Source organism: Canis lupus, chromosome 23 (genome assembly GCF_011100685.1).
Source record: "Canis lupus familiaris isolate Mischka breed German Shepherd chromosome 23, alternate assembly UU_Cfam_GSD_1.0, whole genome shotgun sequence".
Taxonomy (NCBI): Eukaryota; Metazoa; Chordata; class Mammalia; order Carnivora; family Canidae; genus Canis; species Canis lupus.
The window spans coordinates 45828947-45900200 of NC_049244.1; the positions used below are offsets into that span (position 1 = coordinate 45828947).

The 71254-nt window shown below is 44.1% G+C and overlaps 1 protein-coding gene and 2 long non-coding RNA genes across 8 annotated transcripts; 2 read left to right on the plus strand and 1 right to left on the minus strand.

Annotated features, from left to right (window-relative positions):
* The first annotated feature begins 736 nt into the window (after window positions 1–736).
* LOC119877440 lies at window positions 737–28591 on the plus strand. 3 transcript variants are annotated; one of them, XR_005377204.1, is made up of 4 exons: window positions 737–1078; window positions 1240–1371; window positions 8324–8449; window positions 26019–28591. It is a non-coding gene; the product is annotated as an uncharacterized LOC119877440 (long non-coding RNA). The 3 variants fall into 3 exon arrangements; XR_005377203.1 differs by lacking the exons at window positions 8324–8449; window positions 26019–28591 and adding an exon at window positions 3375–4924; XR_005377205.1 differs by lacking the exons at window positions 8324–8449; window positions 26019–28591 and adding an exon at window positions 3417–4924.
* ERICH6 (glutamate rich 6) lies at window positions 7563–39053 on the minus strand. 2 transcript variants are annotated; one of them, XM_038571211.1, is made up of 14 exons: window positions 38973–39053; window positions 38521–38558; window positions 33327–33418; window positions 30309–30371; window positions 29973–30028; window positions 29767–29883; window positions 27034–27144; window positions 26238–26395; window positions 25818–25888; window positions 24466–24611; window positions 17648–17733; window positions 14675–14830; window positions 11723–11951; window positions 7563–7833 (listed from the first exon to the last, which is right to left on the minus strand). In XM_038571211.1, exons 2-14 carry the CDS (start codon window positions 38532–38534, stop codon window positions 7570–7572), a joined length of 1563 nt encoding a protein of 520 aa, XP_038427139.1. In that variant the 5' UTR covers window positions 38535–38558; window positions 38973–39053; the 3' UTR covers window positions 7563–7569. The 2 variants fall into 2 exon arrangements, with proteins under 2 accessions (XP_038427139.1, XP_038427138.1); XM_038571210.1 differs by lacking the exons at window positions 38521–38558; window positions 38973–39053 and adding an exon at window positions 36339–36470.
* Window positions 28652–37365, plus strand: LOC106557651. 3 transcript variants are annotated; one of them, XR_005377200.1, is made up of 4 exons: window positions 28652–29629; window positions 29812–29916; window positions 34692–34833; window positions 35535–37365. It is a non-coding gene; the product is annotated as an uncharacterized LOC106557651 (long non-coding RNA). The 3 variants fall into 3 exon arrangements; XR_005377201.1 differs by having other exon boundaries at window positions 35779–37365; XR_005377202.1 differs by having other exon boundaries at window positions 28652–29538.
* Window positions 39054–71254: the final 32201 nt, after the last annotated feature.

Consider the following 71254-nt stretch of genomic DNA (forward strand, 5'->3'; position numbering starts at 1 on the left):
TATGAGGTGGTTTTTGGTTTTTTTGTTGTTGTTGTTTTTACTTATTATGTGAAACTTTTAAAATATATACCAAAGTGGGAAGAACAATGATCTTCAAACTGGTGGTATGTTAAAGAAGAGCTAGTTCATATATTTTTTTAATGGATAGAGGTGGGTGTCCTATTACATTAAGGTGGGTGGCATTTAGATTCCACTGAATTCATTTTAGAAAGCGATGTTTTATTTCAAAATATCAAGATTCACAGTGCCTTAGAAATAACATTCTTCACAACCACTTAAACTTATTATGAATCCTTATAGATTCAAATGAAAAATATGCAAGAGAGAGCATACATTAAAAACCTTTTTTAAGGGCATGAGAAGGGGAAAGTTTGAACGTTACTGGTCTGGGCCTTGTCTTTGTAGTTCAGTGAAGCAGAAACAGATCCATACTCTACAACTTTATCTGTTTTAGGATTGATAAACAATAAGCAAGGCAGCAACTTAAATGAGCACTTTTACAGAATTGTGGGGTATGTGTGATCTAGCACTTTCTATCTGCGATCTGTGGGTAACAGAGAAGCCAATGTGTTTGTATGGTACAAAGTTACTTTCACTATTGTTAATACTTACTGGTACACGTTTTTTTTTTGTTTGTTTTTTGTTTTTTTTAAAGATTTTATTTATTCATGACAGACAGAGAGAGAAAATGAGAGGCAGAGGCACAGGCAGAGGGAGAAGCAGGCCCCGTGCAGGAAGCCCGATGTGGGACTCGATCCCGGGACTCCAGGATCGGGCCCCGGGCCAAAGACGGCACCAAACCGTTGGGCCACCAGGGCTGCCCTTAATATAACTTTTTAAAATAGTAATAATCATTCTCTTCTGAAATTAGCTTTCATTCCTATTAGTACTTTTAAATTACCTAACCTAAGTCTGTGATCTATTTCTAATTCTTTTGGTCCTCGGGAGAGAGGTGAGGTCATTTCCTGGCATGGGAAGGACTGTGTGAATGGGCTGCTGGGATCCACGCACAGGCTTTGCTGCGTCTCTGTCTCTGCCTTCACTGAGCACAGCTTGCTGCAGGCGGGACACCCTACCTGTAAGTCACTACCTCTGTGTGAAGTCAATTTTATCTTTTTCAGTTTCAGCTGAGAAAACTGAGGCTCTCGGAGGTTAAGTAACTAGACCAACGGCACAGAGCTAGTTGGTGGGGAGGTGGGACTCGCCCCTGGATTGTCTAACTGATGATTTCCACTTTAGCACGTGGTTCTCGGGGCTCTGGCTCTGGGCAAAGAGCTTCCAGGCGAGGAACCAGAAGGAAGAACATTGGATCAGGGCTGAAGACCAGGGCTCACCTTCTATTTCCAGGACCTGGTTAGCTGTGAGACCTAAGTAAGTCACTTAACCATCTTCCAGTCTGTCTGGTTGTTGGGAATTTGCAGGCTTGTGTGAGATTTAAACTGGAATCAATTTATGAGTATGACAGGATTCGTTTATCCGGTTTTCTAGCTCTTATTTTGTAGAATTATTCAAAAACCATCAAATTACCTATTGACCACAGAGGAGTTCATGAAACATCACTTGATTTTATGGAATTAGGAATGAGATTCCCTCTGCCCCATCTCTTTTGAATGCTACGGTGAATAGATTTCAAAGTTTGGAAGTATGGAAGTGTGTAGTATCCCTGCCTATTTTGGCAATGGGGAAAGGAGTCAGTGTGGACACGGGAAAATGTGCACATCTTTTTAGATAGAAAGATATTCCCTGTGTACATTCCAGATAATCGATGAATTGAATGACCCCGAATAGAAAATGTCTAAATTGTTCATGTTAAGCTCTGAATCTGGTCTCTATCTCTGGTGAATTATGTAGAGTTAAAAAACAAGAATATCATTTGTATTAAAGGAATTTCACTTATTCCTTGAATGAGGAGAGAAGAAATTTCTAAGTTCTGGCTTACATGGTCTGATTCCCTGCTCTAATTTCAAGAATCCAGTTAAAACTTTTGCTGATTCAAAGAACTGTTGCTTCTCCTAAAAAATTGCTTCAAATGTCTTCTATGTTTGTTCACTTATTTCTGGCTAGCCTTTTAAAAAAGAAAAAAGACTAATTTTGGATATTAACTATATATAAAGAGTAATTAATGAAAGCCCATGAACTTAACACTTTGCTAGAGAGATAATCAACGGTCCTGCATAGCTCTCCCCATCACATATGCCTCCAGTGGTGAGCACCAGCCTGAAACCTGACATGTATCATTCCTATGCCTGTCTTTCTTTCTTTCTTTCTTTTCTTTCTTTCTTTCTCTCTTTCTTCTTTCTTCTTTTCCTTCCTTTCTTCTTCTTCTTCTTCTTCTTCTTCTTCTTCTTCTTCTTCTTCTTCTTCTTCTTCTTTCTTCTTCTTCCTTCCTTCCTTTCTTTCTTCTTTCTTTTTCTTTCCTCTTTTTTGATTTTATTTATTTATTCATGAGAGACACAGAGGGAGAGGGAGAGACACAGGCAGAGGGAGAAGCAGGCTCCCCGCAGGGAGTCCACTGTGGGACTTGATCCCAGAACCCTGGGACCACGCCCTGACCTGAGCCACCCACACCTTTATTTATGCTTTTTCTACATAGATGTGTCTAGCTAAATAATAGGTGGGATGGTTTTGCATGTTTTAAGACTTCATATAAATAGAATAATATTAAAGGTATTCCTCTTCCCTCTTTTTTTTTTCCTTCAAAGTGAGACTGTTTTGGAGGGTTGTTTATATTGATTCAGATAGTTCTAGTTCATTCATTTTCACTGTTGTATGAAATTCCACTGTGTGGAATTCCACGTCTTAGTTTGGATTGCTGAAACAAAACACCACAGACTTGGGAGCTTATAAACAACATGAATGTATTTCTCAAAGTTCTGGAAGCCCAAAGTCTGTGATCAGGGTGTAGGGTATGTTTGGGTTCTGGTGAAAACCTTCCTCTTGGCTACAGATTGATTTCTCCTTTTATCCTTACATGGAGAAAAGAGCATGAGTTGACTCTGGGTTCTTCTTATCAGGGTACTATTCCCATTCTAAAGGGCTCTGTCTTTATGACCTAATAATCTCCTAAAGACCCCACCTCCAGATACCACCACTTTGGGGATTAGATTTCAACCTGTGCGTTTTGGAGGAACACAAACAGTCCATAATATCCCACGATTTACCTGTTCTTCTGTCGATGGAAAATTTGTTTTGCTATTACAAACAATGCTGCAGTGCCCAAGCTTGTTTTTGTCTCTTTTGTAAATGTGTTTTTCTCTGGGATGTATCTGTGTAGGGTTGAAACTTCCATGTATTGGGTGTACACATCCTCATCTTTCCTAGAGAGTGTAGATCGCTGTCCAAAGTGATGCTGACAATTTACATTTTCTCCAAAGGTATTTGAGCATTCCCATAGCTTTTCATCCTTGCTCTCTCAGCGGTCATTACTGGATGGAACAGAGAAGAAGTGCGCGGTGACTCGCACAGAAGAGGTGCGAGTGGTTGGATCAACTCCGCAGACTGGAAATTGAAGCCCTTTAAGGAAAAGGACAAATGTCTGTGGAATAAAATCCAAATTCCTTACCATGACACACACAGCACTGCCTTACCTGGCTTCCTCTTACCTGGCCAGCTTCTCCAGCCTCACCTCACTTAGGGTGGCCTTCCTTCTATTACTAGAACATGCAAACTCATTCCCACCCCAGAACTGGATGTTGTCTCTGCCTAGAACACTCTCCTCCCAGCTCATTGCATTACTGGTTTCTTCTTGACCATTGTATAGCAGCCCCATTGGAGAGACCTTCTCTGACTACAAAATATCAACTAGTCTTGCTATTTATCTTCCTGCTTACCCCATAGCTCTCATTTACATTACTGGGTGTTTGTTTTTTTTTTTTTTCATTGTGTTAATTGCAATTTGAAATGATTTACTTTGTTTCGCTCACTGGAATGTAAATCCTATGAGGGTCACATACAACGCCTGACATGTGCCAATTTTTTATTGAGTGAGCGAATGTACACCTCGATGCCTTCTCCACTTGGTAACTTGTTACCCCTTCCTATCGCTTCTCCCACATTTACTGTCCCAGCATTCTGCTGACCAGTAATGTAGAGATGAGGATGAATGTAAAAGAGCTTGATAGAATCCTATACAGACACCCTGTCCAGTGCTACCTATTTCCCTCTGAAATGTCCCAAGATCTCACCCATTGACTCTACCCACAGTTGAACCATTCTCTTTGGACTGAAGTCAGGCCATTCCCCTCTACCCACAATGCCCAGAACAGATGACTCCCACTCTTCTCTCTCCATCTTTCTGGAGGTTATTGTGGCTTCCATAAATGTTTGGTAAAGGACGAGGTTTCCCTGACTCATCTCTGCCCCTTTCTTACTAACTGGTGGTGTGGAAGACTCCTCAAGGTGCTGAGTGTATATTCATTTACTCATTGTCTGGGCAGCGGGCAGCGGTGACTTTGTGGGCACCATTGAGTCACCTGTGATTCCTGCATCCAGCTGATTTTACTAAAGGATTACTTGTTGCTTCTGGGAGACAATACCATGATTATTCTGAGATGGATCAGTTGATTTGCTCACCTTTGTGCCCTCCACCCCTCATGACACCTAGCTCCTGGGCTGGGACAGGTGGTCTCTTTTGGGTACTTCCTGTCCTACTTCTAATCACTGCACTCACCTATTGTTTTGTCATGGTCTCTTTCTCCCTGAGGAGAGGGAACTATGATTGTAAGCTTTGTATCACCAGTGCTTGGCACAAAGTAGTCATTTAATAAATGTGTATTAAGCAGATGGGGTGAATTCTAGACCTGGAATAAAAATCTGGCTTATTAATACATTTGATTTATGCAGAGAGTATCAGCTGTGTCTGACAGAAATTTGTAAGCGGTAGCAACTCAGCTCCAGAGAAAACCAGGTTCTCAAAAAAAAAAAAAAAAAAAACAGGTTCTCCACAAACAGTTGAGGTAAGAACTAGACTTTGCATGGGGCACTGTTAATCTGACCTCCAACCACAACATGAAGCATGGCTGGAGGTAACGCACCCGGAATTCCACTTCATGCCCGTGTCTGTCCCTGGTAGAGATTTCAGTTTGTTCATTCATTCAACATATGTCAGGTGTTTATATGTTTTCACATGAACAAGGGAACAAGAGGCTGATTATTGTCCCATTGTGTTGTCACTTTGCTTAATAATTTCACACAGAGGGAGTGTCTGGGATATTCAGAAAATGACTCAATGGAGAGTATCATCTCTGAAAGAATCTGGGTGGATGTTACACTATCATTTTCATTTCCCAGTGCTAGCCCTGTAGAGCAGTAGTAGACAGTGGGTGCGAATAGCAGCGTTGTTTCACACCTGGGCTCCTCGGTGCATTGTCTACCGCTGGGCCACCACGAGGCATAACAGAGAAACTTCAGTGGTTCTCTTGCTGGCTGTGGACACACACATAGTCTTTTTATCACCTGCTTTTGATTCACCAGTTTGGCTCCAATCAGGGTATTCCTAATTCCTGGATCTCACTCTGTGTCGTAGGGGAAAAACTGATAAGACACTCCCCATCGCTTCTCAGCCTTTTAGCTAAGATCAAGTGTAATACCTGAAAGACATTCCCTCCAAGGAAATGTGTAACTTGAGGAGAGTTATCTTTTCATTATAGATGTTCTTGTTCCAAGTTTAGCAAGAAAGCGGGGGGGGGGGGGGTGTTTTTGAAACAATATAACTCATTTCATATTGCCTCAATCATATTTACATGCTTTAAAATTATTTTATTCTTCTCTATTGAGTATATTCCTAAAAGATTCCTTGCATTGTTTCTGGAATAAGGTAGAGCCCAAAATATATACATATGTAATATTTGTTGTCTCATAGGAAAATGAAACAATAGAATGATCATAATAAATTACTTAGTTTGAAGTAAAAAAAATGTTTTTTTCCTTAAGATTTTATTATTTGAGAGAGAGAGAGAGAAAGAGAGAGAGAGCTTGAGCAGCAGAGGGAGAGGGAGAAGCAAACTCCCCACTGAGCAGGGAGCTTGATGTGGGGTTCCATCCCAGGACCCAGAGATCATGACCTGAGCTGAAGGCAGACCCTTAACCAACTGAGCCACCCAGGCACCCCTGAGGTAAAAAACATTTTTAAGTCATCCTTTGTGTATTATCTAACATAGCTGGGGAAAAGCACAGTGCATTTCTGTGTTTTTAAAAAAATTATTATTAAAGTATAGCATTTGCCTCCGAATATGTGATTGGCATCCCAAATGTTATCAATTTTATTTAGTACCTCCGTTAAACCTTAGACTCTAAACGATTTTGCTTTACTTATTCATTCTTTTTTTATAAACTGGTAGTAAATTTACCAGCAAAAATGGAACACTAACAGTTCCAGAAGGTATTTATTTCTTTACTGAGAAATAATGGGCATTTATTTGGCTTATTTGGTAACTTTCTACTTAATAGAGCTTAATTTTCTATGAGTCTCTTTAGGAAGTAGAAATTTAGTTTTCTTCCTAGTTTTCAAAATTCGTGTTGGCAATGACTTATTTCCCTGCTTGGAAAAAAATTCTTTTTCAAAAACATATCCATACACAAATACAGATAAGAGACTAGAAAGAAACAGAGCACAATTAAAGATGGCTAGCTCCCTGGTGGTGGGGGTTATGAGTACTTTTAAAATCTTTATATTTTATACTTTTCTGTAATCTCCTACATTTTCCGCAATGAGTTAGTATTACTTTTGTTAGCAGCAAAGGCCACCAATGAAATGTAGTTTAAAATATTTGGCTCATACACCTTAAAATGTTTGCATAGGCTAATACACTGGATGTGTTTTTGACATCTTGATACCAGCAGGGCTTTGCTGCCAACACTATCTAGAGCAAAGAGTTATACTCTCTTTACTTACCAGTTATATTAAAGTGCATATATGTATGCACTTAATTTTTTTTTGAAGAACTTGTTATTGTGGGGGGAAAAAACAACAATGCATGAATTAACAGAGTGGATTATTCAGAACTGAGATTACCTAAAACAGACATATGGAAAAGCAGACATTAATATATAAAATCTATGGCACACCCGAATCCGCTTTTCATCTATATAGATTTTCAAAATAATAAGACATACCCTTATTGTCACTTTTAACAAGCCAAACTGTTAAGTAAATAAAACTGCCTTGAAATATGACCCTAATAGATTAATAGATATAGATATATTTTTTCACTTGGAAACATTTTTACTTTTAATACATTTTTAAAGAGGCAACATCAATTTCTATATTACATGTAATCATAATTTTTAAAGTAAAGATGGTTTTAAAAGGTGAAAGATTTATCTGATTATCTAATCCCCTCTGCTGTTTTCCTGCTAGAACTCTGATAATGGACACTTGTGCTGACTTGCTCATTGGCCTCAGTGGGGTGAGCTAAATGCAAAGAGTCCCAGAAGTGAGTTGTTTAGTTTTCTGACTGCGAGTGTATTAAGAAAGCATATTTCTTGGTATTTCCTTGGTCATTACACTTTTCTCTAAATCCCTCACACCCCCTCCCAAAATAACAAAACACATGAAGGCCCCATCGTTTGTTAAGCGTTTTCATTTATTATAGCTGATATTGTTTTCATGGTGTCTTTCCTTACACCAGAATTGTGACAAAGGGCAATTAGTTTTAGAGAAAGTGAGGAAAGGTAGGAAGGTTGCTTTAATTTTTCCCAAACCTGGCTGGAGGGGAAACTTGCACATCCTTCAAGTTTATGAAACAGGCGTCGAATCTTGATTAAATTGGCCAGTAGCAGCAGGTCATCCTCATTCAGGTATCGGAGAACTGGAATCTCCTCAGGGTTAGGTAGCTTTTCAGCAAAGAGAAAGAGAAGGGAAGCTCAGAGACCACCTGTGGAAGGTGGGAGGTGGGAGCAGGCCGGTCACATAGAATTTGGATACTTTCAAATGCTTACAATATATTCAAGTCATTTACCAGCATATACTAGGGGGCACCAAGATGCAGCAAACACAGTCCCTCCCCTGGGAGCTGCCCAGTGGGGAGAGCTTGGTCAGGGCTGGCCTAGAGGCTATGAAGGCACCGAGTGGACAGCCTTCCTCACAGAAGGTAGCACCAGAGTTGAGTGTTCAGGAGAGACCGGGATGGCTAAAACTCCTTCCCTTCTAAAATGTGCCCCTACCTCCAGGACGCCTTCCGCACTGACCTCTCCATGACCCTCCCTCGGCCTCTGCTCTTCCCCTTCCTCACAGCCTTTGGTGATTTAGGCTGATGTTTCCTTGCAACTGCAAGAAGGGGAATGGATCTCTCAGGACACTCTTGCCTGTGTTTCCCATATGCAGATGAAGGACCAGCCTAGGAGGGGTGTGTTTGGCCTCAGTGGGCTGAGCTAAATGCAAAGAGAGTAACCACTTACCTGCAAGAGACATAAGAACACACAGCAGTTTCAACTCTCCCTGCATCAGAAGGTAGGTGTGTGTGTAGCAGAGCGGGCATGGGGGGGGGGGGGGGCGGGTATCAGATGGATGAATCACAAAGAATGGACTGGCATTTTTACCTTCCCTTCAATCCCAAATTCCATAAAATGACAGAAAATATTTTAAGGGAATGAATCAATAATGGTTCTAGGAAATAGGAAAGATTTTGATCAGCAGGCTCAAAAGACCAGAAGCAGGGAGTCTCATTAGAAGCAACTGTAATGATATAAACAAGAGATGGGCCAGGCCCAAAAGGCAGACAGGAGGGGTGGTATCAGAGGATGTGAGAAGGGTTGAGATCAGGCATATATGAGGTGAGGCTTGGAGGACTGGCAGGGAATAGATGTGAGGCTGTGACACCGAGAGGGGGAGGACTGCTCCAAAGTGGCCCGAGCTACTGAAAGAATGCAGTTGTCTTTGTCTGAAGTGAAGACTGAGGGTGGAGCAGGCTCTCAGAGGTAATTTTGCTAAACTTTTATCTCCCAAACGGATGTGCAGGATTGGAATCTGAGATGTACAGGTGAAAATTCATGGGAGATAAAATGAAAGGGTTATCAACATTGTAGGAGGTATTTAAAGACAGGAGACTCCATGAGACCCCCCTAGGGAGTGATTCACCGAGGGAGATGAGTATGAGCCCCCGCAGGAGGCCTGGAGCCCCTCAATATTTAGAAAATGGGGAGGTGGGATCCCTGAGTGGCGCAGTGGTTTGGCGCCTGCCTTTGGCCCAGGGCGCGATCCTGGAGACCCGGGATCAAATCCCACGTCGGGCTCCCGGTGCATGGAGCCTGCTTCTCCCTCTGCCTGTGTCTCTGCCTCTCTCTCTCTCTCTCTCTCTGTGACTATCATAAATAAATAAAAATTAAAAAATAAAAAGAAAATGGGGAGGTAGAAAGAGTCAGCAAAGAAAAATGAGAAGAAACAGTCGCTGAGGTGGAAGGAAAATCAAGGGAGAACAGTGTCCTGGAAGCAAGGCAAGAAATGCTTCCAGGAGGGGGAAGTGGATAACTGGCCAGTGCCACTCGGAGGCCACTCTGTGTAGCATAAATTAACTATAGTGCATATGAAATGTTATGGAGCAATTAAAAATCTAATAGGCGAATATTCTTGGAAATGTGGATGAGGAAAAACCTTTAATAATCCTTAAGTGGAAAACAAAAACAAATAGAATCCTCCCAACAATACAAGCAATACCATCCAATGCTTATTTTAAAAAAGATGTGTGTCAATAATTTATAAATACACTGAAAAGAGAAATACACACCAAATTTTGGGTTGTGATTGCCTTTGAGAAAGAGGTTAGAATAGATGAAAGGATGAAAGAGGAATCTCTATTTTTTACTCTCTCTATTATTTGAATCTTCAAATATGAGAAGGTATTGAACATGTATGTCACTTTTGTAATTTTTTAAAAACCTAAAGAAAGGGTGATCATGAGGACAGTGAGAAATAAAAAAAACTTTTTTTTAAAGATTTTATTTATTTATTCATGAAAGACATAGAGAGAGAGGCAGAGACACAGGCAGAGGGAGAAGTAGGGTCCGTGCAGGGAGCCTGACGTGGAACTCGATCCCGGGACTCTAGGATCACACCCTGGACTGAAGGTGCTGCTAAACTGCTGAGCCAAGCAGGCTGCCCTAGAAAAACTTTTAACATCAAATTCCTTTTTTTTTTTTTTTTTTTGCATCAAAATGGCTCTCTTTCTGATTAAAATTTGTTTCTAAGGAGGGAGATGGGGAGAGGGAGAACATTTTTTACATTTTTGCTAAGAATGTATTTACCATGAATGTAATGTACCAAAAGAAGCCTAGCTTATAAATTTCTAACAAATAAAGAAGCTTGTCTAGAGCCTGAGCAGCTGACTACAGTAGCCAGGCTGACCGAGAATGAGATTGGCTGGAATAGCACTGAGCACATTGCAGACCCTCACTCTCTGTTGGCTGACTCTGAAGTGTCCCTTTTATTTACTTATTTATTTTAAGATTTTATTTATTTATTCATGAGAGACACACAGAGAGAGAGAGAGAGGCAGAGACACAGGCAGAGAGAGAAGCAGGCTCCCTGCAGGGAGCCTGATGCAGGACTCGATCCTGGGACTCCAGGACCATGCCCTGGGCCCAAGGCAGGCGCCAAATCACTGAGCCACCCAGGTGTCCCTTATTTGGTCTTTATGAGATATTATTCCTGCTTGTGCTAAATATTGAGGTCATATTTCCAATTACCTTAAAAGTGTAGAGTTTTTTGAGATGGACAACACCTTTGAAATCTGGAGCAATCTCTTCCTTCAATGATTGATGAAAACAATTGGCCTCAGTGTTTAAGGGACTTGTTTGGAGCCACACACTAGATATGCTACATGGGCCTTTATTTATATCTATTTCTATATCAATATATATGTTTCAACATTGTTGAGATGTAACTGGCAAACTATATGTGGAGCTATCATTTACTGAGTACTTAGTAGCAAGCACCATGCTAAGCACTTTGCATTCTCAGTGAATCTTCACAACAACCTGTTTGCTAGGAATCATTATCCCCATCTTATAGATGAGGGAACTGAAGTTCAAGTTCACCCACTTAGCTAAGTGGCAAAGAAACTACGTCCCTGTAACCTGAAGGCCATGTTCTTAACCATTGCCAGTCACTGAGAGTGTACTCTAGGACATACCCTGGGTGGGCCAGAGGAATCAGAAAGGCAGAGATTTTGTCCTTCTGGAGCTCACTGTCCAGGAGGAAAGGCAGGCATAAAGGCAAGTAGGGCAGCATGGTCCAGCAGCAGGCGTGGGGACAGAGGTGAGTTCATGGACACCCCAGGGAAGACCATGATGGACCCTGATTGGGCAAAGGGCTAGGAGGTTTGGGAAGCATCTGTGAGGAGGTGGGACTTATGCTTGGTCTTGAACATAGTTAGAACCCAGGTCTCCTGACTCAGTCCAGGCCTTTCTGCTATAGGGCAGAGGAAAAACACAATACAAAATCCTAAAATCAAACCCCCAAAGTAGCCTACTTGGTCACCAAGTAAATAGTAAATTTTAGTTAGATCCAAATCTGAACTAAAAGGAATTTCTGAAGAATAAACAACGACAGTTTGCCTCAATTCCACATGACATCTTCACTGTGTGTGTTTTTTTGTTTGTTTGAATTCTGAAACTTTTCGTGGATGGTACATTACACACAAGGCTAATCTGTCAGTAACAACACTGACCAGAGTCATTTACTCTTATTATTCCAAATGACTTTAACTATTTTCAAAAATGCACCTACCTTCACTTTGGTCCCAACACTGATTCTTGCCTGTTGGCCCATTGCTAGAAAAGTGACTGAAATCTTGTCTTGTTCTAAGATGCGAACTCCAATGTAATGGTTCAAGGCCAGAAAGACAGGTTTAAATGAAACAAAGGGTGAGGAAGCAACAGAACTGGACCAATTCCAAGCCCTTAATCTGTTGCCAGCTTGATCTGAATACTGACCTCCCAAGATATTGATGTATACCCTGGGCAGAAAGGAAATTAAAAATTACCATCATAAAAGTAACATTATAATTCAACCTTGAAATTAGCCCTGTCACTTGCTAGCCAAGGGAAGCAACGGTTCATGCTAGCCAGTTGCGTGTGAATAGCGCAAACTATTTCACAGGTGACCTTGGGAGTGGCAATACTGTGAATTTTATACTAGTTTAACATAGTGGATCCAATTCAAGAACCCACCGCTGAACCAAACTGGGTCCAAAAGATGGAACCCAGGATGGTAAAGGAGCCTGGAAAACTGTGTGCTGGGAAGAATGAAGGGGGAGCAGGGAAGTTTTTGGAGAGCAGGAGAGGAGAGCAGACTGTGCCCGAAGAGGGGGGACCAGTGCTTAGATTTTTCCCCAGGAGGAAATGAAGACCAGTGGGTGTAAGTCCTGGAGAAGCTCTAATCAGCCTCAGTACAGAACAACCATGTTCCAACAGCACCCAGCACAACTGGGAGCCAGGAGTCCTAGAAGGGCTCTAGTCAGGGTGGGGTATGGGCAAGAGAGGCTCAGGGAACATCTCTGAAATGGCTCAGTGCCTTGTGATGGAGGGCAAGGTGGAGCTTAGACAAATTGAGCCTTCCCTGTCTCTTCGCTTAGGTGATGCCACATTTTACTATATCACATACATACGAAGCCCAGCACAATCTGAGCTTCAGTGACACAAGTGATGACCATTCTAGTTATCTCCTCCTTGTGCTCTCTCACCTTCTTCCAACTTGGATTGCCCTCCCTTTCTTGAGGAGTGGGAAGAGGTGCAAATGTGGGTATTTAGAAAGTTGACTGCATTTGATAACAAATTATTTTTTTTAAAACTAGACAAATTGGCCACGAGGTGCCCCAGAGGGAGAGAACTAATATCTTATTTCCCCACCGTTGATTACTGGCAGTGATCTAATAACAAAAGTACACATGGGAAATTTAGGTGATTATTTTGTCATACGTGAGAGGAGGAGGGTTTCTTTCATCTTGAAATGTGGATGAAAATAATATCTGGCTAAAATGATCTAGGTCACTCCTTATTTAATAAGCATAATCTTTGAGTCTATACCATGCACAGATACATGCTTGTAGTGGCAAAGATTCGGAGAGTGCCTGCAAAGAACGTTGGTCCAGCAGGGGAGATGGGCTTGCTACCCAAGAGGCAGCTAGAAAGGGCAATAAGAGTATGCAGAAGTCACATCAGAGGGCCAGGAATTCAGCTAGTGGGACAAAGGACTTCCCAGACAAGGGTGAAGTCCTAGAAACCAATGAATATCTGGGGACAATTAATACACTGCTCCAACGAATGTGATACAGAACTGCTATTGAATTCTGGAGGATAAGTTGAAATTCTCTGGTTCACATGGGGGTAACGGACTGACTACTACTGCTTTAGACCAAAAAAACACAAACGTCCTAACTCTCTCAAGTATGGGCAGAATGTCCAGACTTTGTCAATCATGGACAGAGTTTCTCAAGATGAGATTGTTATTCCTGTAGAGAATTTAAAGGGAGAGTATCTCTTTCTGAAGAGCTTGAGAAGTTGGAACTGCATTTGAAGTTAGAGCCCAAATTTCACTTTCTCGGGTTAAATCAAATAATATGAAGTCAGAGTAGATAAGCTCACAGATCAAAATGAGATCAGGATCTCTAGAGATTCTGTTTGTATGTTATTGTTGGTTATGGCTATAGGAATAGAGGAATAGTTACGGATATAGCTCAAATGATAATAACACACACACAACTATAACAACACGGTGTAGCAGCTATCCATTATAGATTATTTCCATAGCTGAGGCAGTATAACATTATCAGGCAGGCTCTAGAGAGACCATTTGGGTTTCTATCCCAAAGCCCTGGGGTGACCATGTAATTTATTTAAAGCCTCTTTTTTCTAATATTGAAATTATATGTTCATATTTTCTTATTATTTATGGGAAGAATATGATGAGCTTTGTTTTACATAGTTGCCTGGGATTTTTCCATGGAGAAGGTATGGAGTGACATAAATAAAACTTTCACTGAGTTGAATATTACTATCTAAAGAGCACTAACTTCAATAATTCTTTTTTTTTTAAAAGATTTTGTTTATTTATTCATGAGAGACAGAGAGAGAGAGAGAGAGAGAGAGAGAAGCAGGTTCCATGCAGGGAGCCTGACGTGGGACTAGAGAGAGAGAGAGAGAGAGAGAGAGAGAAGCAGGTTCCATGCAGGGAGCCTGACGTGGGACTAGATCCCGGGTCTCCAGGATCAGGCCCTGGGCTGAAGGCGGTGCTAAACTGCTGAGGCACCCGGGCTGCCCAACTTAAATAATTCTTAAAGCCATTTGATCATTTGAAAGGAAGAAGAACACTTGCAGTTATAAGATGAATAAATTCTAGGGATTTAATGTGATGCATAAAGATTCTTGCTAATACTATATATATATATTTGAAAGTTGCTGAGAGTATATCTTAATGTTCTCAACACAAAAAGGAAGTGGTAATTATGTGACATGGTGGGGAGGTGTTAGCTAATGCAATGTGATAATCATTTTACAATATGCAAGTGTATCAAATCAACACATTTTATGCCTTTAACTTGCACAATGATATATGTCAATTATATCTCAATAAAGTTGGAAAAAACAAAAGAAAAATAAAATTTCACACACACACACCACCACCACCACCACCACCACCACCCCCGTCCCAAATGGCAGTAAAAGAAACTTAGAAACCTACCAGACATTTCCATTGGGATGATAGCAGGAACTTCTGCCAGAAGAATCTAGCAATGCCAAGATTGCAGGGTCAGTGGGCATGTCTTCTTGGACTATACAAGTGAAACCACTGATTTTGTTGGGCACTCGGATGATGGCTAGGTTTCCAGATGGGTAGCTGAGATCAGATAAGGTCATTTGAGCTGTTCTAATGGTCCTTGACTATGCTGGGAATAAATTCAGTTTATGAGAGAGCCTTTGAAACCATTCAGGTATGGGAGCTACTATTACTACAAAAAGGATTTCATGCTTTTCATGAGATCAAAATATGTTTATAAGACACAAAAATCCTCAACAAAATACTAGCAAATGGAATCTAGCAACATTTAAAAGGATTATATACTATGACCCAAAGTGGAGTTTACCCAGGAATGCAGGGTTGGCTTAACACCTAAAAATCAATCAGTGAAGCATATTACACTGATAGAATAAAGAGAGAAAAAAAAAAGATCATCTCAATATACACAGAAAAAGCATTTGGCAAAATCCAGTACCTTTTCATGATAACTCAATGAACTAGGAATAAAAGGGAAACTCTTCAACCTGATAGTGTCTAACAAAAACCCACAGCTGACATCATATTTATTGATGAAAGACTGAGTGATTTCCCTCTAAGATCAGGAACCAAACAAAAATGTCCACTTTCCCCGCTTCTATTCATTGCATTTAAAGATCTAACCAGGGAAATTTTCTGAAAGAAAAGGAAATGAAAAGCATTCAGATTGGAAAGGAAAGATGTGAAACTATCTCTATTTGCAGGTGACATGCTCTTATATAAAGAAAATCCTAAGGAATCCACAAAACAACATATTAGAACTAACAAGTTCAGGAGGGATGTAGGCTACCAATATATAAAAATGTTTAAAAATATATAAGAAATATAGAAACTATATATAAACATATATGTAAATATATTTAAAAAGACCAATATATAAAAATAAATTATATTTCTGTATACTGGCAGTGAACATTCTGAAAATGTAGTTAAGAAAATAATTCCATGGGATCCCTGGGTGGCGCAGCGGTTTAGCGCCTGCCTTTGGCCCAGGGCGCGATCCTGGAGACCCTGGATAAAATCCCACGTCGGGCTCCCGGTGCATGGAGCCTGCTTCTCCCTCTGCCTGTGTTGTGTCTCTGCCTCTCTCTCTCTCTCTCTCTCTCTCTCTGTGACTATCATAAATAAATAAAAATTTAAAAAAATATATTAAAAAAATAATTCCATTTACAATAGCATCAAAAAGAATAAAGTCTACTGAGGATAATTTACTGCAGTCTTGTCTAAGCTGATTGGAAGCCTAGAGGTGAAGTAAACACAAGACTGACTGAATCATTTTGAAAAGCAGCCATGGCCTTCAAGAGAATTAAGAATTAAAGCCAGGGCATAAATGATAACTAGTAATAAAAAATGGGAGGAGTTATATAAAATTTATTGATATAATTAAAACAAAACCTACATTTTTTCTCACAGGGCCTAGGGAATGAAATCTTCATTATACTTCCTAGGCCATGAAAGTCATTTTCCTGGCTGATTATTGGTTTGACTAAACTTTTAGGAAACTGTAACTAAACATGACTTTCTCCTATAAACGTGGGGCCTTCATTCACCAAAAAGCTCTCCTCATTTCATAGTTCTGTTTGTTTTTTACTTTCCTTGAGGTAGTAAATGTCCTTTATGTCAAAATAGCAAATGGCCTGGCCATCAGGCGGAAGTTCAAGTGATAAATAACTTAGTGCTCCATAAAGTGGGTATCGGATTTTTGTATTAAAAAATAATGTGCTGCTCGTGGATGTGTAAATTGGTACACATTTTCAGGGGGATAAAATTTATCAAAAGTTTAAAATGTCTGTAATTTCTTACCCACAGTTTCTACCCTGTGACATGCATGTTCCATGGATTCAAGGAACTAAGTATGCAATGAAATCTGCACAAAGCTGTTCATTTAGCTGTGCTACATAATAGCAAAACGTTGTGAAACCACCTTTGTGGATAGGTCAAATGAATTATATAGTATGTAAATTATATAGTACATATGGTTATAAAAATGGTTTTCTTTCTTTCTTCCTTCTTTTTCCTTTCCTTTCCTTTCCTTTCCTTTCCTTTCCTTTCCTTTCCTTTCCTTTCCTTTCCTTTCCTTTCCTTTCCTATCCTATCCTATCCTATCCTATCCTATCCTATCCTTCTTTTAAAGATTTTATTTATTTATTTGACAGAGAGAGAGAGAAAGAGAGAGCTAGTACCACAAGCAGAGGAAGCAGCAGAAGAAGAGGGAGAAGCAGACTCCCTGCTGAGCAGGGAGCCAGATGCTGGGGCTTGATTACAGGACCCTGAGATCATGACCTGAGCTGAATGCAGAGGCTTAACCAACTGAGCCACCCAGATGCTCCAATGTTGGTGTATTTCTTTGTTGCATATATAATATGCATATATTATTACATATACATCATAACATTATTATATAGTATTATACAAAAAGGGCAATAACGAGTTGAAAAATTGATTTTTAAAGAATCATATATATGGGCAGCCGGGGTGGCTCAGCGGTTTAACGCCGCCTTCAGCCCAGGGTGTGATCCTGGAGACCCAGGATCGAGTCCCACGTCAGGCTCCCTGCATGGAGCTTGCCTCTCCCTCTGCCTGTGTCTGTGCCCCCCACCCCTTCTCTCTGTGTCTCTCATGAGTAAATAAATAAAATCTTTAAAAATAAAAAATTATTAAAAAAGAATGTTTATTAAAAAAATAATGAAAAAATAAAGAATCATATATATATGCTTATAGAAAAAAGTAAGAAAAGATCTATAAAAAAGATGTTAACAGCTTTTCTCTGGGTGGTAGGATTTGGGGTAATATCTATTTTTTCTTTTATAGTTTTCCATATATTTTTTTCTTCATCTGTTCTGAAGAAATAAAGCTAATGAAAACTTGTTGAAAGGATACAATATTTGCGTTGTTCCATCCGGAAATGAAGTCAGAAACTTGCTCCCATGTTTGTAGTGCTTCTCTAAGAGCTCATTCTTCATCATCTATATAGACACCAGAGAAAATGAAAGGACACTTAACCATTAATTGTTCCAGATACAACGCATTATGATAATAACAGTAAATCTTTGCTTGCTAACAGTGATATAAACCATTTATTAATTTAAATTTTTGTCCCTGCAACAGTGACAGGGAACAATTCTTAGGAATCACTAAAGATTGTTCCTAACCCTGCAGATTACTTGATAAAAATTTCAGGCAGGAATCTAACATTACGTTTCTATTTGAAAGGGTTTAAAAAATTTTTTACCTTAGTCACATATTAGTATAGAAACAAAACAGAAGACTAAATACCAGCCCTAGCACAATGGAAATGTTCTATATGCTGATGATAGTAGTGGTTACATAACTGCCGAATTTCATAGAGCTATACATCTAAAAAAGGTGAATTCTACCGTATATAAATTATAGTTCAATAGACTGACTTTAAACTCAAATATAAGTTGTAGCATCTGGGTCTCTTCGAGGTTGTTCTTAAAGTTATTTGAGCAAAACACTACAGGCATATGAGAAGATGAAGAAAGATCTACAGGGAGCTAATCCTTTTTATGTCTCCAAGTTTAACTATTTTATATGTAATACTCAATAAGGAAATAAATTTGTGCCAAATAATATTTTCTAATGAACTAAAGATTCTATATATTCCTAATCTTGAATTATAGTAAGATAGATTCAAGAATTTCTAGGGCAGGGACACCTGAGTAGTTCAGTGGTTGAGTGTCTGCCTTTGACTCAGGGCATGATCCTGGGGTCCTGGGATTGAGTCCCACATCAGGCTCCCTGCAGGCAGCCTGCTTCTCCCCCTGCCTGTGTCTCTGCCTCCCTCTCTGTGTCTCTCATGAACAAATAAATAAAACCTTAAAGAAAAAAAAAAAAGTTTCTAGGGCTAAACCATGAAACCACCTGAATAGTCATGTAAATGTTGCCATTTATTTTGAAGATAACACATTTTTTTTCATTTAAAAAATTGTGAAATATGAAATATATTCAGAAAAGTGCTAAAACATACTATTTTATGTATGTTGGGGGAGTATCCCACTCCCCCAAAAGACTATTTTGTTAATGAGCAATTATAAAGTGAATACTCATTGGTGTAGCCATCCAGGTCAAAAACTAGAACAATGCTGATACTCTAGGAGACCCTCTGTGTGTCTATCTCAAAGTTGATACCTTTCTTTCCTAGACACAGCCACTAGTGTGATTTCATAGTAATTTCTTCGCACTTTTATAATTTCTGAATATACCTTTAATTTTTCTCCTTTTGAATTTTACATAAGTAAACATACATCATATATTTTTAATATTTTGTTTCTTTCTGTCAACTTTATGTTTGTAAGTTTCATGCATGTTCCAGTGTGTAGCTGTGGTCCTCTGACTTTCATTTGTGTATAGTACTTTATGGTATGAATTTATCATTACTTATTTAATGGAGATTTGGGTCATTCCCAGTTTTTGACTATTGTAAATAGTGATATTGTGAACATTCTTATGCATGTATGCTGATACCTAGTTCCTCTTGGATATTATGACCATTTGAGAAAAACGGGCCCAAAAAACCCATGAGCACTTCTCAAAGGAGAAATCTCAAATGGTCAATAAACACGAAAAGGTGCTCAACATCATTAGTAACCTGGGAAAGGAGAATTAAAACCACAACTAGAGAACAGTACACACCTATCATACTGGCAAAGTGATAGTACTGACTATTGGAAAGGATGCAGAACAACAGTCACTATTGTTTGCCTCTAGTGGATCTATGCAATTTGGTCCAACAATTTGGAAATCATTTTGGCTTTGTCTAGTAATGTGAAAGACAAGCATATCTTAGAATTCAGCAATTCCACCTCTGGGTATAATATCTGAGAGAAGGGCAAATATTATAGCTTAACTTCAGACTCGGATAAATTAAGATTACTTGCTGAAATTTCTAGAGTAAGCAGAAAAATAACAGAAGCAGAGAGTATAACTTCCAAACTTGTAGAGGTAGTACAAAAAATAGAATGATATATTTTAAGTATCCCACTCCCCCAAAAGACAAGAAAGGATAAAGGAAAAGAAAAATGCATAACAGAGAACAAATAGAAAATACCAAGGCATGTCAGTAATTATATATAAATAGACTAAGTACTCCAGTTAATAGACAAAGAATGTCAGATTAGCTCTTTTTTTAAAGGAAAAATTCCAATCATATATATATATATGATTCTCTATATATCATATATATATATATGATTTTATTTACTTAGTTGACAGAGCAAGAGTGCACAAGCAGACAAGCAGGAGGAATGGGAGAGGGAGAAGCAGGCTCCCTGCTGAGCAGGGAAACCAATGCGGGGGCTTGATCCCAGGATCCTGGGATCATGACTTGAGCTGAAGACAGATGATTAACCGATTAACCGACTAAGCCACTCAGCTGCTCCCGCCTACCAACCATATATTGTTTACAAGAGACACATCTAAAATATAAAGACACAAAAGGATTATAAATAAAAATGATCTAAGAAAATACCAAAGAGTATTACTAGAGATAAAGATTACTTCATAATGATAAAAGTTTTAATCTCCCAGGAAGATATAACATTATAAAATATTCTTCCCATATTAAGATAGGTTCAATATATATAAAGCAAAATTTCACAAAATGAAAGGGAAAATTTTATTTTATTTATTTGTTTTTAAAAGATTTTATTTATTTATTCATGAGAGACAGAGAGAGAGAGGCAGGGGCATGGACAGAGGGAGAAGCAGACTCCATGCAGGGAGCCCGATGTGGGACTCGATCCAGGACTCCAGGATCACACCCTGAGCCAAAGGCAGATGCTCATCCACTGAGCCACCCAGGCGTCCCTGAAAGGGAAAATTTTAAATTCCATAATCATAATGGGATATTTTAGCCTACCTCTCTCAAAAATTACAAGGATTATTAGGCCAGAAAAAAAGTAATAATAGAATATTTGAACAACCCATTTAATAAATTCAGCCTAATCTTCATGTTTTGGAAGATTAAATATTTTAAAAATGACATTCTTCCCAAATTGATTTGTAGATCCAATGCAACTGCAATTCAAATATTAACAAGATTGTATTATTTATGTGTGTTGAAGTAAGGGAGGTCCCGACAAGTTGACTCTAAAATTTACAGGAAATATCAGGAACTTAGGAAAGGCAAGACATTCTTAAAGAAGCCTGAGAGAGAGGAATATGCTCTACCAGATATTAAGATCTATTACCAAATGTATTATTAAGACAATGTAGTGTTGGGGTAGGATAAAGAATTCCGTGGTACAGAATAAAGAGACCAGAATTAGACTCATGCAGTCATAAACATCTGATGTAGGACAGCAGTGCCATTGCATGGTAATGGAGGAAGGAAAATCTTTTCAATACGTGATGCTGAATACAATCAGGTATATATATATATATATATATATATATATATATATATATATATTGAGATTTTATTTATTTGAGATAGAGCAAGCATGAATGGGGGGGAGGGGGAGAGGGAGAAGAGGCTCCCCACTGAGCAGGGAGCCCAAGGCAGGGCTCAATCCCAGGACCCTGGGATCATGACCTGAGCTGAAGGCAGACATTTAACCACCTGAGCCAGCCAAGTGCCCTCCATATTTTTAAATGAAATTAGAACCACTATCTCACATTAAATGTAAAAATCAATTCCAAGTGGATTAAGGACTCAAATGTGAAATGCAGAACTACAGAGATTTCTTTAACATAGGATAATAGCTTTATTACCTCAGGTCAGGGAAGGATTTCCCAACCAATGAAAAAAAAGCAGTACCCACGAAGGATTTGATAAATCACAATTAAAATTGTGAAAGACAAGCCAAGAAGGGAGAAGCATTTGTGGCAATATGGCATACAAAGGGCTTATATCCTAAATGTTTAAAGAATTTTTCTAAATCAATGTGAAAAAAGAAAGTCTATGTACCACTTTTTCTCTTCATCTTTCTTGAATCTCAGACCATCCAATAACACAAAGTATTCTTTAGAATTTCCTTTAGTGAAGGGCTACTAGTGACAAGTTATCTTTGATACTACTAGACAATGTCCTTTTTGGGCACATTTTCTTGAAAAAAATATTTTAACTGGTTATAGACTTCTTGAGTGACTACTATTTTCTTTAAGCCCACTAAAGACATTCCACTGTCTTCTGGCTTCCATTGTTGCTATTGGGAGGTCATCTGACATAACTCTTCTTTATTTTATTTTTTTAAAAGGTTTTATTTATTTATTCATGAGAGAGAGAGAGAGAGAAAGAGAGAGAGAGGCAGAGACACAGGCAGAGAAGCAGGTTCCATGCAGGGAGACTGATGTGGGACTCGATCCCAGGACTCCATGATCATGCCTTGAGAGGAAGGGAGCTGCTCAACCACTGAGTCACCCGGGTGTCCATGTAACTCTTCTTTAAATACAAACAGAATTTTTGTTCTCTGCTGCTTTTAAGATTTTTGTTTTCCCTTTGTGTCCTAAAGTTTTTTTCTGACAAATCTAAGATTCTTTTTTCTTTATTTCATCTTTTTTTTTTTTTTTTTTTTTTAAATTTTTATTTATTTATGATAGTCACAGACTGAGAGAGAGAGGCAGAGACGCAGGCAGAGGGAGAAGCAGGCTCCATGCACCGGGAGCCCGACGTGGGATTCGATCCTGGGTCTCCAGGATCGCGCCCTGGGCCAAAGGCAGGCGCCAAACCGCTGCGCCACCCAGGGATCCCCTTTATTTCATCTTGATTGGGATTCATTGGGCTTCTTAAATCTGTGGGCTATTGACATTTATCAGTTCTATAAAATTATCCATTACCTCTTCAAATACTGCCTTTGCCTCATTATCTTTCTCCTCTCCTTTTGGTATTTTGAATAAATATGTTTTAAACACATCATTTTCATATCATATTCTATATTTTTATTTTTGTTCCCATGGAGAATTTTATAATTTTTTTTTTTTTACCTTTTTCTTCCATGTCATTAGTTCTCTCTTTAGTTGGGCCTAACCTGTGTCTAACTGTCCTCTTTTAAGTTTTTAACTTCAACTGTTATATTTTTCATTTCTATAAGTTCCATTTTTTCTTTTAAAACGATTATGACGCTATAGTTTTCTGTTCCTTCTATATGTCTTCAGGATGATATTTTATTTTCATAAGCATAGTTTACTTCAATTTCCAAAGTCTTTGCAGGTCTTTTTATTTTATTTTATTTATTTTTTATTTTTTTATTTTTTTAAATTTATTTATGATAGTCACACAGAGAGAGAGAGAGAGGCAGAGACACAGGCAGAGGGAGAAGCAGGCTCCATGCACCGGGAGCCTGATGTGGGATTCGATCCCGGGTCTCCAGGATCGCGCCCTGGGCCAAAGGCAGGCGCCAAACCGCTGCGCCACCCAGGGATCCCTGCAGGTCTTTTTAAAATGAGATATTACTCCTCTGGGGTTTGAATTGTGGTGTCACGCTTCCTTGTGTTCTTAATTAGTTTTCACTGTGTGCTAGTAACTGAACCTGAAGGGTAATCTGTAGGAGAAATTTGAGGGCCAGACAGATAACTTTCCTTCAGATATGACTTGGATTTGATTCTGTGGGGTACCTCAGTTCACTGTCACCCCTTAAATTCTATATCACCCAAGAGAAACAAATCTGGTCTCCATAATTTAATTTCTAGAAATCTATCCTGAAGAAATATATAAAAATACATTTATACATAAATATGTTCAAAGCAATGTTATTTAGCATAACAAAAAACCTGTTAACCTATATGTCCAATAACAGGGGAATGGTTAGATAAACTATGTAAAAAAGCACATAGAATTAAAATGCTGTCAATGTAAGCTGTATATTAGAGATATTTTTATAATAAATTTTAAAAAGATAAAAATTACATATGTAATATAATTACAAGTATGTTAACCAAAAAAAAACGTGTGAAAAGTCTGGAACAGTGCCGTCTGATAGAACTTTTGGTGACCGTGAAAATGTTCTGTATCTGCACCACATGGTAGCCATTCATCACACATAGCTACTTAGCACTCGAAATGTGTGACTAGTGTGACTGAAGAATTACATTTTATTTTTTATTTTTTTAAAGATTTATTTATTCATGAGAGACACAGAGAGAGTGGGGGGGGGAGGCAGAGACACAGGTAGAGGGAGAAGCAGGCTCCCCATATGAAATCCGATGCAGGACTCCATCCATGATCTGGGGATCTCTGAGCCAAAGGCATATGCTCAATCACTGAGCCACCCAGGTGTCCCAAGAATTACATTTTAAATTGTATTTAATTGTAGTCATTTTAAATTTAGATAGCCATATGTAGTAGTTGCTACCTTATCGGGTGGTGTGGATCTAGAAAATATTGACATATTAACAATGACTTTGGGGAAGTGCTTGAGCCTTTTGGTGATTTTTCTCCCCCTCTTTCTAGTGTTTTAAGGGTTCCAAATGTTCCTTAATGTATAATGATCACATTTTAAAATAAAAAGGCTTTAACCAGAATAACCCCCTATTAGAAAATGTATGTAAAAGCATTGTTATAAAGTCTAGTAGAGACTAGTAAAGTCTAGTTAAAAAGCCAAGTCTGTACCATTTCTTCCTGACAAAGAGTTAAATGTGTTATGTAGCCAGCCTGTTATATTCATTATGACAGCTTTTACAATTTTAGGTAAAACTGACTTTAAAGAGTCACAAATAAAAAATTACAAGAGAATTACCTTTCCACATGCTATTCTAGCATCACAGCAATCAATGGAAATGTTTCTATCTTCTACTAGGAAATCAAGTAGACTGTCAGTAGTTAGCTCTTTTTCTGGGATATCCACGGAAAGTTGATAAGAAATTGTTTTTAAGTGCTTTGAATCTAATGGGAAAAGAATCACATGAAAGTACATATTTGTTTAAGATGTTCCAAAACCTCTCTTCTAAAATGAAATTTCAAACCCTATTACAAATGCATTGATTCATCACTTTTTTTATTTTTTTATTTTTTATTTTTTTTAAAGATCTTATTTATTTATTCATGATAGACATAGAGAGCGAGAGAGAGAGAGAGAGAGGCAGAGACACAGGCAGAGGGAGAAGCAGGCTCCATGCAGGGAGCCCGACGCGGGACTCGATCCCAGGACTCCAGGACCTCGCCCTGGGCCAAAGGCAGGCGCCAAACCGCTGAGCCACCCAGGGATCCCCATCATCACTTTTTTTTTAATGGAAGAAAAATGAGGTTCTTCATTAAAGTGAGTGCCTTCTTTTGTTAAGAGAATGAAAATGTTCTTTTGTTAAAAGAAGAAAGGTGATTTTCATTATGTGGAATGCTGTGGCCTTACATTTAGTAGGAAATAGTTGAATATCAAGGAACTTTATACTAGGGATTTAGTTTAAACCAAAACAAACATGTATGTTTTCTAAGTATTTTTTCCATGTCTCTCAGTGGTTGAGGAGCAGCCTGATGCTCAGAAAGATTAACTAATGTACCCCAAACTATAGGGAGCCTATAGGGAGAAAAGCAAGGATACAAACTTCTGATTCTAAAAGTCAGTGCTCCTCCAATATACCCATGCTATAGCAACTCATCAGCTCTTTGCAGCTTTCTGCAAGGTGCTCTACAGATGTTGCTAATTTATTTCGATCAATAACACAGTAAACTGAACACTAAAAACTTCAAAAGGCACATGACTGAAATGCTGGATTTTTTTTTTTAAGATTTTATTTATTTATTCATGAGAGACACACAGAAAGAGGCAGAGACATAGGCAGAGGGAGAAGCAGGCTCCCTGCTGGGAGCCCGATGTGGGACTTGATCCCAGGACCCCAGGATCACACCCTGGGCCAAAGGCAGATGCTCAACCACTGAGCTACCCAGACGTCCCTAAAACACCAGATTTTCTGAACCATTTTACTGAGGCATTGACTGGAATAAACATTTTAAATATTTTAAATATTTTAATTTTAAATATTTAAATTTTTTATATATATATATATATATTTTTTTTTTTTGTCTTGGTCTTGTTCAAACATCTGAGCTTTCTGAGGTACAACTGATCTAGAACATCAGTGTTGAGGGACTCACCTTCTTCAGAAAAATTAACTGGTCCATTTGGTATTATTGCAAATTGTCTGGCAATTTGTCGCTCCTGTTTTCTACAAAATTCAAAAATATGACAAAAAAATCTGAAAGGTATTTGAAGCTTAAAACAGAATTTTAGTACAAAATTTAACTGTCTAAATGCCATCCCTTTTTTTAAATTTATTTTTTATTCTTTTCTATCAGGTAGTTAATGTAGTAATCAATACATATGGGTCTCTACTCTCTTTTGTCAACAAATTTCTCCAACATGGGAATTCTCAATTGCCCCAAGAGTTTGCCGTTGGTAGATTTCTACTTTAAATTGGTGAGTTCACAGACTTTCTGGGACCTTCGGAATCTCTCTAATTTCCCCCCCGCCCCCCAAGCTCTCAAGTGGGCCTGCATCTCAATATCAAAGGCTACCTCCGCAGGGCTTTTTCCTTTGCTTTGAGTCTATCAGCTTCACTGCCATGGGCTGCATGAGGGTCAATACAGATTAATTCAGCTTTAGGGCTTTGGGTTTTTTTTTTTTCCTCATAGATGTAGTCAATCAGATTTTGAGAATAACTGCAACAGCAGGCCTGGAAAACAAAGAGGTCATTTTCATCTCACCAGTCCTGGATGAAGATAACTAGAGGGGAAAAAAAACAAAAATGGCCAAGGAAATTTGGATACCCATCTATCGACTTTTTTCTGGTAACAGTGATCTTGAGATGGAGCTCACAGACTCTACAGTTCATCCATTCGAAGCGTACAAGTCACTGGGTTTTAGTGAATTCACAGACATGTGCGAAACCATCACCGCAGCCAACTTTTAAACATCTGTGTACGTGTTTTTGTGTAGATAAATGTTGTCGATCCTCTTGGGCATATACCTAGGATTGTCATTGTTGGGCTATATGTAACTATGTATTTAACTTCTCAGGAAATTGCCAGACGGTTTCTCAAAGGGCCTATGCCATATTATCTTCCCCCTTCGAAGTATAGGAGAGTGCCAGTTTCTCTACATTCTCGCCAGCACTTGTTATTATCCATCTTTTGGATTATGGCCATCATTGTGGGTACGAAACGGTAATCCATTGTGGTTATGATTTGCATTTCCCCAACAGCTAACATGTAACTCTTTTAAGAATTGCAGTGCAGGGAAAGGTGCTGGAGGAAATACTTCCTTTGTTTAAAAATAACATAATTTCCTCTATAAACCTGCTTTAGAACTTACACCTGTGGGTTCCGAGCTATCATCATCAGAGAAAACATCCATGTTGGAAAGAAATGTTCTTAGATCGCCCCCACAAAATTCACACTGCAGTGCTATTTCCTCCTCTTCTTCCTTCAGAGAGGGGAAAATAAAAATGAATTAGGCCCATACAGAGGCCCGAGCCTCTGGGAGCAGTAGGAGTCAGGGCTCAGGGCAGGGCCGGCAAAAGTCCAGTAGGGGAGCAGGGGTGCTGGGGGATGTGCCAAACTGTCAGAATCCCTGGGGGTTCCCAGAAATAGCTGCCAGGGGAACTTTCAGGAGGCTGAGATCCTATATCAGAAGGCACCAAGCCAGGAAGAGCCGTATATTCCAGTAATGAGACATTATTTCTGTTCAAGGGTTGGTGAGGCCTGAGGAGGCCGAGGTGGTATTTTGAGGGCCTCTGTCTGGTGCCTTTCGCCAGAGCACAGCTGAGCCCAAAAGGAGCTCCTGGGTCCTTAGGACGCCTCCTGAGTGCAAGAAGAAAATTGCACGCGTGACTTTATTGTTGACATCAGAGTCCCTTGTGGGGGAGGGGGTTACAGTGTGTCACCAGCTGCAGGCGCCGAAGGATAACACACTTTAGCCCCAGCTGGGGCTCTGAGTTCTTCTGTCTGTGCTGCAAGGGTAATTCAGGAGTGTGGGGGAGACCAGGGGAAGCAATGGGAGACTTGGAGTTGGGGGGCTCACGGCTTGAGGCTCTCTCTATGGTCACGTGGGTGATCTGAGGTCACGGCTGTGACTGTAGGGGCTCCTGGGCAGGCAAGCAGCCAAGCCTCAGCACAGGCCTCCAGGGGAACCCCTCATCACGCACTTGCAGGTCATGAACACCACCAGGCCAGCTGTGTTCGCCAGTCTCTGGGCCCGGCAAAATGGCCACCGTGGGGCCAAAGGGTGGCTGAGGTGGCCAGCGCAGCCAGGCATTCACCACTCTGGAGTGATGGCCCGTATCTTGAGGCTACTGAAACTACCCACAGATAAGTACTGCCCATGGGTGAGAGCAGAACCCTTGGGGTGGGGCGGGGCGGGTAAAGCCCTGTCAGGGAGAGATGGTGGTGACACATCTAGTTTGGCTCCCAAGTGACCTAGCAGGCAGAAAGAGAGCGTGCTGATGCCAGGCCATTTCCATAGTGATTAGCTTCTCAGCCCACAGTCCCTTCCCCTACGGGGTAGCAAGGTGGAGGTGCTTCTAAAGACCACGAATAGGGCGGGGCTGCCACCCGTCAGAGCCCCATCTACGCAGACCTCAAACATCTGCCCAAGATCTGGGTGCCAGCGCGGGGACAACTCCCTGGAAGAAAGGCAACTGGGCTTTCCCCATGTTCAGGACCGTCTCCGGGTGTCAGCTGAAGAAAACTCCAGCAACTTCCTGGGGTACAAGCTTTCATGGTTCAGGAAGAGAAAGGAGCTGGTTTGAATAAAGATTTTCAGGGCAGCCCAGGTGGCTCAGCGGTTTAGCACCACCTTCAGCCCAGGGCCTGATCCTGGAGACCCGGGATTGAGTCCCACCTGGGGTTCCCTGCGTGGAGCCTGCTTCTCCCTCTGCCTGTGTCTCTGCCTCTCTCTCTCTCTCTCTCTCTGTGTGTCTCTCATGAATAAATAAATAAAATCTTAAAAAAAAAAAAAAAAAAAGAATTTCAGCCTGAAGAGTCCAGAGTTTAGAAACCTGGACCACTATAAACAGGAAAACACTGACTGCTATTACATGACATATTGACTGTGTCACCCCTTCATTAGACTTGCAGAGTGGAATGCACCCCAAGGCGGCAATGAGCCGCACGTCGGTGGGTCCACACAGCACTCCCATTGACCCTGCACACACGTCTGCGGCCTGCTGCCTCACACCATGGCCGGCTCTTATTTCCAGTGAGGGAGCCTGCACCTTTAGCATACCCCAAAGGAAGTAATTCACGGGCCCCGATCTGGGAGGGGTGCAGCTCTCTCCACACAGCCAGACCATCCGGGTTTGGAAGTAATCATACCAGCAATCAGTCCCTCACTGCTCCAGGGCAGCGGGGCGGTGTGCCATCCCGTGAGAGTTATTACAATGGCCTTTCCCTTGCCCACCAGACAGAGGCACTAATGGGTCACTTGAGATGACTAAGTATGGCAGATGTTCATCTTTGTTTCCAGGCTTGGTGGCCACTGTGACGGGTTGCATCGTGTCCCCCTGAAAAGATATTTTGAAGTCCTAACCTCTGGTACCTGTGAATGGGGCTTTGTTTAGCTATGGGTCTTTGCAGATGGAACCAAGTGCAGATAAGAGATCATTAGGTCATAATCCAAGAAGACTGGTATCCTTGGAGAAGAGGGACATTGGGACACAGGCTCGCAGAGAACGCTGGGACAGCCAACACGGGGCTGAAGGAAGGCCAAGGTTGGATGGCCACACTGGGGCCGGGGAGGAGGCAAGGAAGGATGCTCCCCTAGAGGCCGGGCTGGCTGATACCTGGGTTTTGAACTCTTAGCCTTCGGAACCGTGAGACAGTAAGTTGCTGTGGTTTTAACCATCTCATTGGCGGTAGATGGTTCCAGCAATCCTAGCAAAGGAACAGAGCTGCCCTAAGTGCTATTCCAGGTAAAAGAGCTCTTTGCCCGATTTGTTTTTTAAAGTAGATTCGCTGTCTTCCAGGCAAATCATCCTGTGGCTTATTACATCATTTATTAATAGGCAAAAATTTTAAAACTTCAAAATAGCATGAATTTAAAAATCACCTTGAAGCTAATGCCTAAATTGGAGCTCTCTCCTTTGAATTGCAGAACGGACGGTGGCCCGATGCTCGGCAAGGTCCTCAGGGAAGGCTCGAACAGGGTTATGAAGTCTTCTTTAAACTAAGTTTTTAAAAAGAGAGAACTGATGTCTGAGTAAGTGACATTTACCATGAAAACTGAGTACTGTTGGACTGATAAACATTTCTTACCTCCAGCTCACATAAAATACTCAGTTTTCGCTCTTTGGGATTAATTACCCATTTTTCTGAAAAGCATCAATTTGGAAGGAAAGTTTAAAACTTTTATAACGGTGTGCTCTACTTTCTCATCACCCACTACCCCCACCACCCCATCACATACTCACACAGACACACACACACACACACACACAGTTTAAATGCCCTGAAACCTTTTCACCCGGGCCTCGAGTATATTCTCAGGGGAGGGATTTTCTAGAGGAGGCGGGCCCTGTCCAGTTCAGGCTGGTTCCCCAGGGCCAGTTGGCCTTTGCCCTCAAAGGGAGGGAACTCCAAACATCCACTTACCTCTTAACTTAGAAGCCAGATTTTCATGTTCAGTATCCTTAGTTACAGAGGAGGTTTTTTTCCCTGTAAAATGAGTGCACGTTTGTCATCAGTTCTGACAGAGAAGGAAAGCGACGTAACGTAAAACAAGATATGCCTCTTGGAAAAATAAATACCCTTATTTGTGTTTGCTTTACCTTATACTTTTTTTTTTTTTTTGCCTTTTCCAAATAACCTTTTTATCAACAATGAGGACCAGAGGAAAGTCACCCTTGATGAGCACATTTAAGAGTGTTTCCTTGTTTCTTTCTGGTCCTAGACTACTGCAGAGATGCACATCTTGCTTGATTATAAATGTTGTGTTGCCAACTCTTGTTTTCTGCTTTTCTGAAGTACCGCTTTGTCTACCTTATGTCTGTTACTGTGTAGGAGATTTTTCAGGGGGAGGGGTGCTGAAGGTTCTAGTTTAAGACACTGAACTCAACTATGAGGATTATTCCCTCTGCAGATTCCAGGGCAGTGGTGGAAATGGGAAAGGTACCCATCGGCAACTTTGAATAAACATCTAGAAGATTTAGACTGATAGAATTGGAATAGGAAAACCAATCAGATCTACCTACAACAGGACAGAGGTAGTGGAAGGGAGCTGGCCTAGTTGTTCACGGAGCCAGTGCCAGCAAGGACTGCGGGTGAAGAAATAAGTGGGCTTCAGAAAATGATGCCCTTCCTATGTGGAGTATCTGAAAACATTTTAAATAAGTTTTAAGCATCTTGTCCAACAGAAATACCAGCACAGTATATAAAAAAAATGAATGCACAAAGATTTTTATTAAGGTATTCTTTGGGATCCCTGGGTGGCGCAGCGGTTTGGCGCCTGCCTTTGGCCCAGGGCGTGATCCCGGAGACCCGGGATCGAATCCCACATCGGGCTCCCGGTGCATGGAGCCTGCTTCTCCCTCTGCCTGTGTCTCTGCCTCCCTCTCTCTCTCTCTGTAACTATCATAAATAAATAAAAATTTAAAAAAATAAAAAAAAAGCAGAAAAAAAAAGGCATTCTTTGTTAATGGGGAGAGCTCAAAACATCAAACCAAACCGACTCTGAAATGTCTAGCAATCAGTTTTATTAGGTATAAGCCACAATAACTGTGTATAAGGGAATACTGCGCAGTTGTTCCAGTGAATCAGGTGGACCTTTCATGGCATGGAAAGATGCCCATGATACACTGCTAAGTAAAAAAAAAAATTAGAGACAAATTTGCCTATTGCTCACAGGAAATGTTGTTTCATAGACTTTCACCTTACAAACTATTAGAATTGATAAGAAATTTTTGCAAGGGGGGGCAGATACAAGCTTAATATATAGAAATCAATAATTTTCCTTCGCATTGACAATAATTAAAAAAATAAAACCGGGAAAAAAGTGTCCAATTGTTACATCAGTACAACTACAACTCCTAGGAATAAACTCGTAAGAGCTGCATGAGTCCTCTATGGGAAAAAGAAAAACTATGAGAGGAGACCTGGAAGAAATGGAGAGGCACATCTAGGTTCACGAGGTTCCTGCTTGGTGCAGACCAATGGCCATGAGACGAGGTGGCCCAAGCACCTTCCTTGGTAGCCTCGGTAAACAAACCGAAATCTGCCATAGTCAATTCCTGTAAATGCCTCAAAGTTAAGAATAGCCAACCTGAAAACAGCCAACCAGGCTTTCCCAAATAACTCAACTCTTTAGACTATACTATAGCCAATCAAAAAATTTCCTTGTTTTGCTCTGGTGTCTTCTCTGTCAAAAGCTCTGGCCTCACTCCTGTCTGGGGAGTGCTTCTATCTCCTGTCTGGCACTGCTCTGTTTCAATCCACATTTGCTCAAACTTAGAAATCTGAAAATGCCTGTTTGTCTTTTAACACTGCTAGGCCAGGGCCACAAAACAACTCGTCAGAGGCCATTGAAAAATCCCATCAGATTTACATTGACTGTGTGGGTTCATCTGGGGATTATTAACAACTTTTTAATATTTGGTTCATTTTTTAGGTTAGATTTTGTCAGTCTTCTGGGCAAACCCTCTAGCATCTTTTCACTTTGTTCCCATTGAATGAGCTTGGTTCTCAGTTGATCCTTTGGCTCTCTCTCTCCTCAGATTCTCCTCCTACTTACCTTGCTGCAGCCACACCCACTGTCCCCTGGTTCTAGGAGGAGATGCTTGCTAGTCCCAATGCCTGCCCCCAGAGATCATCCTGGCTTGTTCACCCACCTCCTTGAAGCCTTTGCTCAAATATTTTAGCTTCTCAGTGAAGATTTCCCTGAGCACCCTATGTAACCTTGAACCCCTCCCACCCAACAAATCCTGTCCCTTTCCTTTGCTTTTTCTTCTCAGCACTTCTATTGCCTAATCTACTATATATTTGCTTATTTTATGTATTATCTATCTCACCATCACCTCTACCTTCCACACTTTAATACCAGATCACTAAGACAGGGGTTTTGTTTTTCTCCATCGCCATTTTCCTAGAACAGGGTTTGGACAATGACAGGCGCTTGGCATGTGCTAAGGTGCTCAACAAGCATCTGATGAATAAGTGACATAATATAAAACAAACAGAAAAGGTAAAAGGAAAGGCTATTCATAATTACTTACCCTGGGATAAATTACAATTTTAATTTTTGTATTGTTTATTTCCTAATGGTTGACATTTAGAAACAGAAGTGCATATCACTTCTTAATAAAAAATGAAGCTATGTATCAAGATATAATGGAGAACATAAATGTTGGCATTTATTACAGACTAGGGGCCAAAGAGTTTAAATATTTAATCTCATTTTGATCTTCATAACAATTCTGTGACTGAGGTATTATTCTTATTACCGACACATGAAGATTCTGAGACTCCTTGGAGCTAAGATTTCATGCCCTGGCATCTCCATGTCAGTTTGCGTTGGGCTGGGATTCAAACCCGGCTCTCCCACCACCTCTTACCACCATGCTCATTCCAATGTGCAAGCCTATCTCCCAGTTAAAGCTAAGAAATCAAACTACTCACTCCTCTGCCTTCTGCCAGAAAGTTCTTGAAGCCAGCTTTCTTCTGTTTGCACTGATGTTGGAATTCCTGGATACAAAGTGTGATACATAGTCCTGAAGTTTAGACAAAGTGTTAGTTTTGAGTATACCTATGTAGTTGTTAGCAGTTCTTCCAAATATAGCACATTTTAACGGTCAACGCACCTACATGAGAAGATCGTGGTTTCTATTTGAAATGTTTTCTTCCATTCTTATCTCTCAGTAAAGTCAGGCACAGTGTGTTTGCATCATAGGGAAAGTACTCCTTCCTAAGCCCCAGAGGCTCCCAGTACCATATTTTTCCCTGTAGGGAATAAATTACTACAACTTTCTCTGTGCATGTGTGTTGGTGGTGGCAGTGACGGTGCGTGTGTTTAAACATTTACTTGAATTTCAATGAGACATTTTGCTCATTTTATGTAAGTAATCTCTATACCCAGTGTGGGGCTCAAATGCACAGCCCTGAGATCAAGAGCCGTATGCTCCTCTGACTAAGCCAGCCAGGTGCCTCAATTAAATAGTTTAAAAAAAATAATACAACCTTTTTTTTTAAAGGGTTGAAGTTAAATGCATTGTAACCAAACAACTTGTATTCTTTCTACAAGTGGTTCAGTCACTTGCATTATCACTGACATGACAGGAAGGCAGACATGGACTTTCACTAGTTAAAATGACTGTTAATTGGTAACAAGTAAATAATTATTGCTTCAAGTTCCTTTGCCTCTTTGAATTTCAGGTTTTTAAATAATTTGCTGGATCTTATAAAATTATCAAATCCTTTTCAAATGAATGAGTCAGATTTAGGGCTGTGTCCGCCCCGTTTTTTTATTTTTTATTTTTATTTTTTATTTTTTACCATTTTTCGTTTTCTTAGGTCTCCACCTTCCTTTTTTTAATGCTTGGTTCCTTGGCATCTTGCAGCAGTGGGTTGTTTTAATTCTGAGATGACTGTGTCTTTTAATAAGTGAAGAATAGCTCTGCTGAAGCCACCTGTGCAAGTCTCTGGGGGATTCCTATTTATCTAAGCTCCCAGAGAGACAAGTTACAGGGACCAAGCGTTAAGGTGTAGAGCAATCCCTAGACAATGTTTAACGTTTGGCTTTTTTCCCAATTCAATGGTTAGCAACATCGATACATTATTCATCAAGGTCTTTTTGCCTTCCTCAAACCAACACCAAAGCTTGTTCCTGAAATTCTGTGTAAAGTTGGCAGGTGACTGAGGGTAACAGAATTGACACTGAGAACTTACTATGCAGTAGTACCTTCAGAGTAGTTGCTTTACTCACATTATTTCATTCATATTCACAAAAACTAATCAAGGCATCTATTAATATTCCCTTTCTACCAGCAAGGAAACTGAGGCTCTAGGGAACTTCTGAAAAATTGCATGTGGCAGATACAGATGAGGCCTGGACCTATTCGGCTTCAAAACCTGTGTTTCTCCACATTCATCTCACCACCTACAGTTGATCCCATTTTCAACCAGAAAGGTAATAAACAATAGTAATTAAAGTAATTAAAAAACAGAAAGTGAAACCCTCTTGCACTGTTGCACTGAATGCAAATTGGTGCAGCCACTCTGGAAAATAGTGTGGAGGTTCCTCAAAGAGTTAAAAACAGAACTGCCCTATGACCCACCAATTGCACTACTGGGTATTTACCCCAAAGATACAGATGTAGTGAAACAGTGGGACACCTGCCCCCCAATGTTCACAGCAGCAATGTCCACGGTAGCCAAACTGTGGAAGTAGCCTTGATGTCCTTTGACAGATGACTGGATAAAGAAGATGTGGTCTCTATATACAGTGGAATATTACTCAGCCATCAGAAAGGATGAATACCCGCCATTTGCTTTGATGTGGATGAACTGGAGGGTATTATGCTGAGTGAAGTAAGTCAATCAGAGAAGGACAATCATCATATGGTCTCACTCATACGGGGGATATAATAAATAGTGAAAGGGATTATAAAGGAAAGGAGTGGGAAAAATTAGAGAGGGAGACAAACCATGAAAGGCTCCTAAATCTGGGAAACGAACAAAGGGTTGGGAAGGAGAGGTGGGCACAGGTTGGGGTGACTGGGTGATGGGCACTGAGGGGGGCACTTGACCAGATGAGCATTGGGTGTTATACTGTATACTGGCAAATCGAACTTCAATAAAAAAAAAAAAAACCTTTCCAAATTTTTACAGGAAAAAAACTAGGCGAGCCAGTATCGATTGCATTTTTACGGCTTCTTAAGGGCAGATTTCCTTAAAAACACCATCTTACCAAATTCACCAGAGAATGCTTTGAAATATAAAAGAAGCATCTTCTTAACAAGATTTATGAGGAGGAATTAAAAATTTGATCATGTAAAGAGATGTTCCCCTACAATAGGAAGTTCGGGTCAAGATGTCAGTGGAGTACCCAACTCTCCTCCCCTTCCTTTCCAAGGTCTTCCTGAAATAACACAGACAAACAAAACAAATGAAAAAGATAACCCTGGAAAATAAGAAAGGTGTCATCCGTAGACAAATAATACCGAAGTCCTTAAGGAACAAAAAGAAATGGCTTTAGTTTGATGGAAAACCAGAGTGCAGACCACTACAGCTCAAGACAAGAGAGGTAAGCAAAGTTCTTCTGGGAAGTTCCTGGCTCAGGCTCAACCAAATGCAGAGAGGAGGGACCTGGGACTGCCATCGGAGGAGTTCGAGAAGTTAATTCAAAGCAGTGGGCCAGGCAGGCAAACCCCTTCTTCTCCCCTCATACAGGGGCAGTTGTTTTTATTTACAGATGAAGCCCAAAGAACTGCTTTCTACAGAGTGGGCAGCGTCTCTAAGGAGTTTTTAGGTCAGAAAGAGAAGCAGAGCACAGCATGAGGTTACGCAGGACCTGCCTAATAGGCTCGGATGAGAAAGGAGGAAGGCACATGCCACCTAGAAATAAACTTCACAGAGAACTCCAACCACACAGCGACATTCCTCATCCCAACCCCAGTTATAGTCGGTATCTACCTGCCTGCTTCCTGCCGACACTCCACCAGAGGCTGGCTCTGACGTCCCCCATCCACTGGCTCTGACGTCCCCCATCCACTGGCTCTGACGTCCCCCATCCACTCACTAGGGCTCACAACCTGCCAGGCCAGCCCTGGGAGGAGCTACTCAGCTGCAGAAATGACTCCATCCCGGCTACCTACTGGATAAACAGGACTAATCCTGGAAAAAAAAAAAAACAACTTAGAAGAACAAAAAAGAACTTGATTTTTATTTGAGCACTCTGAAAAGAGATTTAAGAGCAACAGTGATTTGAACAGAAACAGAGAACAAGACCTGGCTTCTGGGAAATGACAAATAGGAATACCAAGGTAAGATTTCTTGTTCAAGGGCTGTATATTATCATATAAACACCCAACAGCTTGAAGCCGTCCAAGAGGGGCCACGGCTATCCAGGAGGGGTTCTGAAGGAAAGAACAGAGACAAATGAAGGGAAGGAAGTAATCCCATATCGCTGGTGTCTGGGACTCAGAATGATCAGCAGTACGGAGTACTAGAAGTCAAAGAACCAATGCCCTCTGAGCTCTGAGGAAAGGGGCTTTAAATGTATTCTTTTATGCCAGGTTGTGATTAATTAAGGATGAGGGTAAAGTGAAGAAACCTCCAGACAGGACTACCCACAAGATCTGCATGAGATAATTACCTGAGGAGTTTGTCCAGCAAACAGAGAAGGAATCGAAGCAAGCAAGCACTATGGGAATCAAGGAACGGTGGCCACTGAACCCAGCTCAGGAAAGCTGAAGACACTTAACAACTGAGAGTTGACAAGTTCCCTTTTAGGAGCAAGTTTTACTGACATAGGATTTTGGGTGTTTTTTGTTTTATTATTATTATTTTTTTATATTTTGAGTGTGCACGAATACAATCACATTGTTGGGTTCTCAGCATCAAATTATATTGTTGATAGATTTTCAGTTTTTAGAATCAACCTGTACTGAGTTAACTATGTAAAAACATAATATGAACATAATAAAACTTGGCAAAATAATGACTTTGTGTGAATATATATTACACATTAATATAGTTTGTTATGAAATGTGTATGATTTGTTGTTAATTGGGGGAGAAAGGGGTGAGAGGATAGAAGAAAGTAGAAGTGCATTAGTGTGTTAACTTCATAATGAGTTAGTAGATAGTTGCTAAAGTTGAGAAATCAGATAGTAGAGGTTTAAATAAAGTCCTAAAGGCTAGAAAACCTAAAAAATAACAAATACCAAAAATGAAGAGGGGGGGAATTAGTATGAGTTATATTTCTCATCTTTCATGGGTAGGAAGCCTATAATTATGGCAAAAATTGATAAATCAGGGAATGAAAATGTGCTGTTTAGAATAATATTGGAGGGGTGGCTGGCTTGCCAAAATCAGTAGGGCATGCCACCCTTGACCTCGGAGGTGTGAGTTTGAGCCACTTGGGTGAAGAGATTACTTAAAAATAAAATTATAATAGAAACAAACTGTTAGCAATATGTTAACTGGGGATTGGGGCTGTGGTGATGAAGAAGGGCATGGAGATTTTTAATTTTATGCCTTTGTATCCTTTCATACTTAACCATGTGCATGTTACTTTTTTCTTAAAAAGTTGAATTAAAAGGACAGAAGAGCCCTCCTCATGCTTAAGAATTTAAAAGTTGCTTGTGAAAGCAAAGCTTAGGTGAATGGTCATTCAAGATTGTGGACTCAGGTTTGCTGTGAGATTTCAGGGAAGATTCATAAAGATGTTCCAAAAAGTATTTCTCTGGTGTCTTCCTGTGCCTGAGGGCTAATAGCAATAACAATAGTAAGAAAAAGGGAGGGGGAGACCGAAATTTCCAGTGTCCTTCACGGAAGGCGTCTCTGATCATTGTCTCAGCCAGCAGAGCCCTCCACCTCGAATGTTCACAGCCCTTGTTCCTGTACCCCTGGCACAGTGTTATCATTTCATGTTATATTAAGTGGACGGGCCACGTCCGCAGGTAGATGGACAAGGGACCTCGTCTCAATCTCCGAAGTGTCTAACAGCATGGTTTTTCCAAAAAAACCTTTGTGGATAAATAAATTCGTTATAAGCGCCCCGGATCATTTGACTCTACTTGCAGACGTGTTCATCCAAGAGGTAACCAACACCAGCTTCAAAAAAATAATAAGAAAACAAAACATTTTCTTACCGATCTAAATTCATTCCAGGCAGGTCTTTCCGAAATGTCTGAAATATTTTAGGAAAATCTGTTGAAGGAGACATCAAAAGATGTAGCCCCTGCCTCTGAATCAGCGGTTCACAAAAGGCCAAGTTGTGCCCCCCTCCCTAGGCCTCGGGCCCCAGGAGACCTCTGGCAACATCTGAGGACATTTTTTGATGCTTACAAAGCGGATGTGGGGGGGGAGTGGGGGCTCGGGGCCAGAGGCAGGCCATCTTCCAACCTCGGCCCGACAGCAATGTCAGTCCTGGGAGGTGGAGAATCCTCGAAACAACTGCGCTAGCGCAGTGGCCAGCGCGGCCTCCCGACCGGGGCGGGCACCGGGCCTGCAGGTGCACCAGGCGCTTCCCTGACGCCCTAACTCGGGAGCGGGCGGGACTGGGGGGGGGGGATGCGGGGGCGCGGGGGCGCGGGGCCCCTACTTCTCTGGGACCAGGTGCTGGACCCCGCGCTGCTGCTCGGCGTCTCGCTCCAGGACCCGCTGGGCGACGCGCTGAGCGGAGGCGTCGGGCTCAGGCTGGGGCTGGCGACGCTGGCCAGGCGGGGCAGGAGGGGCTCGGAGCCCTCGACGCTGCTGTCCCCGAAGGCCGCGGCCCCCCAGAGGTACGCATCGCTGAACGCCCCGTGCGCCTCCAGCGTCCTCTCCGCAGCCTCCACCAACTCCACCTTCTGCTGCGTCTCCACCTCCTCCACCTCCACCTCCTCCACCTCCACCTCCTCCTCCTCCACCTCCTCCTCCTCCACCTCCACCTCCACCTCTACATCCTCCACCACCTCCACCTCCTCCTCCTCCTCCTCTACGTCCTCCACCACCTCTACATCCTCCTCCCCCTCCTCCACCTCCTCTTCCTCCTCCTCCCCCTCCTCCACGTCCTCCTCCACGTCCTCCTCCTCCTCCTCTTCCCCCTCCCGGCCCTCCTCCTCCGGCTTTCTGAAGCCAGGACTCGAGTACAGGTTGGCCATGGCTGCGGGGAGCAGGGCTGCCGCTAGCGCAGTGGCCAGCGCGGCCTCCCGACCGGGGCGGGCCAGAGCGCGCAGGCCGGGTGTGTCTGTCTCCCTGGGCAACGCCCGTCTGCGCCCGAGCCCCCGGTTTTAAAGGGGCAGGACCCCCTCGCCGTGGGCCCCCCGCCTTCTCTCTCCTTCTCTCTCCTTCTCTCCCGGGCTCCGGGTCCTCGCTGCGCCTCCCAGCGGGTGGGTGTGCAGGCAGGGGCTCCTGGGGATCCCCCCCCCAGGCCACCTGCTATTTTGGGTTTTGAGTAGGCACCTGCTGCTGGGAACTCACAATCAAACTTTATTACAAAAAGAGGTCCCGGCCCTGTACTTTGACAACTTGATTTTTAAATTGCATTTATCTTGATTAATGAGATTTAAAAAAAAAAAAGATGTTTTTTATTCATTCATCAGTGACACAGGCAGAGGGAGAGCAGGCTCCCTGCAGGGAGCCCGACACAGAACTTGATCCCAGGACCCTGGGGTCACGACCTGAGCCGAAGGCAGATGCTCAACCTCTGAGCCATCCCGGTGCCCCAATTAATGAGATTTTTTTTTCCAATTAATGAGATTTTTGTACCCTTCCAGTCTTGTGCCTGAGATGGGTGCTTCGCTCTAGTTGTGAGGCCTGGTACCACCTGTGTCTTCCTGGGGGCTTTGCTTTCAGTTCATTGCACTTTTGTAAAATATGTGTACACACACAAAACATTTGTATACAGAATAATATGTAAGGGACGTCCACTCACTTACCACCCAGATTGGAACACACATCTTCACTGCAGAGTTCAGCTTCCTTTTTTTTTTCTTTTATGATTTTATTTATTTATTCATGAGAGACAGAGAAAGAGAGAGAGAGAGGAGAGAAAGAGGCAGAAGCAGGCTCCATGCAGGAAACCTGATGTGGGACTTGATCCCTGGACCCCCGGATCATGCCCTGAGCCAAAGGCAGACGCTCAACCGCTGAGCCACCCAGGCGTCCCTCAGCTTCCTTTTAAAGCCTCTCAAGTCTGAGAAATGTTCCTGGTGGGATGAATTGGGCTTTTGCTGTTTGACTTCACTTGTAAGGCAGGGGAACAGGGGAGCGCAAACCGAGATTCCCTGTGGCTGAGGCCATTGGGTGTTGTTCCAAGGGTGGGGCCTGACCCCTGCATTAAGTGAGCAGGGTTAGGCCTAGAAGTCTCCGGATGTGATCTCTGTTAAATCAGTTGACCACGTTCACCGTCAGTTTCTCTGGGGGTAAATTGGTGGGAATAATACTACTTTACCCCTAAAATGTTTGTAGATATCAGTGAATGTGAAATGGGAGCCTATCACCATCTGTGCATTCAGCCAAAGACCACCCTGGGAACACACCCAGAGTTAAATAGGTTGTCACCAATTATAGCCAGGTGTCTTAGGAAGAGCATGGTGGAAAGAACCTATAGGGTGAGGATGGTTAGACTCGGTTAGATGATTTGGGAGAAGGTCTAAACAAGCCAGGTTTTGCTCTGAATCGGACGCTGTCAGACAGTGGGGGTAGTAGTTTGTGGTGGCTCAGTGACCTTATTTTTGTGATTAGACAAAATTACCAAGTGGCTTTGTTTAATTGCAATTTTATCCTGGTGTCAGAGTAGTGTTTTACTTAGTTTGGGCTGCTGTATCAAAATACCATAAACAGGAGGGTTTAGAAGCAACGGAAATTTATTCTCACAGTGCTAGAGGCTGAGAAGAACAAGATCAGGCTGGCTTGATGTGGATCTAGTGAGAAGCTGCTTCCTGGTTCCCACATGTCCCTGCGCCTCCGACTATTGGCTCTGTCCTCAGGCAGCAGAAGGAACACGGGAACCCCTAGGGGCCTCTTTTAGAAGAGCCCTAATCCTATTCATGAGGACTCTCCCCTTGTGACCTAATCACCTCCCAAAGGCCTCACCACCAAATACCATCACAATGGAAATTAGGTTTCAGCATAAGAATTTTAAGAGGACAGATTCAGTCCATGGCTTTTTTTTTTTTTTTTGGAAGATTGTATTTATTAACTTGAGAGAGAGAGTGTGTGAACAGGGGAGAGGGGGAGAGGGAGAGGGAGAAGCAGACTCCCTGTTGAGCGCGGAGCTCAGTGCGAGGATCCCAGGATTGATGCTGGGCTCCATCCGAGGACCCTGGGGTCAGGGCCCGAGCCGAAGGAAGACACTTAACCGACTGAGCCCCCCAGGTGTCCCTCAGTCTACAGCATCTTGTCTGAGGCTGTTATTCTTCCAGAATGTTTCTGTCCAACAGGAAAAACGAAACGGCCTGGCTGTGTCAGACCAGCTTGTGGTAATAACGAGACCTAGCTGTGAATACTGGGTCAGTTCCTGCTGCAGGGACTTCCATTATGAGCTTTCCAGCCCAGAAGACTTGTACTCACAGGGCTCTCAAGGGAGCAGGAAGTGAGAAGTTAGGTATCTGGAATCACTGCGCAATATGACAAATATTTAACAAGCTCTATGAGCTAGCCCTCTGCTGGGGGCTGGGCCATGGCGTTGACAGGACAGCACCTGCACCTTGGGCAGGAGTCTGGCCAGCTATGGGGCACTGGGACAGACCGGGGCAGGTGAAGGCACAAGACCGCCCAAGCACTCCAGAGAATCAGAGAAAAAAAATCCACAGAAAATTGTGAGAAGAAGGAGGGAACCTCGTAGGCTAGCAGAGCAGTTGGTACAGATGAGAGAAGATAGTTGAGCTGTTCTGGAAGGAAGGGTAAAATGCGGGTGTTTGGAGAGGAGGTCAAAAACATGCGAAAGCCTGCCAGCAGGCTCAGGGCAGGAAAGAGGGCTGGCACAGGGGAGTGCGGTAGAGAGGTCGAGGCACAAATAGGATAAGTGGTATTTAAAAAAAAAAAAGTGGTATTTTATTTCTGGGCAATAAAAGCATTTCGATGCTGGAAGGGACCTCAGAGGTCATGAAATTCGCCAGCTACGGGTACATGGGGAGGTGACTTGTTCCAGGGGAGGCAAGCGGAATGGAAATGAGGACGTGGAGGGCGGGGGAGCTGGGGGAGGAGGAGAGGGCAAGGGTCAAAGTGCTGGTGCTTATTCTGAGTTGCCTGCCTTCAGCTCGGTACACCCACGGTCACAGCGTTTTCTCAGTGGCGTAGTGAATTCATATATTTTTAAAAACATTTTATTTATTTATTTATGAGAGATAAGGAGAGAGGCAGAGGCTCAGGCAGAGGGAGAGGCAGGCCTCCTGCGGGGAGCCCGATGGGGGACTCGATCCCTGGGATCAGGCCCAGAGCCAAAGGCAGACGCTCAACCACTGAGCCACCCAGGCGCCCCTACTGAATTCATTTTTAAGTCAGCCCTATTTAGAGCCTTTGCGAAGGCCTTTTTGAAAGTCTTAAGACTCTCTTCCCTTGGATCCATTTACTCTGCAAAAAAAAAAAGTTGATTTCCCCTTAATGGAACATCATTCTCTGTTTGGGCCGATCAGAGACAAGACGGCACCGGGCCATGATTGTACCCCCACCCCCGCCCTCTCCAGGTGCTCTCGGAAATTGTGAGCCTGGGCTTGGACAACCAGACACCGTCACCCCTCACTAACGGACTCTGAGCTTGTTCAGCCTCGGCGCCTTGATCTGAGGGTTCTGATCTGCCTAATTCACGGGGCTATCTTGAGATGCAACTGAATTATTATTATTATTATTATTTTAAATTTATTTATTTATTTATGATAGTCACACACACAGAGAGAGAGAGAGAGAGGCAGAGACACAGGCAGAGGGAGAAGCAGGCTCCATGCACCGGGAGCCTGACGTGGGATTCGATCCCGGGTCTCCAGGATCGCGCCCTGGGCCAAAGGCAGGCGCTAAACCGCTGCGCCACCCAGGGATCCCCTGAATTATTATTTTTATACGTATGTTATTAACATATTTTCTTATGGAGGACTAATCTTATATTTTACTCTCCTTTTGTTTTTTTTTTATTTTATTTTTAAAAAAGGACTCCTTTATTTACCTGAAAGAGAGCACGTGCACACGAGAGTGAGGGCGGTGGGGGGAGCTGAGGGCCAGGGAGAGGAGCAGACTCCCCGCTGAGCGTGGAGCTGGATGTGGGGCTCAATCCCAGGACCCTGAGATCACGACCTGAGCCAAAATCAGGAGTCGGTCGCTTAACCGACCGAGCCACCCAGGTGCCCCTTGTACTTTCCTTTTAGAATCACATAGTTTCGTTTAGAAAATAATGTTACTTTTACAATCTGTAAAATGTTTTCATGTGCTTCCAGTGCTAAGTCCACTTAGCTTTTTTCCCCACCAACAGTAGCGTCCTAGGTAGTTGTTGTCATCATCTGGAATATGGTTTCTCTTTCTATGTAGCATTGTCGCTCTGAAAACTGACATGAATGCATCCACTCTGAGAGAGCAAGAGAGGATTTTTTTGCCCAGTGCAAACATTCGCCTGCAGGATATTTTGGTAGGCAGCTCTCAGTCCAGAAAGAAAGCATCGGGGTCCCCTCAGAATGCTTTTTTTAAACTAAGCGTGGCTCTCATTCATGGTGGAGGGACGAGCACAAAGAACCACGCAGCCTTGAGGAGGGCTGGCGACGAATGAGCCCGGCTGCGTTAGTGTCTTAGTCCATTCAGGCTGCGATAACCAAATAACCACCCACTGGGTGGCTTAGAAACAGCAGGCCTTTATTTCTCACGGTTCTAGAAACTTGGAAGTCCACCATCCAGGTGGTGGCAGATTTGGTGTCTGGTGAGGGCCTGCTTCCAGGTTCATAGACCTCTGGGTTTTGTTTTTGTTTTTGCTCTCTCTTCGGGGGGTGGAAGGGGAAGAGGGCTCTGTGGGGTCTTTTAGAAGAACAGGAATCCCCTTCACAAGCACCCCCCCCCCCTCAGGGCCCAAGCACCTCCTCCCAAAGCCCTGACCTCCTGATTCCACCGTGTTGGGCTTGATGTAGTATTTCCCCAGAAGACTTTAGGGGGCACACAAGCGTTCCGACCGTGACAATCAGCTATGAGGGCAATCTCCGTAAATGTCAGGTCCCCCTCCTTTCCTACAAGCTCCTTTTGCAAGATGATTTCTGAGAGCATGTTTAATGCCTCTTAATTGGCAGCGACATCCACTTTATCTTTCCCTTTAATATTTTACATCCAGGGATCCCTGGGTGGCACAGCTGTTTGGCGCCTGCCTTTGGCCCCGGGCGCGATCCTGGAGACCCGGGATCGAATCCCACGTCGGGCTCCCGGTGCATGGAGCCTGCTTCTCCCTCTGCCTGTGTCTCTGCCTCTCTCTCTCTCTCTCTCTGTGACTATCATAAATAAATTAAAAAAAAAATTTTACATCCAGTGCTATCCCTGGTTGCTATGCATGCAGCAGAGCCGGCCTTGGGAAAGGTGCCGCAGCCGACACTTGCCTCTACCCCCAAGTCCCTAAAGCCCCCTGCTCTCTCCTCCCTGGTTTCACATCTTCTCACTAGTTGTTTTGAGCTCAAGCCCGGCTGTACGGCCCTGTTGCCTCCACCCCTTTCAATCTCTAAGGGACAAAGGAAGGCTGACGACCGCCTGTATCGGTGGCCAGGGCTGCCGTCGCCCAACACCACAGACTGGCTGACCGAGACGACAGAAATGCGTCTTCTCGCAGTTGTAGAGGCCAGAAGTCATGACCAAGGAGCCAGTGAATTTGGTTTCTGGGGCGAGCCCTCGTCCCGGCTTGCAGGCGGCTGCTTGGCCTTTCCCGTGAGTCGTGTGAGCACAGTGGAGTCGGGTGGGCTCTCTGGCCTCTCCTCCCCCATCGGACCAGGGCCCCACCTCCACCTGTAAGCAGCCCCAGGATTAGGATGTCAACCTCTGGAATTTGGGGAGGCCACAAACTTTCAGGGCACAGCATGCGCCTTGAAGGAGACACCCGAGGCGCCAAGGTTTCAGGTGCGCCGCTGTGCCACAGGGGGTGGCCGAGGCCTGGGGACACACTAGGGGTTCTTGGTGACTGGACTGGACAGGCCCCTTCAGGCACAGGGTGGACGTGTGCTCATCCTTCAGCGCTTTGTGTTCCTTTGGGTCCTCCAAGAGGAAAAGGCCAAGCTGGGGCAACGCCTGAGAAGAAAAGGCCCAGGAGGGCCGAAGAGGCTGGGCGTCCCACCGGCCTGCGTTGCGGGTCTGCGTGCGGGGCCGGAGAGGGGGAAGGCAGGCCGGCAGGCTCCGGGGAGCGCGTTAGCCAGCAGTCGGGGCCCCCGGAGGTCTGGCAGAGCCGCCGGGAGTGCCCGAGCCAGAGCCAGCGTGCGCCTGCAGGAACGTGCCCGCCCGGGCACCCCCGTCGCCGGCCTTTGGCTGGGGGTGCAGGCCTCGGGGTGGATGTGGAAGTGGGGTCGCCCGGCCGCAGCGGGGCCCCCGTCTCCCGCCCTCCTCCCTGGCCCTGGTGGCGTTAGTAAAACGGGTAAGGGCATGGTTCAAGGAGCGGGGCTCCTTGGGTTTAAATCCTGGCCTGGATCCTGACCAGCCGCCTGACCCGGGACACCTCGCTTCTCCGTGCCTCAGTCTCCCCATCTGTAAAATGGGAGCAGTATGGGATCCTCCTGACATGCCCATGAGGTGGGCGCTGGAATCCTCCCCACCGATCTTACAGGCCAGTCACGAGGGCTCAATGAGTTAACATAGTAAAAACCTGGACCAGCTCCTGGCACATTGTCCCGACTGCATTATCTATTTACATCTGTGATTGTCCGCTGTCTTGGAATTAGTCGGAATTGCAGGAACAGTGGATGGGGGCGGCCCTGTGGATGCCTCTTTCAAAGCTTGTCAGTGATCCAAAAAATCAGTGGGATTGAGAAAAAAGGGATTTTTATTTATTTATGACACACACACACAGAGGCAGAGACACAGGCAGAGGGAGAAGCAGGCCTCCCGCAAGGAGCCCGATATGGGACTCGAACCTGGATCCCGGGATCACACCCTGAGCCAAAGGCAGACACTCAACCCCTGAGCCACCCAGGCGTCCCCAAAAAAGAGATTTAAAGGTATAGATAAGAAGTACTCAAGTGTATTTATGGCCTGAGAAGGAAGTGGGAGGTTGATTGTAAACTGCTTGTTGGATGGGACTCCCCTCCACTTGTTAGCTCCGTATCATCCCAGTGGCTTTTAGCAAATGAGCAACTGAGTAAGTGCCAGCTGACCCTATAATAGGAATGATCTATGCAGGAGAAGTGTGGAGGTGCACCTGTGAGCAGACGAGCTACAGCCAGGGTCTCTCTTTGCTTTCTGGATTACAGTGTTTCATCCTTCGCCACAAGGAACTGTTGACAATGCATCGGGCCTTGGACTTGCAGGAGGGTCTGGCCATGGGGTGCGGAAGTCTTGCTGCATTTCCCAGGGTGAGCTTAATGAGGAGAGGAAGGCCTGTTTGTAGGGAAGAGGCCCTTAGGGCGTGTTTCAGGGCTCTGTCCTGTCAGGGACTTCTGGAGGTGGATGGGTCAGCTGGGGTTTAGGCATAGGCTGACTTAGTAAGCCACGGCCCCTGCCTCTCCAGCTGTGTCTTGTGAGATCTTTACCCACTTCGGTGTTCAGGTTCTACCCAAGGTCTTTGTGCTCCTTGAATGCCCCGTGCCATCTCTCCTCTGAGGACTTGGAGCATGCTGTTCCTGCTCCCGTCTGCCTTTCCCTGTGTTTCACCTGGCTAACGCTCATCTGTCATGATTTCCACCAGGCTCCCCAACACCCTTTTACCCCTCTGCTGCTCCTCTCAGGAGATGGCACAGATCCAGGGCAGTTTCAGCTTGTTTATTTGTGTCTGTTTTGTAAGTCCCACCAGGGCAGGACACCTATCTATCTTGTCCTCCAACATGTCCTGCAGGCCTAGTAGGTACTTAAAAAAAAAGGAGGTGGATCACAGTAGATTAAGTGGGTTTTAGCTAAATTTATAATCCCTCACTTCACAGGTGAACAACTCTGGCTCAGAGAAGCTCGGCGGTTTATCTCAGGCCGGAACTAGTTAGTGGCAGCATGAGGACTGCAACTCAAGTCACCTGGCTCCAGGTCGGTCTTGTCTTGACAACACCACAAAAAGTCCACGTGTCCTTCACGCGGTTAATATTCAACCTGGGGCAGTTCTTAAAAATACAGACTTTTAATTAAAATAGACAACATAGAAAAGTGTGCAGATTGTTAAGTGAACAGTTTGGCAAATTTCTCAAAGTTAACACATTAGGACACGTTTTGATGATTAGATAACAACTAAAATATGTATAATTAGTATAGACTCTATAGACTTGGTGTGAAAATAGTCACCTTTTCTTGTCCCACTTAATCAAGTTAGCCCTTAAATTAGCTCACCTGCAGAGGCAGCTGAGCAAGGATAATCCACTCCCTAGTTGTTAAGTGCCCGTCTCTTAGGATCGTAAGATGCAACTCTTTGCCCCTTCTGTTCCCATCTTAGCTGCCCCAGACCAGGTCCCGGGATCCACCACCTCTCAGACCCAGAACTCCTGTCAGCCTTCTCTCCTGAGGTCTTGCTCTTGAGGGAAGACCTTTTCCCTTAAACTTCCAGAGGACAAAGGTCCTGTAAAGGGGTGTGCTTTCCCTCTAGACATTGGAGCTACTTGCCCTTCTGACCAAATGATAGAGCTTCTAGGAGAGACATCCCTAGGAATTCCCAGGTGCCCTGCACATGCCCTCAAGGAGCCTCGTGGCTTAAATAGGCTACAAATTCCCACCCACCCAGTCCATACACTCCTTTGCAATACGATTATCCTCTCCCATCAAGAAGTGAGTCCATTTCTCGACTACTCTAGAATCTGGGCTTGGTCATGTGATTTGTTTTGGCCAATGGGACATTAGCAAATGTGATGTGGGTGAAAGACCAGAGCACTGGTTGGGAAGCTTGGCAGCTTTTGCTGCTAGGAACCCTGAGGTCATCATGTGGTGAGGCTGGTCTAGGCTGCTGGACCACGTAGAGCTGGGACAAGCTGGTACAGCCAAGGGCCCTTACCCCTACCAGCTGCCAACCTGCCATATGTGAATGAGAGCTCCAGCTCACCCACCAACTGGCTACTGGGATGAGCCAGCTGGCCCCGATCAGAACTGCACAGCTGAACTACAGAATCATGAACTAAATGGTGAGTTTTTTGTCTTTGAAGTCACTAAGTTTTGAGGTGGTTTGTTGTATGGCAGTAGATGACAGAGTTAAAAGTGATTTTTCTGTTGTAGCCTAGATAGTGCAGTAACTGGAACTTCTCTAAAGGAATGAGTAAACACACATGTGATATGCCTCGGGTACAGTAGCGTCCTGGGTACAGATGGAGATAAATACACGTGTATATATGTACATACAAGAGAAGGCTGTTGTTGTTGTTAGAAACAAATCCTGTGGGGACTAGGAATGAGTCCTGAGTGGGAGTGAAGAGGTCCTTTAATTTTAGCTCTGTATACACCTCTATATAGGTGTTTTTGCAATAAATATATATTTATAACACCACCTGAGTTGGTTTTTTATTTTTGAGAGAGAGAAGAGGAGGAGGGGTGGAAGGAGAGAGAGAGAGAGAGAGAGAGAGAGAGTTAAGCAGGTTCCACGCCAAGCATGGAGCCCAACACGGAACTTGACCTCACAACCCTGAGATCGTGACCTGAGCCGAAATCAAGAGTCAGATGCTTAATGGACTGAGCCCCCCAGGTGCCCCAGAATGCAAAATATTTGACTACATTTAAAATGTGTGTAGGGGGCAGCCCAGGTGGCTCAGTGGTTTAGTGCCGCCTTCCACCCAGGGCATGATCCTGGAGACCTGGGATCGAGTCCCATGTCGGGCTCCCTGCATGGACCCTGTTTCTCCTTCTGCCTGTGTCTCTGCCCCCCTCTCTCTCCTCTCTGTGTATTCTCATGAATAAATAAATAAAATCTTTAAAAATAAATAATAAAATGTGTGTAGGTTCACATATACTCCACAAATAACTGATTTTACTTGGTGGATCATACCTAATCACTGGGTAAATAACCTTCGACATCATGCTGAGGAGCTTTATGACCCCAACTGGTGGCCTGGGGGACCCAGTCCCCTTTCTTCTCAACCATAGCCCTGTGGGTTTTCCTTCCCTTGGGAGATGGGAGGAGATTGTCTCTGTAAGCCTAAATGGTATAGGCTCACAGCGCACCCCCCCCCCCAAAAGCTCTCTGGTCCCTTTCATGCCTTGTGTCCATTGGTGGGTGTGAGGCAGTAGAGGGAAGGTGAGGGAGAAAGGGGAGGGGAAGGAAGAAGTAGAAATGTGTCCTGTTATTTCCAGAGGTGAGGAAGCAACTTCAGGTCTTTGGATGGGTTTGGGGGGAGCCTAGGGGCTTGTTCCATCAACCCATCTGCTGACTCAGAAGCTCCTTCCACCGGATGACTCAGTGGGAAAGTGGTGGGAGCTTAGGTTTTGAGTGCAGAACCATGAAGAGCAGATGGGGTCTGGGATTTCCAGAGACAAAAACACAGAAAAGCAGGGGCTGTGCAGGGGTATTTGTGGGGGTGGAGGGATGGGGGTGGGAACATGGCCGAGCAAGAAAAAAACATGGCCGAGCATAGAGGAAAATGTAGGTCACAAAAGGTTTTTTTTTTTTTTTTTTTTTTTTACAAAAGTTCTTTACTAAGGATGCGTTTAATTTGGAAACTTTCTGAAAGTTGACAGGTCCCCTGTTTGGTTGTGTTAGCTATCATCCACTGTCACTGTCATGAAGCCCTCTGGTGGACAGTGACTGTTCTTGGTGGCACAGCATTCCTTCTCTCTACTCTGTCTTGAGGAGAACCCTTTTCATGGGATTTAGATGAGGATGATCTCAAAAACCTCTCTCCATGAGCAGGAGTCAGCCCACAGTTTCCTAATTCTAGAAAATGCCTAATTCTATTTGGAAATTCTAGGAAAAAAAAAAAAGACTCTGTTCTGTCCCTTTTAATATTTTCAGCTCTCCTGTTGACCTTTGGTCTTTGGCACAGTTATTTTTAAGCCTGTGTCCCAAAGCTCCTGTATTCAGAAGCCTCCAGATTTGTTTCTGTTGTTTCTTTCCCTGCTGATTTTGTTGCTGTTTTTGTGCATGTAGTCTTATCTCTTTAAATACCTGGGTTTTTAAAATTTGTTTTATACAGTTCACACATGTTACATTAGTTTCAGGTGTACAACATAGTGATTCAATATACTATACATTATGCTGTGCTCACTACAAGTGTAGCTCCCATCTGTCGCCATGATACCCGGGTATTTATTTATTTTTTATTTTGTGCCAGGCATTGTTATTTGAAAAAAATTGTAGTAGTGATTTGAGGTTTATAAAATATTATCTTTCTCTGGAGAGGAATTACGTTTGCTTTAAGAAGGAACCTAGGAATGCTCTTAATCCAGGATTACCTTAATCCAATTTCGGGTGATTTACAGTGATTGAAAGCTAGATCACATCCCTACCAGGATTATTCCACTTCATCCTTCCACACAGCCTTCAGCATCCTGGTCTCAAGTGTGGGGGTTACCAGCACTCCTCTCCCATAGTTGGTGGGCTCTGAATCTCTTTTTTAAAAAAACTTCCTTAGCCAATTCAAGGCTATCAAAAGTCTTGCTCGGCCTCTCAGACACCTCTTTTAGAATTGGCAAATGCCCGGGGAGAAAGCAAGCCCACATGTACCACTTTGGATTTCCCTCTTGTCCATTAGCTTAGCTTAGCTATTTAAATTGCCTTGTTACCTCTTCAGTGACTTTCAGTAGATTTAAAAAAAAAACATTTAAGTAGAGGTGTCTGGGTTTTATAGAGTTCTTCAGTGGGGAAATTGGTCCAAATGACCAAACCCATTATTTCTAGAAATCCATTATGTAAAGTGGCAACTGTCTTGGATGGGAATATATGTAAAAGGTGGGTTTATGGGAATGAGGCGTGAAATCCCAGCCTTAGGAAAGGAAATACGATTGAAACTCTAGAAAGGAAGATTTGACCACGAAAGAAGTACAGGCTAGGTTGTAACAGAGAGAGATAGCAGTTCAAATAAAACCACAGTGTTTCTCTCTCACATAACATTCCAGAAGACTGTAGTTGAGGTTCTTGAGGCAGCTCTGATCTAGAACCATCCAAGGACCCAGGTGTCCTCTGTCTTGCTGCTCCACCAGAGCAAGGTGGTCCTCATTCTTAGAACCAAATGACCATATTAGTATTCCAGTTAGTTGGGGCGGAGGGGGGGGGCGCGGCGGTGGGACAAAGAGGAGGGTAACCAGGTTGTTTGGGATTTTTTTGAAAGATATAATCTGGAAGTTGAGTGTATCCCTTCCATTCATGGGTTCTTGATCCAGACTAATTATTTGCATAGTCTTATCTAGAGGTAAGAGAGGATTGGTTATGTAATTTCTTGCTAGAAAGCCCTATGATCTGTTAAAAGTTGTGGTGGAATGGGGTGGGCAATGATTGTAATAGTAGGAGGGATAAGGAAAAATGGATCCTGAGGATAACAGTCTCTATTGTGGCCCTGATTAAGAGACGTAGAGAATGAAGTCTCATACCCAGGTGAGCTAATGGGACAAGGAGAGACACCTTCATGACTTCACAAAAAAGTAGGGGCATCTGGTATTTCTGTGTGCTAGGGGAAAATGAATCCTAGTCAAACTTAAGCATGCATCAGAATTACCTGGAAGGTTTGTCAAAATATAGATTGATGAGCCTCACCCCCTAGGCTTTTGATTCTGTGGGTCTGAGATCGTTCTGAGAATTTTTTATTTCAAACAGTTTGCCAGATAATGCTGTTACAGGTCTGGGGACCAAACCTTGAGAGCACCCTGTCTGTGCCGTCATGTTTGGATTGGTTTTATAAGAATTGACAAAGATGGGTGTGTATAGCAATAATACTAAAGTTGAACCCTACATTTCAGTCGTGAAGTTCTGGAATCCTTCACCATTATATTACTGGGGAGATTATTGCAGTTTAGACTAGATCAACTCCTCAACACAAATGAGCATAACCACTTTACTTTTGATTTCCTAATGCTCTGTTTCTTTCTCCAGGCTAATTCCAACAGAATATCTGCAAAGCCATTTAAACTTCTTCACTTGAAACATCTCTGATAAGCAGATTTCACTGTTTACCTCACAAAGATATGTGCAGTGTATTATTTTTATGGCTGTTTATTCACCTTTTAATGGAACTTTGTTCTTTGGGACAGAATGGAATGTGATTTATTTAGTTGCTTCCTCCCCTTTGGCATCGACTAAGTGAGGTAGTTTAATTTCCATATAGTAATTTATAGAATGAAGTCGAAAACAAAGGCAGATCAATTTGAAAATAATTATGTTGGGACACCTGGGTGGCTCAGTTGGTTAGGCATCCGACTCTTGATTTTGGCTCAGGTCATGATCTCAGGGTCATGAGATTGAGTCCTGTGTGGGGCTCTTCTCTCTCTCCATCTTCTTCTGCTCCTGCCCATATGCTCTGTCTCACTCTCTCTTTTCAAAAGAATGAAAGAAAGAAAGAAGAATTATGTTTCTGGTGGAAATTACCAAAAACTGGAAGGAATCCATTTATAGGCTTCATTTTTGATGATTGATATCTACAACTTAGCTGAATTTGGATGGTTTTATTTCTGATTCCAAGTGGCATTGAGCAGGCAGGTGGGGGAAAGGAAAGGGGAAAATTTTAACCCTGTAGTATCACAATTGGCCCCAAGCAGGGCATTAGGGAACACACTTGGGAAAATGGGGAGGAGCCCAAATATGAAGAGAACAAGAAATGAGGGACAAGTAGGGACAGAAGCAAGGCCCGGTGAGGAGGCCACCACTCAGGTCAAGTCTCAAGCAGCATGTCACTTATCCAGTGCAGTTCTTATTTTCTCAAATCACAGGGAATCCAATATGGTGGAAAGGAGCTGAAGGTATAGTTTCAGAGAAAATTTGGTAAATGTCTTGGTATTAGTTTCAGAGAGAGGTCACGCCAATCATTCTGTCAGCAGTCCAGGCAAAGGCTCTGAATGAAGAGAAAAATAAGGTCAAGAGACCCAGGCCGGAGAAGGTCAGGTAGGACTATGGCTGCAACTCAGCTTTGTCTTAGAAACTTCCAGGGATTTCGATGTCAGATGAGAAGTGACTGTCAGTCAAAACTCCTAGTTTTCTGGGAAACCATGTGCCAGAGAGAGGGTCAACAGTTAGATGCTGGTTCAAACACGCAGGTGAGGCTGCCTGGCCGGACCCAGTGGCTCTCCTGAGGCTGAGTCAGGAAGATGCTTCCTTTGAAGCTACCCAACTGGAACGTCCTGAGGAAATGAAAGAACTTAAGTCCTAAGAAAACATAAGAGATTTTTTTATCCCTCTGAGAAATGGTGCCTCTTAAACACCTTTTATAGAGTCTGGGGTCGTTGCCTTTGTGGAAACAACGCAAAAGCCTGTTGTTGCTTTGCATTTCAGAATGTATGCATTTGTTTCACCAACCCGATAAGGAAACTTGAATTTGAAAGAGGACTTTAGAGCGTATCAAGGAGTATATTTTCCAACTATGTCCTTTATTGAATGTTTTCTTCAAAATTATTAAAGTCTATGTTAGCAGCCCTCCAGGAAACTCCCTTTTGTCCAGACCTCCCCCACTTCCAGTCACTACCCACCCCCCAGGGAAATCCCTGTCCTCTTATCTAAGGGTGTCGATTCATTTTGTCTGTTTTTGCCCTTAATACAAATAGCACCATACAGCATATACTCTTGCATCTGGCTTCTTTCATGCGTAGTGCTGTGCGTGGAGGTAGATTGTGTATGCTCGTTGCCATACGGTATTCGTTGTCTGATTATGCTAGTTATTTATTGATTATTCTGTTGATGGGTATTTGAATAGCTTCCAACTTGGAGGCTATTATGAATCATGCTGCTAGAACTTTCTAGTCTATGACTTCTGGTGAGCATATAGTCATGTTTTGTTGGTGCCTTATTTTTAATTGTAGAAACAGTTTATGATCACCTCCAGCCTTTGTTTCAGGAACTGTCTGGTTGTTGCTATCGGATTTTAAATGGGAGCAAATGGGGGTCTCTAAGAGCAAAGCTCAGGTGGCTGGCGAGGGTGGTCAGTGTGGTTCTGGAATCCTGCATTAGCAAAGTGGCTCTTTCCACATCTCACCCCTTTCCGTATGTTGTCTTATTTAACCCTTCCAACAGTAGTCCCATTCCCCACCTCCCCATTTTATTTTATTTTTTTAAAAAAGATTTATTTATTTGAGAGAGAGAGCGAGTGCACATGTGAGCTGGAAGAAGGGGGAGGGTCAGAGGGAGAGAATCTCAAGCAGACTCCCCACTGAGCTTGGAACATAAAGCAGGCTTGATCCCATGACCTCAAGATCATGACCTGAGCAGAAACCAAGAGTTATACACTCAACTGATTGAACCACCCAGATGCCCCTTTTTCCTCCATTTTAGAGATGAGGAAACTGAGGCACAGAGTGGTCAAACATCCTTCTCAAAGCCACATAGGCAGCAGATAGAGGAAATAGAATTGAACCCAGGTGGTCTGGCTCCGGAAACTGAGCTCTTTGTCACTCAGCCTTGTCACTTCTGTACCTCATCCTCCTGTCTCCTTTTTTTTTTTTTTTTTTTTGCTTTTTTTAAGGCCTCTCAAAACAACAATTTATTGTCTCGTTAGGGACTGAAAAAAGAGACAAGTTCCCAGGCTGACCCTTCAGCTTTCCTAAGGCCATATGATCACAGCTCACGGTTCAAAAGTAGCATGTATTGGGGTGGGGTAGAGGAGGACAGCATCATTCTGGAAGTCCCCACCACTGCAGGTCTCTGTCTCCGGGGGTGTGTCTAGAGCGGGAAGGATCTGGCTAAGAGTCAGCCATGGCAGGTACAGTGTTCTATAGTGCCCTGTTCTCTTGGGGCTGACTAACTCCTTCTGGCTGGTGGGTAATGGCTCCTAAGCAGACAGGTCTAAGTCTGGTTCCAAAGTGTTCTGGGCTCTAGACGATTGTCTGTGTTGAGGGCCGGTCTGGCTCAATAGCCCACACAGGCTAGAAAGCAGTTCCCAGTTGAAATAGATACTGTCCCACTAGGGCTCCCCCAGCTTAGTGTGGAAAGGGAGTGGCCATGGCCCCAAATTTTTTGAGCTCAGAGACAAAGGCAGCTGGGGTTCTAGCATCACCTCTGCAGAATCCCAAGCCTTCTTCACACTTGGCAAAAAGGCTGGTCCGTCCATATTTGAATATGCCTCAGGTTGCCGTCTTAAATGTAACCCTCCCATGACAACACATCTCCTTCTAGCTCTTTCCCCTCTTCCGCCCGTTACCTCCTTAGTTCTTGAAGGAGTTGTTTACTCCTCTCCTCTCAGTTTCTTCACCTCACTGCAGCCTGAATTCAGCCCCTACCACTCAGCACGTTAGATCCTGCTAAGGTCACCGGTGACCTCTCTGTTGCTAAATCCAGTGGTTATCGTGTTGTTTCTAATATTGTTGATCACTCTCTCCTTGAAACTCTTCCCTCTTGACTCAAGTACTTTCCCTGTTCTCATCCTATCTCTTTCATCTCTCCTCAGCCCTTTTGCTGGCAAATGCTCTTCTATGTGACTTTAACTATACTTCAGTGACCCATGCCTCATCACTAGGCTCCTTCTCTTCTAATTCCACACCTTTCCCCTAAATCAGCTCATCTCCACCTAAGACTCTACATTTACCATCTGCACCCTGAGCATCCCATGAGTTCCAAACTTGTATATCAGACTGTCCACCCCACCTCTCTGCTGACTGTTTCCTGGGCACTGAAATTTAGCTTCTCTGGAATGAACTCATGAGTTCCCCCATCCCCAACCTGCTCCTTCCCTTGGGTTCCCATTATCAAGTCTATGGTGCTATTATCTATCCAACTGTAGAGTCATCCTTGACTTCTTCCACTTCCCGGCCCCTGAATCCAATCACTCCCTAAGTTTCTTCAAAATTTCTCCTAGTTGAGATTATCTCTCAAATCTCTCTAGTGTCCCCAATTCTAGATTTAAGTTACTCTTCTCTCTGGCCTGGCTTAGTTAAAATCCCTTCCTGAAAGGTCTACTTACATTTCTTCTTATCTTTGCATTCTTCAAATTGCAGATCGAGTGATCATTGAAAAGTGCAAATCCAATCCCATCATCCAGCTCTCAACTTAAAACCCTTCAAGCAGTGGGGTCTTATTGCTTTTGGGAGAAAGGTCAAAACCCTGAACACAAGTTGCAATATACAATCTTCCTCGTATGATCTGGCTTGTGTCTCTAGCCTCCTTTCCTTGGTGTCTGCATCCCGGCCACACCCACCACATTTTGATCCCTCCCACTTGCTCAGCTTCCCCACCCCACAGGACCTGCACCACTTCAGCACCCTCTATGCCACCGCCCTCTCTTCTGACCATGAACTCATCCTGCAGATCTCCGCTCAAACTTCACTTACCTAAAAGCCCTCAGACACATCAGGACCCTCTGTTGTGTCTCAGAGCCTCCACTTCCCTTTCACAGAGCTGTTCGTGGTTGTAATTACTTCATTTTGTAGACTGTTGCTTGGTCAGTGTCCCCTGATAGAATGTCAAACTCCACAAGGGCAGAAACTATTCCTGTGTGGCTGTCTGCCCTATTTCCAGCACCCAAAACAGTCTCTTATCTCCAATAGGGGCTCAGTTGAATGAATTTTTCAACTCCACCCCTTCTGATTGGTCTTTACTCATATTTTATCAATATGTTTAGGCTGTTCATAAAAATCAGATTAGACTATGTGACTTTGGCCCGTGTGGCTACCATATTACCAGTATCAAAAAGAAATGGTTTTATACATTCAACATCATTAGCCATCATACAAAACCACGATGAGCTACTACGGCACGTGCGCTAAGATGGCTGTAGTCAAAAAGACACGTGTTGGGAAGAATGTGAAGAAGTTGGAACTCGTACGCACAGCTGGTGGGAATGCAAAATGGTGCTGTCACTTTGGGAACAATCTGGCAGGTCCTCGATAGCGATGAACGTGGAGTCACCATATGACCCAGCAATTCCCTCCCAGAAATATGCCTCAGAGAAACAGAAACACGTTCACACAGAAGCTCGTTCGTGAATGTTCGGATCGGTGCTATTCAGGGACATCATCCAAATGTTTATTAACCGGTAGCTTGATCATTAAAATGTGAACTATCCATACAATCAAATATTATTTGGCAGTAAAAAGAAATGAAGTATTTACTCATGCTGTGACGTGGCTAAACCTCGAGAACGCGCTGAGTAAAAGAAGCCGGTCACAAAGGACCATGCATTATGGGATTCCGTTGTTGTAAAATGGAGAATAGGCAAAATTATAGAGACAAAAAGTAGGTGAGTGGTTGTCTAGAATCGGTGGGGTGTGGGGAAATGAGGAATGACTGCTAAAGGACATGTGGGTTTTTTTCAGGGATGATGAAAATGATCTGGAGTTGACTGTGGTGTCACATAGCTCTGTGGACATACTAGAAGCCATTGGGTTGTGCCCTCTAAGTGGGTGAATTGTATGACAAGTGAATTATATCACAGTAAAGCTGTTAAGAAGAAAAAGATCTGCATGTGGTTCCTCATTCCATTACCCTCTGCAGACCACGGGCCCCTTAGCTTCGTTTGCTTCGTTTTGATGTGACATTTCACGTCTGTCTGCTTCCTTGAGTTGTGAGGTGCACCACAAGCGCAGAGCAGCTAATCGTTCTCAGGATTGCTGCGAGCATTAAGTGAGTTAACAAATGCCGTGCATTGTGTCTGGCACGTGGCAAGTGTGCACTAAACATTGCCTATTACTATCCGGACCCAAACTCGAAGGTTGTATATTGTTACAGAAAAAAATAGAGCCATGACTCATATTTTGCAACTTAAGTGGCTCTTATTTGTGTGCTTTTGCCAGGCCTGTCGCCTACGTTTAGTTTTTCCCCTTCTGGGAAGTCAAGGGCCCAGACCTCCCGCTGCTTCATCCTCACCCTATTACTACAGGGTGCAACCATATAGATGAACACGAGGGGGCAACATGTAATTGCAATTAAAAAAAAAAAAAAAAAGGCACTTTTGAAACTCAGACCAGGTCTAACACATCTAGAATACAGGGAAGCAGAAGGTCTTTCTTTACTATAGGGCCTTGTAGTATCCTTCTGGAGGAGGGAAATATTAGATCAGAAGGGTGTTGCTGCTAGAAGGCTGACCACAGCATTGCTCAGATTTTACCCACATAGGCTGCCAAAAAGCAGCTTGTGACCATTTCCTCACATGCGGCCCCTTGGGAACACTTAGCTGTGCCTAAGGGCTGGTCCCTCTGAAGGGAGGCTCTGCTGGGAGGCGCCTTAGGGCAGTGCTGCCTCAGAGCACGTGGCTGTGGAATCTGACCTTGGGGGTTGGGGGGTGCAGTTGTGCTTCAGGCCCTCGGCTTCCCTGAGGTCGCTGCTGGGTTTCAATTGAGGTAGCTGTGTTCCCACCTGACATGAATTCTTCAAGGCCAGGAGCCACTCCGTGCCTTCAACCGTTGTGTCCCCAGGAATGTGCAGGGCTTGGCGTGTCCTGGTGAGGCTGGATAAGTGTCTAGTGGACCAAACGATTCTATGACCTGAGCCTGGAAAAAAGAGGGAAATTCTGACCACCTTGTACACGAGCCATGGGACCTCCCCGAGTAGGCCTGTTCTTTAATTTATTCTTTCTGTAGTAGGAAAGCAGTTCATGCTCAGAATGGAACAAATCAAGCAGAGACAACACTTAACATACACACAATCCCGTCTACCCAAATCTGGGGAATACCGCGGATTCTTTTCACTTTGTGTCGGAGCGTACTATATAAATGTGGCCCTGGGTGTGTGTAAACACGCGGTGTCTACCTTTACAGCAGCGTGGAACATACAACCCCACTGCACGATGGCACTGTCTCCAGCTAATCCCCCTCTTTTGGGAATCGTCGTGGTTTCCACCTTTTCTTTTCAAGAGCAGTCTGCCGGATATCCTCGGAGCTAAACCTCACCCCACATTCTTTATTAGTTCCTTTAGGATAAGTTCCCAGAAGCAGAATTTCTGGGTGATGGGTAATTTACAGTGTCACCGACAGCGACAGCGCCCTTGATCGGATGAAAAGTTTTCCTTAAACATCACGCAGGAATTCGGTAATCTTGTCTGCGGAGTGTCATCACCACTCAAAACGTTTGGCAAACTCTGTGTCTGGTGATCCAGGCGATGATGACTCAGGCGGGAAAGTCAATCTTCCTCTTTCCTCTTGCCTTTGATCTCGGACCCTTCAGGAAAATCCAATTTGTCTCGAAAGGACAAAGAAAGCGACTCTGGGGGAGACTCCGATGAATGTGGCCCCAGAGTCAGAAGGTAAGATAGAGAAATGCAGGGAACGTGGGGCACAAGTGTGAGGTGCCCCAAAGGCCGGCTCTCACTGTATGTGTCCAATGGAATTGTTTCAGAAGTTGAACAAGTAGTGTCAGCGGTGTCCTGACATTTTCCACGTGTCTTCCTCTTGATTCTCTACCATTTTGAAGGTTTTTTTTTTGTTGTTTGTTTGTTTGTTTGTTTGTTTTTCCTTTTCCTTTCTCCTCTCAGTTCCCCAAACCTTTTTGGAAGTTGGAATGGAACTACTTCCTCAGTAGCTAAAAGACCCTGGTGGCTGGCCACGAGGAAGTCAAGTCGGTCACGACTGGCTTTTTTCTTAAAAGGTTCCCAAGTTCCTCTTTCTTTAGATCTTGAAGATAAACACAAAGAACTAAATATTGAAAAATGTGTTTACAGGGCTTTCCTCCTGGGAGGGGAGAGAGCCAGCAGCACCACCTGGGGCTTAGTATTTCTGTCTTGGAGGCCGGGGTGGGGGAGTGGGGGCTCAGGTGTGGCTGTTGATCGACCGGAGAAGGGGTGCAGCCGTTGTACTCGTTTTTACTAAATCCTAGGTTTGTTTGCAGAGGTCTGGGGAGAGGATAGATTGGTCCGTGGAGGGAGGGAGGGGACCACAACGAACTCCAGCCACCCCTTGGTGCTGCCGTCCTATGTTCTGCGTGGCACAGAAATTCGCAGTGGTTCTGGGAAACCTACCACGTCCAGCTTTCAGCCTGGTGATCAAGTCTCCTGCAGTATAACCTTCACCCTGCTTTTCCAGCCTTAATGTCTATGCCTTATTTTTTTTTTAAGATTTTATTTATTCATGAGAGACACAGAAAGAGGCAGAGACACAGGCAGAGGGAGAAGCAGGCTCCCTGCAATGCAGGACTTGATCCCAGGACCCGGGGTCACACCCTGGGCAGAAGGTAGATGCTCAACTGCTGAGGCACCTGGGTGTCCCTAAAAATTTTATTTTATTTTATTTTATTTTATTTTATTTTATTTTATTTTATTTTATTTTATTTTATTTTATTTTATTTTATTTTATTTATTTATTTTATTTTATTTTATTTTATTTTATTTTATTTATTATTTTATTTTATTTTATTTTATTATTATTTTATTTATTTTATTTTATTTTATTATTTTGATTTTACTTATTTATTCATGAGGATACACAGAGAGAGGCAGAGACACAGGCAGAGGGAGAAGTGGGCTCCATGCAGGGAGCCCGACGTGGGACTCGATCCCAGGCCTCTAGGATCACGCCCTGGACCACCCAGGCGCCCCAGTGTCTATGCCTTCCAGAAGCCTGCACCGATGATGCTTTGCATCCTTCTGGCCCAGCTGCTCCTAGGCCCCTGCTGTGTGGCGCACGGCCCTCCCCTGAGCTGCGCTGACACTTGCTGTCCGGTGTCTCCCTGCCTCTGCGGTGTGGACACGCTGGTCTCCTCTTGCCCTCTTGTGTGAGGGGCTCCCCGCGCTGTGGGCCCAACTCCGACCAACGGAGGAGGGAGCTGAAGGCCGAAGACCACCCCGACCCCCGTCTGTTCGGTGGGCAGTTCTGAGGCCCTTCGACGTGGCTCCTCGGAAGTCTCAGGGGCAGAGGCCCCAGGTGCCCACGTGGGACCGGCTGGGACGCCCCCGTGCTGCTGTCCCTCCCCCTGCTCCCCTCTCCCCCAGCCCTCGCCACTATTCCCTGCGGGAAACAGCAGCCACCCTCCTGCTTGCTGCTTTCTGGCTATGTTCCCGGCTCTTCATCTCTCTGTTTCTCTAGTATCATTTGGGGGCCACGGAGCATGTTCCTGGCCTGGGGAAGGGCCCTGAAACATAGCCATGAATGAGCCCCTCGCCTTGTTCTTGAGGAGCTGGTGGCTTAAGAGAGGAGGGGGGTAGCTAGACCTGGCCGTGGGGCGTGGCGAAGACCATTCCAGAGAACCAAGAGGTGGGGGCACAGGCGATAGGACAGTGGATCCAGTTTGGGGTACCTGGGAGGTTTTGTGGAGTGGAAAGTAATTGGCTGGAAGAAAGTGGAGGAAGACCTTTGGGGCTGAGGGAATTCATTCGGGCAGACAGGCAGTCAGGAGTGCTTTATGTCTGGAACCTGTGGAATGTTCGGGGAGACGAAACGGGGCACGTGAGGAGTGTACACAGAGGAGTCTATCGGGGTCTGGGTGCTGCTACACGCCCAGAGGTGTGAGAAGGGGCCCGGAGTGACTTATGTGTCTCCTGCCTGGTTTCGTCCCTCTGTCCTGGGTGGCCCTCCCACTCCGGCCCTAGCCACTGACCGGGGTGGGCGTCTGCATGGACGGACTTGGGACAGGCCTGAGCCTGCTGCGGCGCTCCTGAGAAACGGGGCCTTGCCTCACCTAGTTCGTGGTGACGTGCAAGGGTTTTCTGGCATCCGTTTCTTGCTCGCAAGGAGAGCCAGCTGGTTCCAGGGCTTCTGGAACAGTTGGGAGTGGTGAGGTCTATCCTTCACCTGCCAGGAGAAGGCCCGTATCTCTGCCCCGGTGCACGCTGTGCAGACTCTAGCTTGTGCATGTTTCTGACTTCTCTGCTGTGAAACAGTCCTGTAGGGGGCCTTTCCACGGTCTTCCATCGCCTTGTGGGCCAGGCCACTGACTTCCAGGGCAGGGCATCCCGACGGGGCACTGACCCAATCAGGCAGACCCTCTCTTGAGGGCATTGGGTCAGCAGCAGTTGCTGGAGGGTAGAAATGGAAGGACACACGGAGAAGGCCCTGGGCAGAAGCAATGAGGACAAGAGAAGGAGGGCAGAGGGGTGCTGGGGGGCGGGGGGCTCAGCTGATTGGGCTCCCGGTTCTTGGTTTTGGCTCCGGCCACGATCTCAGGGTCCCGAGGAAGGGCCCTACAGTGGGCTCCACATTCAGTGGGGAGTCTGCTGGAGGGTCTCTCTCTCTCTCTCTCCCCCTGCCCTCCCCCATGCACGCTCCCCCTTTCTCTCAAAATAAATAAATAGATAAATAAAATTAAAAAAAAAAAAAAAGAGGAAGAGCGGCAAGGAGCAGGGTGCTGGCGACAGGGTGGGCAGGGGCGGCCTGGCTGAGTCACAGTGATGCAGCAGCGCTGGGAGCTGGGAGATAGCCAGGGCTCCTCAGGGGCCGGGAGGAGCCTTCCGTTTCTGGACCCCGCCCCAGACCCCAGATCCATGTGTCTGGCGGGGCCTGTGCTCTCAGGAGCCGATCCAGACCCTGCGCTGCCCGGGCCGGAGGCTGGCCCTGCCACCTACTGCTGTGTGAACTCGGGCAGTTACTTGCCCTCCCTGTGCCTCAGTTTCCTTGTTTGCAAACCGGGCTAATCCTGGTGTCCGCCTCGTGGGATTTCGTGATGACCGTAGGAGTTAGGGAGGAGCTGGGCACGTAGGGAGCGCTCTGCAGCCAGGTAGCCGTCTGGGTGTGGGCAGGACTCTCAGCTGGTAACTGAGGAGACTGTGAGGGACCCTTTGCAAATGTGTGGGTGACAGACGGGAGCCCCTGGGGCTAGGACCTGCAGGGAGGCTTTACCAGTTCCCGGCTTGAGGGGGTGAGGAGGGGCCAGTTAGCAGACACCCAGGGGTCTGGGGGTGGGGACAGGAACTGGGGGCTGTGGTCAGGAGTGCAGCTGGGCCAGTCAGCCCTACAGGGAAGAAATGGGGGGGGGTGACACAGACCCCAAGCCCCACCATCCCTCCCCGCGATCGCCTGCCCATACCACCCAAAGGCCAATCCAGCTGGAGGCGACTCGGGGAGGCTGGCGGGGAGGCTGGCGGGGAGGCTGGTGGGGAGGTGCACAGTCTGCCCGCCCGGGCCCAGGGCGGGGAGGAGGCCCGACAGCCGGCGAGCCCCCCGACACCAATGCCCACTAACTGCTGCCGCTGTCGTGACGTTACAGGAGATGCTGTCCCCTCGGAACCGGACGGGTTTGCGTTCCCTGCCAGCCAAGCAGCCCAGCGCGGAGCAGGGCCAGCGGGGAGCGCGAGGCGAGGCCCGGCCCGGGGGCAATCGGAACACGCTGCTGCCCGCGCTGGCCTGGCAGCTGGGCCGGACCCTGCAGGCAGGGGGCCTGCGGCCTCTGTCCCCGCGCAGGCCGCCCGGGGCTGATGGGCCTGTGACAGGCACAAGCCCTCGGGTCCACCCTGAAGGCCATGCAGAGGGATCGAAACTTCCACAACCAGGGATCACTGTATTCTTTTCTTCAAGATTTTTATCCATTTATTTGACAGAGTGAGACTGAGAGAGAGAGAGAGAGAGAGAGAGAGAGAGCGCGCGAGCACTAGCAGGGGAAGGGCAGAGGGAGAGGGAGAAGCAAGCTCCCCGCTCAGCAAGGAGCCATGTGGGGCTCAACCCCAGGACCCCGGATCGTGGCCTGAGCCGAAGGCAGACCCTTAACCGAGGGACTGAGCCAGCCCGCCCCTGCCTGTACGTATCTAGTCACGTTTATTTCGCCTACTCTAACAGCACCCCTAACCCCCATCTAGGGGCCGCGGGGCCCAGTGGTAGAGCGGCTGCCTCCGGCTCGGGGCACCAGCCCAGGGTCCCCGGATCGAGTCCCGCGTCGGGCTCCCTGCAGGGAGCCTGCTTCTCCCTTTGCCTGTCTCTGCCTCTCTGTGTGTCTCACGAATAAATAAATAAAATCTTAAAAAAAAAAAAAAAATCTCCCACCTAGGAAAGTAAAAAAAAAAAACAAAAAACAAAAAACAAAGGATGAGAACATGAAAGTACTTGCAGAGTCCACAGAGGCGGTGGGAGTTCCTTGTGCTGCTGGGGGCAGCCGGGCCTGAACTCCCGGCCAGCAGGCCCCGGGCGGCAGGACTGCTGAGTCAGGGCCGCAGGGCGCCGGCGGCTGTGCCCAGGCGATTAGGGAGCAAACTGCTGTGTGGGTGGCTGGGGGGGCACGTCACACCTGTCAGGGGCAGGACGTGCCCGTGGCGCCCGCCAAAAGTCAGGGTGAAGGCCCCCCCTTGCCCCCCTTCCAGGCCCCTCCGGGATCAGCGGCAGGAGTGCCAGGCCCTGGCTCCCAGTGTCTCCCTGACTCGGGTCCCTGTGGGCAGGCCCGGGGCCCAGGGCTGTAGGCAGGGGTCGTCAGGAATGCCCCAGGGGGCTGGGGTAGCTTCCCAGCCTCTGGCCCTTCCCAGCCTCTGGCCCTTCCCAGCCTCTGGCCCTCCCAGCCTCTGCCCTTCCCAGCCTCTGGCCCTTCCCAGCCTCTGGCCCTCCCAGCCTCTGCCCTTCCCAGCCTCTGCCCTTCCCAGCCTCTGGCCCTTCCCAGCCTCTGGCCCTCCCAGCCTCTGGCCCTGCCAGCCTCTGGCCCTTCCCAGCCTCTGGCCCTCCCAGCCTCTGCCCTTCCCAGCCTCTGGCCCTTCCCAGCCTCTGGCCCTCCCAGCCTCTGCCCTTCCCAGCCTCTGCCCTTCCCAGCCTCTGGCCCTTCCCAGCCTCTGGCCCTTCCCAGCCTCTGGCCCTCCCAGCCTCTGGCCCTGCCAGCCTCTGTCCTTCCCAGCCTCTGCCCTTCCCAGCCTCTGGCCCTGCCAGCCTCTGGCCTTCCCAGCCTCTGGCCCTGCCAGCCTCTGCCCTTCCCAGCCTCTGCCCTCCCAGCCTCTGGCCTTCCGCACCGGGTTAGCGTTGCCCAGGGCATGCTCATCGCAGCCTGCGTGTGAATTTATGTCCTTTCCAAGGTCTGTATTAGTTACTGCGTGCTCTTCTTTTGGAAGTGGGTCTTTTTCTTTCTGGTACTTTTTTTTTCTTTTAACAATTTTATTTAGTCCTAAGAGACGCAGAGAAAGAGGCAGAAACACAGGCAGAGGGAGAAGCAGGCTCCCTGGGGGGAACCTGCTGCGGGACTCAATCCCGGGACCCCTGGATCACTCCCTGAACCAAAGGCAGATGCTCCACCGCTGAGCCCCCCAGGTGCCCTTTTCTTCCTGGTACTTTAAACAGTTTTTGTTTGAAAATGACACGGTGGCACTTCCATAAATGGACAGCCCGCCTCCCCCTCGATGAGTAACCATCCGCAGCAATGCACTGGAGCGTCTGGCCTCGGGCCTGGCTGACTGATGGGGAGCAGAGGGATTTCCAAATAACTCCATCCCTTTCCGTGGATCGGTGGGCCTGAGGAGCCTCTCCCCCCTCTATCCGTCTGGTCCTTAAGATCCGTAACCAGGGATTTGGAATTGGATTGGAGCCAGAGGGGTGCGGTGGGGGCGGTGAGGGCGTAACAGCCAGCGCTCCGAAAATACACGTAACCACACACACACACACACACACACACACAGTACACATCGCACCCATACCCATGACCTGTCGCACACAAGTCACAAGGAGAAATCCGTAGTACTCCCTGTACTGGGAATTCTCTACGGTCAGTCAGCTCCCGGGGAGCCTCCCACTGCTCTTGGCTGGACTCCCCTCTGTACCAACTTGGGCTGAAACCGAGGAACAAGTCTAGGTACCAGGTGGCTGGTACTAGGAAGGCCCAGAGTGAAGATGCAAAGACATTTGTCGGAATTTCACTAGTTTATCAATGTCCTCAATGACGGGAGCCAATGCTTTGCTAAACTGCCTAATGGTTTTCAGGTACTAGAGCAAGATTTCCTCGCTGTTTGCTATGTAATGGTTCCTATTATGACACACTTTTTAAAGATGACTTTTTTTTTTTTTTTTTTTTTAATTCATGAGAGACCCAGAGAGAGAGAGGCAGAGACACAGGCAGAGGGAGAAGCAGGCCCCATGCAGGGAGCCTGATGTGGGACTCGATCCCGGGACTCCAGGATCATGCCCTGGGCCAAAGGCAGACACTCAACTGCTGAGCCACCCAGGGATCCCATACATTTGATTTTTAATAATAGCTGTGCTTATCAATTGAATCTTCAGATTCCTCAAAAATTTGCTCAAAACTTGTGTCAGCTCCAGTATACCAGTGATTGTAACTTTAGTGATTGTAGCCCTGTCTTGAGAACAGGCAAGCTGGCTATGTGCCCCTCATGGGGCCAGTGTCCAGAATAATCTTCGCTCTTCTTACAGGGGCACTCTCCATTCAGCTCTACCTCAAAAGAGTAGCAGTTTGTCTCTCTCCTTATTTCTCTGACTTTATATACTCTACTTCCCTTCTTACTGACTCTGCTCCCCAAATAGTCCTTGAAAATACCAGGCATGTCTACCCCAGGGCCTTGGCACTTGCTATTTTTCTTGCCTAGAATATTCTTCCTCTAGATGTCAGCCTGATTCACGCCCTCACCTCCTTCAGACTTTTGCTTAAATGTGTCATTCGCTCAGTGAAGCCCTACCCGACCACCCCATTTATAACTGCAACCCCTCCCCTCCGCTATTCCTCCATTGACTGTGATTTATTTTTATTCCTTCCCTGCTTTATTTTCCTCCATAGCATCAATTACTTTCTATATAATACACGATATAAAATCCTCTGGTATATTTTATTTATTTCCTGATTTTGTCCCTGAGAATGAAAGCAACACAAAGGCTAGTTTTTTTGGTATGTTTTGCTGGATCCTCTGTGTATGAAACAGTGCCTGGCACAGGGTACATAGTCAATACATATATTTGTTGAATAAATGAATGATTCAGGAGTGGATGCCCAGTAAATGTGTATTGAATAAACAGATGAATGAATGAATGAATGTTGTTTTAAATCCTGAAAGCACGAAGTTACCAGGAGGAGATGAAAAAAAAAATCTATCATCTATCTATCTATTTATCTATCTATCTATCTATCTATCTATCTATCTATCTATCTATCTACTTTACTGAGATATTACTCACATGTCATACAATTTCCCATTTGAACTATACAATTCAATGGTTTTTAGTGTACTCAGAGTTGTGCGACCATCACTAATATCAATTTTAAAACATTCTCATCATTCTAAAAAGAACCCCATGCTCATTAGCAGTCTACTCTTCACTGGCTTGCAATATCCCCAGCCCTAGGCAACCATTAATTTACTTGCCATCTCTGTAGATTTGCCTATCCTGTATAGTTCATGTAAATGGAATCGTACAATATGTGACCTTTTATATCTGGTTCTTTCACTTAGCATAACATTTTCAAGGTTCATCTGCCTTACAGCATGTATCAGTGCTTTATTTCTTTATACTGATGAATGATAATCCAGTATATGAATATACCATATTCATTTATCGGTTGGCATACATTTGAGTTTTTCTACTTTTGGCTATAATGAATAATGCTGCTATGAACATTCGTGTACAAGTTTTTGTGTGGGCATATGTTTTTTCATTTCTCTTGGATGTATACCTAGGAATAGAACTGCTGGGTCATATGATATTCTATGTTTAACATTTTGGAGAACTGCCCCCCCCCCCCACGATGTATGGGATTTTGAATTTCTCCGCATCCTCATCAATGCTCATTAGTATCTGTCTTTTTTATTATACCCATCTTAGGAGAGGTGAAATGATACTGCTTTGTGACTTTGATTTGCATTTCCTTGATGGCTGATGACATTGAGCGTCTTTTCATGTGCTTATTGCCCTTTTGCATATCTTTGGAGAAATATCTGTTTAGATTCTTTGCCAGTTTTTGAATTTAGGTTGTCTTTTTGTTGAGTTATAAGAATTATTTATGTATTTTGAATACTAGAGCATTATTAGATGTAAGATTTGTGAAAAGAAAATAATTGTGAGCTGCGTGTCACTCTCTTGATGGTATCCAGTGAAGCACATTTTAAACTTTGATGATGTCCAGTTTACCTCCATTTTCTTTTGTTGCTTGTACTTTTGGTGTCCTATCTAAGAAATAATAACCTCATTCAAACTCATAAAGATTTATACTTAGAGTTTTATAAGAGTTTTATAGCTTCAGCTCTCACATTTAGGTCTCTGATCCATTTTAAGTTAATTTTAACACGTGGTGTGAGGTAGGGACCAACCTCATTCTTTGGAATATAAATATCTAATCATTTCAGCACCATTTGTTGAAAAAAACCTATTCTATCCCTATTGAATTGTCTTGGCATCATTGTCTAAAAACGGGAAAATTTTAAATCAGATCTGTGTGATCTAATTTGCTTCTTTATGATTTATTTCGGTGGCAGCATTGAAAATTCTAGTCAAAGTGTATTTGGCATAAAATCCATTTAAACTAAAAAAAAATACATTTAAACTGGTTCAAGAATAGAGAAAATGCTTCTACTGCCTAGATTGCGATTTTTTAACATTTTAGTTTTTAAAAATTATTATTGAGGTATAATTGACATCTAATATTAGTTTTAGGTGCACAATGTAAGATTTTGATATTTGTATATATTGCAAAATGACCATCAGTATGTCTAGTTAATATCTGTCACCACACATAGTTACATATAAATATTTTTACTTGTGATGAGAACGTTTAAGATTTACTCCTTAGTAGTTTTGAAATATGCAATACAGTAGTGTTAACTATAGTCGCCATGCTGTACATTACATTCCCATGACTTGCTTATTTTATAATTGGAAATGCATATCTTTGACCCCTTTCACCCACTTTACCCCCAGCTCTGGCCACCACTGATCTTTTCTCTGTATTAATGAGCTTGTCCTTTTTTTTTTTTTTTAAGAGTCTACATATAAATGAGATCATACGGTATTTGTCTTTCTCTGTATGACTCATTTTATTTAGCATAATGCCTTCAAGGTCCATCCATGTTGTTGCAAATGGCAAGATTTTATTCCTTTTTGTGGCTGAATAAATATTCCATTTGTGTGTGTGTGTCTGTGTGTGTGTGTGTGTGTGTATCGCATTTCCTTTATCCATTCATCCATCGATGGATATTTAGATTGTTCCCATGTTGTAGCTATTGTAAATACAGGCATACCTCATTTTATTGGATCCCTTTTATTGTGTCTTGAAGATATTGTGTTTTTTACAAAATGAAGGCTTGTGGAAACCCTGCGTAGAGTAACTTTCTCAGTGCCATTTTTCCAACAGCATTTCCTTGTTTATGTCCCTGTGTTATGTTTGGTAATTCTTGCAATATTTAAAACTTTTTTCATTGTCATTATTGTATTTGTTATGGTGATCTGTAATCAGTGATTACAACTTGCTGAAAGCTCAGATCATGGTTAGCATTTTTTAGCAATGAACTTTTTAAAGTTATGTACATTTTTTAAAACATAATGCTATCACATATTTCATAGACTACAGTGTAGTATAAACATTTATATGCACTGGGATACTAAAAAATCATTCTTCTTGCTCTAGTGGGATACTCACTTTATTGTGGTGGTCTGGAACTGAACCTGTAATGTCTCCGAGGTATGCTTATAATGCTGCAGTGAATGTTAGGCTGTGATCTTGAATTATTCTTTCCCATTAAAAGAATCGAAGGTTCCTCAGAGACATAGTTGATGCTAGCTTGAAGGCAGGAAAGAAATGAGATGACTCTGGAACATCAAAGACTATTAAGTCATATTAAAAGAAACCAGGAATCAAGCTCAATCAGCATTTACCAGGCCAACATGGATCGCTGTGATTGTCAATAAGGATAATACCTACAATGGATTGAAATACATTCCAAAAAAAAAGTTTAAATCCATGATACATAATGATATTTTCAAAACGTTGCTTTATTGGTTACTTTGGAGGATAGAAATTATCTTACTACTTTGTAAACTCATGAAGGAAAATAAGCATGTATCTTACCTTTCCTTTGTAAAATGTACTTTTAAATAGTTGAAAAGGGGAAGTCTCTTTTACTATAGAAGTTTTCTAGCTAATAAAGATGTAGTGATGGATTTGGAAAATATCATTCTGTCATCCCTAGTGAGTGAGTATGGGCTATCACTGGCCTGGTAACATAACCGATAGAGATTGAGGGATTGATTGTTTTTTGTCCTTCCTGTGATGGAAGTACACAATATCCTCACCACCTATGAAGCAGTCTCATTTAAAAAAAGAAAAAACCAAGTCTGACTTGATTAAGCCTCTTGTCTTAATCATTGATTTAAAAGAAATACAAGGTGCAGAAGATTCTGTTAAATGATCATCAGGAGATGCAACGAAACTACAGCAAACTGTGATTGGAAATCCGGGTTCTTGAAAAAAGAGTTTCAGAGAAAGAAAAGAGATGGAGAGGGAATCTATAGGTTAAAAGAGATATAACTGCTTTATCAATGATGATGTAGGATCTCACATGGATTCCCATTCAAACAGAATACATCAACCAGAGAAATAAGAAATCTGACTGGGTATTTGATTACATTAGGGAGTTAATTTTAATAGGTGTGATGACAGTATTGTTATGTATCTAAAAAAAAAGTATCTATTTTTTTAAGATACTCTATGCTGAAGTTTTTGGGGATGAAATGATACAAATACCTGGGATTTTATTTTAAAAATCCACATGTGGAGGGCATCTGGGTGGCTCAGTTGAATGTCTTGATTTTGGCTCAGGTCATGATCTCAGGGTGGTGAGATCAAGCCCTGCATTGGGCTCTACACTCAGCGGGGAGTCTGCTGGA

Coding starts and splice junctions, on each gene's coding strand:
- ERICH6 (XM_038571210.1), bottom strand. CDS start 36,436: ATGGGGGACGTCAGAGCCAGTGGATGGGGGACGTCAGAGCCAGTGGAT. Junction 27,145..29,766: donor ATTTAGGCATTAGCTTCAAG/GTGATTTTTAAA, acceptor CCCTCTCTGAAG/GAAGAAGAGGAGGAAATAGC. Junction 14,831..17,647: donor GATGGAACAACGCAAATATT/GTATCCTTTCAA, acceptor ATCTGATCTCAG/CTACCCATCTGGAAACCTAG.